The 69,950-nt window shown below is 51.5% G+C and overlaps 2 protein-coding genes across 2 annotated transcripts in view; one reads left to right on the top strand and one right to left on the bottom strand.

Moving 5' to 3' along the window:
- The window catches only part of PCNA (proliferating cell nuclear antigen), a 6,857-nt gene extending 5,190 nt beyond the window's left edge, over window positions 1-1,667 (bottom strand). Inside the window, exons 1-2 of the mRNA XM_056122145.1 lie at window positions 1,290-1,667; window positions 1-14 (exon numbers count right to left, since the gene is read on the bottom strand). The exon at window positions 1-14 is cut by the window's left edge and continues 84 nt beyond it. Coding sequence (XP_055978120.1) covers window positions 1-14; window positions 1,290-1,510 — 235 coding nt within the window. The 5' untranslated portion in view covers window positions 1,511-1,667. The remainder of the gene's footprint in view (window positions 15-1,289) is intronic.
- A 10,997-nt stretch (window positions 1,668-12,664) lies between these two features.
- CDS2 (CDP-diacylglycerol synthase 2) lies at window positions 12,665-60,587 on the top strand. The gene is made up of 13 exons (XM_056122143.1): window positions 12,665-12,879; window positions 47,011-47,141; window positions 49,077-49,173; window positions 49,696-49,793; window positions 50,823-50,962; window positions 52,333-52,391; window positions 53,306-53,388; window positions 55,119-55,206; window positions 56,022-56,090; window positions 57,221-57,373; window positions 59,201-59,320; window positions 59,795-59,898; window positions 60,296-60,587. Exons 1-13 carry the CDS (start codon window positions 12,823-12,825, stop codon window positions 60,429-60,431), a joined length of 1,335 nt encoding a protein of 444 aa, XP_055978118.1. The 5' UTR covers window positions 12,665-12,822; the 3' UTR covers window positions 60,432-60,587.
- The last annotated feature ends 9,363 nt before the right edge of the window (window positions 60,588-69,950 follow it).

A 69,950-nucleotide genomic window follows, 5' to 3' on the forward strand; every position in this document is an offset into this window, starting at 1 on the left:
GTATTTTGGACATACTAGAACAGAGAAGGCAGAGGGTTTAAAAAAGACACCTCCTCAAGATGGTCTTTCTCTTTTTTAGAACATCAGGCTTCCTGATTAATTGCAGAAAGGTATGTAAACAGGTCCAAATGTAGAATCCTACCACACAGTTATTTATACTTAAAAGCCTACCCTGAAAGAAAAAGCAAACCAAAGGTTACCCCTGGATGAACACATAGGCTGTGGGGTTCACAACAAAAATTAAGACAATCTAGGACCAGAGCGATAGTACAGTGGGTAGGGTGTTTTGCCTTGCACATGGCTCATCCAGGTTTGATCTCCACCATCCCACATGGTTCCTGAGCACACCACCAGGAGTAATTCCTGAGTGCAGAGGCAGGGATAACTTTTTTTTAAAAAACATATTTTACAAGCTTAAAAAATAAAAAACAAAACAAAACAAAACCCTTAGAACATTTCAGACACAGTAACAGGTAAGAGGTTGTCAGTATCCAACGCACTGTCCTGGATAATGAACTCTCAAATCCAGAACCTACAAAGATCCTTCCAGATAACTTCGTGGGCCGGAGAGGCAATATGGTGGCCTAAAGGTCGAGTCTTGCACAGATGGTTCTATTCCCGGAACCACACAAAACCCCTTGAACACAAGCAGCAGGAATGATCCCTGAGCAACATCGGATGTAACTGACCCCCAACAACTTTATAATAAGAAAAAAGGCAGAAACATCCTATTTTCCCTAGATAGGCTGATAGAACCTGAGGATGGTTAAAAAGCTCTTAGGGGCAAACAGGATCAAAGCTGCATTTAAGGGAATCGGTGGGTTTTTTTTTTCTGATTGGGTGGGGATTGGGGGTGGGTTTCCAAGCGGTACTCCGAAGCCCCGGGGCACCCCGGGGGAGCTTTTGGGGGCTAAGTGGTGTGCCCCCAGGGATATAACAGTCGCTCGCCTACAATGCGCCTGAACCCCTGGGCCATCGGCTCGTAATGACCGAAGAGTCCGGCAAGTTTCGCGGGTACCGCAGGAAAGCGCGTCATTTTCCCGCCACTATCCGCTTTGTGACTTTGGCGCGGAAGGGGCCGGTTCGCGCCGCCGCCAGCGCGCGCTTTGCGAACCGCGCGCTCCGCTGGACCCGCCCCCACCCCGCGGCCCAGACCAATGAGGAGGCGCGGAGGGCTCCCTGCAGCCAATGAGAGCCCAGCTCGCAGGAGCTCCCGCCAAGAGTCCGGGATGGGGGGTCGGGGGTTGGGGGGGGGCTGCGGCCCAGCTTCCCGCGGCCCCGTGGCTCACCTGGTGAGGTTCACGCCCATGGCCAAGTTGCGGTCGCAACGGTACGTGTCGAAGCCCTCGGAGCGCAGTGTCATCTGCACCAGGGAGACGTGGGACGAATCCATGCTCTGCAAGTTCACGCCACTCGAGCTGATGTCCCAGCAGGCCTCGTTGATGAGATCTTTCAGGGCCTCCAGAACCTTCTTCAGGATGGAGCCCTGGACCAGGCGCGCCTCGAACATGCTGGCGGAGTCGCAGGAATTCAGCTGTGAGAGGACGGGAGGAGCGTAGCCGGCTTAAGCCTTGCGGGCCGAGGGCGAGGGGCGGCAGACGCAGCAACGGTCCCTCCGGGATGGAGGCGAAGGAACCCGGCCGGAGAGCTGCGCAACCGTTCAATACCGCCGCGTTTCTGAGCGCGCGCGCGCTCCGCCTCGCGCCTCTTATGCCGACGTCACCACGCCGCCCCGCCCCCCCGGGACGGAGCGGCCCCGGGACCAATCACGCGTCTGCTCCGCGCGAAACCCGCCCCCCTCAAGCCGGACAGCCTTCGGAGCGGACGGCACCGGGGCGGGACCAAAGCCTGGGAGGGCGGAGTTAGCGGCTGCTGGACTCCCCGCCCTTTGTCTTCTTCCGGAATCTGGGAGCTGGGCATGTCTGGGCATCATTGAGCACCATCTCCAGCAGCCCCTAACGCCCGCCAGACTCCTATAAGCAGTCATTCATACCACTTCCTTAAGCTGCTTTTTCTCCCGCACGAACCACATTTTTAAAAGACAAGAAGTTTATTTGGTAAACATTTCTGCAATGAACTTACAAACTAAGTTTAGGCTACCTACATCCTTTTCTCTTGGTACCACTTAGCAAGATCAATTTGCCGAATTTGTGCTCTGTTTCTTGTCTTTTGTTTTGGGATCCAGGCATCCAGGCTCCCAGCGATGCTCAGAGGCCCAAGAGATTCCAGCAATCGAACGCAAACCTATTCCAGCCCTTTGAGCTATCTCCCCAGCAAATCTACCAATTTCTTGTAATTAGAAACACCTTTCAGCAGCAGGTGGCTTTTGAGACCAGTTTCTTAAAAGCAGTATTGTTGGGGTGGTGTTGCAAAATTTGTACAAAAATTTTGATGTTACTGAATTCTAAAATACTGCTCTTTGTGGCTTGCTCTTCAAGCCCATCTTCTCTCTTGAACAGGTATCTCGCTTATCTCTAAGCATCGTTTTTTGCTTCTTTTCCCACTCTGGAGAAGCCGATTTTTCTCTCTTGTACTCATACTTCCTCACTCTCTCCTCACGTCTAAGTTTCATTCAATAAAACTATCCTCTCTCTCTCTCTCTCTCTCTCTCTCTCTCTCTCTCTCTCTCTCTCACACACACACACACACACACACAGCAATTTATACTCCAGCCAATAGTATGAGCAAAGTCACTTCACCTTATTTTCCTAACTACAGATATTAACAATAACTTGTTTAGTGGGAAGGTTGGGGGGCCACATCCAGTGATGATCAGGGGTTACTCCTGGCTCTGCATTCAGGAATCTCTCCGAGTGGAGCTCAGGAACATGTGGATGCCCAGGAGTGAACCTGGTGGGCCATGTGCAAGACAGGTGCCCTGTCCACTATGCTGTTTTAAAAACCTGCTCATTTGTGTTAAGATTTAAGTTTACATATAAAATTGTTTACATATTTAAAAGCCAGCTGGGCTGCTTTGATAAAGGTCTTGACAATTTCTGCTCTTTTTTCCCCTTCTTGACTGAATGCACTTTACATGGGAAGGAAGAGAGAGCTAAGAGGGCTCCACGCTTTGTGTGGAGGCTAGACTGATCCCTGAGCACCACTGGTGTGGGCCCACAACCAGAATAAAGCAAAACCTCACCTTTTTTTAGGGCTGAAGTGAGCCGTAGAGCATTTGCCTTGTGTGCAGCCAGCCCGGCTGAGCCGAGTTCGATTCCTCCACCCCCTGTCAGAGAGCCCAACAAGCTATGGAGAGTATCTCACCTGCGCGGCAAAGCCTGGCAAGCTACCTGTGATGTATTCAACATGCCAAACACAGTAACAACAAGTCTCAAAATGGAGACATTACTGGGCCCGCTCGAGAAAATCGATGAACAACAGGAGGACAGTGCAGTGCTACACCTTATATTACTCATCAGTCTCCCACTCTTCTATGCACACACACACATATATATGTAGATATATATACATATATATATATTTCTCTTACTCTTGATTACAGCATTTTCCTTGAGTTGCTTTTAATGACTTGGACCTTAGAATTCTTTTACTCTGCTGTATAGATTTAATTCTATCTATCCTATTATAGGAATTTGTATTCCTGAGTCAAAAAATTCATCTATAAAATCAAATCTAGAATATTCTCAGCGGGATCAGAGAAATAACACTGGGGCTGCTAAGGTGCTTGTCTTGCAAGTGGCCAACCCTGATTTAATTCCTCACACATCAGGAATGATCCCTGAGCACCGCCAGATGTGGCCAGATGTGGACCCCAAAACAAAATGTATTATCATTGATTACGACTTCAGATGTTTCCTTTCCCTTTTCTAGATGTTCTATTTCTATTAGATATACCTGTTTCATTGAGTTTAAGATATCTTCAGTTGTAAGACACAACATGTCATGTGGCATTAGAAAATAAAATGTTCAGGTATCATTCATGTAAGACAGGTGTTCTACCACCCAGATACCTTCGCACCCCCCAAAACACTATGGTTTGTAATTTCTACTTGGGGGCCAGAGAGATAATTCAGTGGGTAGGGTGGGTATAATCCCTGACATCCCATGGTCCCCCAGCACTGCTGGAGTGATTCCTGAGTCAAGAGTAACCCCTGAGCATCATTGGGTGTGGCACAAGCCTCTTACCCCCCAAAAAAGAACTTCTATTTTGTCTTTTTTTTGTGGGGGTGGGATGATGCAGGAGTGTTTGGGCTTCACCTGAAAGTGTTCAGGAGTGACCCTGGAAGTGCAGTGCTTGGGTGCCCATATGTGCATGTGCTGCTGGGTATTGAACTGGTGTTGGTGGGATTGCATAGCAAGTGCCTTCCTGTACTATATATTTTTGGGGTTTATTTTTGGTTTTTGGATCACACCAGCGATGCTCAGGAATCACTGGTTATTCCTGGATCTGCATTCAGGAATCACTCCTGGTGGTGTTCAGGGGACCAAATGGGATTCTGGGGATTGAATCTAGTAGAAGGCCTGCAAGACAACCACCTTACTCGCTGTACTATCACTCTAGTACTATCTTACTATATTTTGTAATCCATTTTTTAGGGGAGGAGGGCACAGCCAGGCCATACTCAGGGCTTACTCCTGGCACAGGGATCATCCTGGAGGAACATATAGGATGCTAGGAATCGAACCCTGGTCAGTTGCATGCAAGGCAAATGTCTTCCCCACTGTCTCTCTGGACTTGCTTTCCTTTCTTAGGTCCCTAAAATCTCTATTCTTTTGTGAAATGTGTATATATACTTTCCTTCAGTGAGAACGTTTGCTTTATTAATTAATAAAACATGTGTTTTCCTGCTGTTTGTGAACTTTGCTTACATAACAATTTGGGTTTATTGCCAAGTCAAAGTAATCTATTTGAAGACATGAGAGCATACGAATGTCTATGATCTGGGGTCAGAGAAGACTCTTACAAAGAGTTGGCATTTGATTGGAGAACCTTGCAGCAGGATGAAAGAAAGAATATTTTATTTATTTATTTATTTTTGCTTTTTGGGTCACACCTGGCGATGCACAGGGGTTACTCCGGCTCTGCACTCAGGAGTTATTCCTGGCGGTGCTCAGGGGACCATATGGGATGCTGGGAATCAAACCTGGGTCGGCTGTGTGCAAGGCAAACGCCCTACCCGCTGTGCTATCTCTCCAGCCCCTTATTTATTTATTTTTTAAAATTTTTATTAGTGAAACCATGAGGTACAGTTGTAGACTTATAAATTTTTGTGCTTGGGTGTCAGTTATACGATGATCGAGTACCATCCCTCCACCAGTGCCCATTCTCCACCACCACTGATCTCAGTATCCCTCCCACCCCCCACTCTCCCCATCTCACCCTGCCTCTGTGGCAGGGCATTCCCTTTTGTTCTCTCTCTCCTTTTGCATTCCCTTTTGTTCTCTCTCTCCTTTTAGGGTGCTGTGGTTTGCAAAAGAGGCATTGAATGGCAATCATGTTCAGTCTATAGTCTACTTTCAGCGTGCATCTCTCATACTGGGAGGATCCCTCCCAACACCCTTTATTTGGTGTTCCCTTCTCTATCTGAGCTGCCTTTTCCCCTAGCATGTGCGGCTGGCCTCCAAGCCATGGAGAAAACTTCCTGGTATTTATCTCGGCTATTCTTGGGTGTTAATCTCCTATTTTGTTACTTTATGTTCCCCAGATGAATGCAATCTTTCTGTGTCTGTCCCTCTCTAAGAAAGAATATTTTAGATGGACAGAATATCATATTTTTTGTTTGGCAGGTTTTAGCTTTGGGGCCACACTGGTGGTGGTCAGAACTTACTCCTGGGCTCTGCGCTCAGGGATCGCTCCTGCAATGCTCAGGAAACAATATGATGTGCTGGGGATCAAGCCTGGGCTGGCTGCGTGTAAAGGCAAGTAGCCAGTCTGTTGTGTTATCTGGCCCCAATAATAGCATCTTTCAGACAATGGTGTTGGAGGTTAATGTTCTTGCCTTGCATGCAGCTGACCTCAGTTTGATCCTGGTGGTAGCTATGATTCCCTGAGCTTCACCAGGAGTCACTTTTCAGTACAGAGCCAAGGAGAGGGCGAGAGAGAGAGAGAGAGAGAGAGAGAGAGAGAGAGAGAGAGAGAGAGAGAGAGAGAAAAGAGGAGAGAAGAGAGAGGAGGAGGAAAGTTGATATTGGTGATGGGACTGGCACTGGAACATGGTATGCCTAAAACTCAATGATGAATAACCATAAATCAAGGTGGCTAATAAAAAATAAAATAACAGGGGAATTTATAATTTGGGATAAAGCTCATTAGTAGAGCACTTATCTTGTGTGTGGACCCTGAGTTTGATCCCTAACACTGTAGGGGGAAGAGAGGGTATCAACTAAGCCCAAAGTGTTAGTAAATGTGTTATTTTATTTTGGGGGAGTTTTGAGTCACACCCAGTGATGCTCAGGGCTTACTCCTAGCTCTGCACTCAATAATTACTGCTGGATAGGGCTGGAGTGATAGCACAGTGGTTTGATTCCCAGCATCCCATATGGTCCCCCGAGCACCGCCAGGTGTAATTCCTGAGTGCAGAACCAGGAGTAACCCCTGTGCATTACCAGATGTGACCCAAAAAGCAAACAAACAAACAATTACTGCTCAGAGAAACATATGGGATGCCAGGAACTGAACCTGGGTCAGCCACAATCAAGGCAAATGCCCTACTACCACTCGGGCCCCAGTGCAAGCGTTTTTTAATAAAAGACATACTGGGACCAGAGAGACAGTAGAAGGGTTAATGTGCTGTGTGTCGTTCCTGAACACAACAAGGGGTCACTCCTGAGCACAGACCCAGATCCAGCTATAGCATCGGAGCTCTGCTGGGAGTGGCCCAAACTCAGTCACACCAAGCCTGAGGGACATAGTACAGTGGGTAAAGCAGGCTTTGGTCCCTGACACCAAATGGCTCTCCCTGCTCCACCCACAAAGCCACACTGGAACTGAGAGATAGTACAGGGGTTACTGCCTTGCATGTGACCAACACCCATCTGAAGTCTTGTACCCCATTTGGTTCCCAGAGTACTGCCGAGTACTGCTAAGTTCCCCGAGTACCCTGAGTACTGCTGAGTACTGCTAAATCCTTATCACAGAGGCAGGAGAAACCCCGGAGTACTGCTGGGTATGGCCCAAACCCTCCCTCCAAAAACCACATTGACAAGCAAATAAATAAAACACAGGAGCTGGAACAATAGTACAGTGGGTAGGGTGGTTGCCTTACATGCGGTCAATGCAGATTTGATTCCTGGCACTCTGCACCTGAGTCCTGCCAGGAGTGATTCCTGAGCATAGAGCCAGGAGTAAGCCTAAGCACTGTTGGGTGTAGCCCCAAGATTAAAAAAATGATAAAAAAGGAATAATTTTAACTTAAAAACTTAATGAAACTTATTAATAACACTATGAGATAAAACAATAAGAGAGCCTGAAGTGAGGAACTGCACAGGCTCTTTGCATGACTTGCATACAGGAGGTGGGCTTTATCCGTGCCACTGCATGGTCTCCCAGCATGATTCAGAGTGACCACCGGGCACTGAGTTGGGAGTATCTCCCTAAGCTATGGCCCACACAAACAAACAAAAATTCAGTATTAGGAATAAAAATAAGTGGGCTTTTGGGGGAATGGAGTGGCCCCGACTCAGGGATGCACCAGGCATTCCTGCACTGAGGTTCCTGTACCATTCCTGCAGTACTCAGGATCAGGCGCGGGCATTTGGCATTCAGCCATTTGAACCGTCTCTTCTACCTTTTATTTATTTTGATTTTGGGTATACACCTGGTGGTTACTCATGGCTCTGCACCCAGGATCACTCCTGGTGGGCTTGAGGGACCATATGGGATGCTGGGGACTGAATTTGGTCAGCCACATTTCAAGGCAAGTACTCTACTCTCTGTACTATCTCTGTAGCTCCTTAAGGGTATGTTTTGTATGAAGAAGGACCTGGTTCCATTCCTGGCACTGCATGGTTATCAGAGCACATTCAGAGGGGCTTCTGAGCAAGGAAAATCCCCCAAATCCTCCAAAAAAGTGATGATTTGGCTCTCAGTTAATACAGAACTTTAAGGAGTAGGATGAGGGGGCCAGATTGACAGTCCAGTGGGAAGAGTGTTTGCCTTGCGCACAGTTGACCCAGGTTCGATCCTCAGCATCCCATATGGTCCCCCAACTGCCAGGAGTGATTCCTGAGTGCAGAGCCAGGAGTAACTCCTGAGTATTGCCAGGTGTGGCCTTCTCCCCTCCCCCAAAAAGGCAGAAGTTTAACAACATATTTTTTTTGTGGGGGGTCACAACCAGTGGTACTCAGGGCTCATGGAAACATATCAGGGCTAATAGAACCATATGGGGTTCCAGGGTTCAAACATGGCTGGGTCAGCTACATGCAAGGCAAATGCCCTACCCACTGCAGTAGGCCTCAAGAACACCTTTTTTAACGGGTGGGTGGGGGTGATGGTGTTTGGTGTGTTATTTTTTCCCTGTGGTGTTAGGGACCATGTCCTGCTGGGGATCCAACCCATACCTCCAGCATGTAAAGCCTGAACTAGTCTATTAAGCTCTATCCCTGGTCCTTAAGGACATCTTTGTACTGAAAATGACCCCAGGCCACACACCCACACTGTACCAGTCAGTGGAGAATGTGTAGTGGGGCCATCCTAGATCTACAGAAAATCTCATCTCCTCTAAAGAACACACTGTCTTGAACTCTTTTTCTGAGATTATTTTGTACCTGTGATATGTTTATTGTTCCATTCTGTTCATTGGCTGTGATTTCTCACCTTTCCACATCATGAATATGCATGAGATTCCTGAAAAACTACTAGAATATGTATGAGCTGTTATGCTATCCCAGACTTGTTCTCTAACTTGTGCTGATAGATGGTCTTCCCAAGTTGTTTTCATGCCAGTAAAGAGCCTCTTAAGAAAAAGAAAATCGGGCACAGCAGGTAGGGTGTTTGCCAGTCACATCGCTGACCCGGATGCTTTTTCTAGCACCTCATATGGCCCCCTAAGCCCACCAGGAGTGATCCCAGAATGGTGCAAAGTCAAGATTAAGCCCCAAGGGGCTGGAGCTATAGTACAAGGGGTAATGGCATTTACATTGCACAAGACTTACCTGGGTTCGGTCTCCAGTTCTCCAGTACCCTTGAGTCCACCAGGAGTGATACCTCCCAGAGCACAGAGCTAGGAGTAAGCCTGGAATACCACTAATTCATTGGGAGTGAGGTCCTCAGGTCTTCTGGTGATTTAGCACCACACGTAGTATTCAGCTTTACGTGGCCCCTGTCTTTGAGCTAGTCTGCATCTACCAGGCTGTCATCTTGCATGGTGATGCGGTGACCGTGCAGGGGATAAATCAATAGTCTCACTAAAGTCATCAGGGTGCATGGGAAGCCTCTGGCCTGGCTTGTTTGCAAAGGCCCTGGCCAATATCAACACCCAGAGTCACAGCTGCAGGGTGTGCTCCTGCCTGTCTATTCCCACTGTTCCAGATGCAGAGAAAGTAGAAGCAGGGAGAATATGAGGAGTGTGATGATGACATGGATTTTGGTCTTCTTGATGAAACTTTTTCTGTAACATGTTCTATAAAAAGCTGATCTTAATAAAAGACAAAAGCAAAGCTTTCCCTAAATAAGCTATAAACCAAGTGTTCTTTTTTAAATTTATTTTTCTTTATTTTTCTTTTTTGCTTTTTGGGTCACACCTGGCAATGCACAGGGGTTACTTCTGGCTCTGCACTCAGGAGTTACTCCTGGCAGTGCTCAGGGGACCATATGGGATGCTGGGAATCGAACCCGGGTCGGCCACATGCAAGGCAAACGCCCTACCTGCTGTGCTATCTCTCCAGCCCTGTTCTTTTTTTTTTTTAAAACAAAACAAAACAAAACAAACAAAACCCCAAAACCCAGTGCCAGAGAGACAATATAGAAGGCAGGTGCTTGTTCTGCATGCAGCTCATCCAATTTCGATTCCTGGTACCCCATATGGTACCCCGAGTCTGTCAGGAGAGACAGCCAAGATAGGAATAAGCCCTGAGTGTGCCAGATGTGGGCCCAAAATAAAAACAAAGAAAGTCCAAACCAACCCTTCTCAAACAAAACGCTAAGTATTTGTGCACCAAGTACTTGTGCAGTGCTTAAGGAAGCAAATTTGCAACACTTAGGTGTGAAATTTCTGGTTAAATTACAGTATGTTTGGGGCTGGAGGGATGGTTCAAGAACAGAATGCAAAGCATGTGGGAGCTCCAAATTGATCCCCAGCACTGTGTGGCCCCCCCATGAACTTGCTCAAAACTCCTCTGAGTGGGGCTGGAGCAATAGCACAGCGGGTAGGGCGTTTGCCTTGTACACGGCCAACCCGGGTTCGATTCCCAGCATCCCATATGGTCCCCTGAGCACCACCAGGAGTAATTCCTGAGCGCAGAGCCAGTAGTAACCCCTGTGCATTGCCAGGTGTGACCCAAAAAGCAAAAAAAAAAAAAAAAAAAAAAAAAAACCCAAACAAACTCCTCTGAGCAAGGATCTGTAAGCAGTCCCCAAACACTGCTAGTTGTAGCCCTAAAACAAAACAAAATTAAGAAAAAAACCCTCTACCAAACAAACCAGACTAGTGTTCTAGTTTATTTTAAAATTATTTAAATAATTTGTATGATTATTTGTATGATTATTTATGCATTATATATAATATTTTTCATATAATATATATATGCCTCTCAGAGAGCCCGGCAAGCTACCAAGAGTATCCTGCCTGCATGGGCAGAGAGCCTGACAAACTCCCCGTGGCATATTCGATATGCCAAAAACAGTGACGATAGCAGGTCTCATTCCCCTGACAGGTCTCATTCCCCTGACCCTGAAAGAGCCTCCAGTCATTGGGAAAGACAAGTAAGGAGAGGCTGCTAAAATTTCAGGCTGGGAGGAATAGAGATGTTACTGGTGCCCGCTCAAGTAACTGGATGACAATGATATATGTTATATATTTTTACAAATTATATATAATGTATATATATAATTTGTATGATTATTTAAGCCTTAGCCGCTGTGCTATCTCTCCAGCCTATTTAAGTATATAATAATTATTTAAATATCACCAAAAAGTTACTTTTGCAGTGCCAGGGATTGAACTCAGGGCCTCACACACGCAAGAAAAATGTTCTACTACTGAGGTACATCCCTGGCTTACTGGGCACTTGGAAACCTTGAGACTTGGCTTCAACATTTTCCTTTAGGGGAAACTTACAATCTGTCCCACAAGTTCTTAGGACATGTCAAGCTAGGAAATTCAGCAGGGAAAACAGAATGCAGGGCATGCTTTGCATGCAGGCCAGGTTCAATTCAAGCAGCACCCCAGGGTTCCCAGAGTATTTCTAGAAGTGACCTCCAAACACCCAGGGGGAGTAGCCCCAGATGACCTAACAGCTGTGTTCTCCATACCAAAACCAACATCCTCCAAGCCCGCAGTCACAAGTGTGTGCGAAAGACAAATGTAAAAAATCACATAAGCTCTTATCGGTGAGAAGAAAATCATACTTGGTGGATTAAAAGGGAAATAAGGGGAGTGGGGGCTGAGAGATAACACAGCGGGTAAAGCGTCTACCAGGGTTAGATCCCCATACCCTCAGGGGTTCCCCCAACCTGTCAGGGAGTGAGCCCTGAGTGAAGAGCCTGCAGAAAGCCCTGAGCACAGCAGGAGGGGTCCCAAAACAAAACCTAAAGGCCTGGCTGGGCTGGAGCAATAGCACAGCGGGTAGGGCATTTGCCTTGCACGTGCCCGATCCGGGTTAGATTTCCAGCATCCCGTAGGGTCCCCCAAGCACCGCCAGGAGTAACTCCTGAGTGCATGAGCCAGGAGTAACCCCTGTGCATCGCTGGGTGTGACCCAAAAAGCAAAAAAAAAAAAAAAAATCCTGGCATGTGGGTCAGGGCATGGTTTACATGCTGGAGACTGGCTTCCAGCCTCAGCACAGCATAAACAACAGTAAGGCGGGCGGAGGGAGGCGGGGGGCGGGGAAGAGAGATAGTAGCACGGGCAGGGCCTTTGCCTTGCACGCGGCCGTCTAGGTGTCAATCCTCGGCATCCCATAGGGTTCCCCGAGCACCGCCGGGTGTTAAGCCCCAAGCATCGCCGGATGTTCCCCCCTGTGCGCCCCCCGAAATTGAGCCACGTTGGCAAAGGCATGCAGACTGCAGCCGGGGCTTCCCTTCTTGCCTCGCACCCTCCTCAGACACCAGGAGGCACCGCCGACCTTGCCTTGACTCAAACATCAGGGTGCGATGGAGTGAGTGGTCACCAAGACAAGGTCTGGCAGGGCACTCCCAGAACCCACGTCTAGGTGGCGGGAAGAACCCGTGGTCTCTAGGACCCAGCGCCCCAGCACCAGCAGGCGGCCTTGCCCACCGGATCCGGCTTTTTCTCCGACTCGGAAACGCTACGCCTTTTCCCGCCGCCTCCGGCTCCCGTCCAATGGGCGTCCCGCGGGCCGGCTGCGCCCCGCCCCCGCCGCCCCGCCCCGCCCCCTAGCGGCGCAGCGCGGTCGGTGCGGCTCCTGGGCGCGCTGGCGGCGCTGCGCATGCGCTCAGGCTCCGTGGGCCCTCCCGGGAGGAGGAGGAGGAGGAGGAGGCGGAGGAGGGGGAGGAGAAGAGGGAGGAGGAGGAGGAGCGAGCCGGCCGGGCCTGGGCGGCCGCCCAGCGCCGGGCTCGGGTGAAAGGGCGGCGGCGCGGTGGGCGGGGCCGAGCGGCTGCGGAGGGGCCTTGCAGCGGCGGCCGCGGTGGGTGCTGCGAGCTCGCTCGCGTAGCGGCGTCGGCGCCGCGCCGGGGTCTCCAGCATGTCGGAGCTGAGGCAGAGGGGGGCGCGCGACCCGGACGCCCCGCCCGAGGACAAGGTACCCGGGAACGGGCGGGCTGGGCGGGGGGGCGTGCGCTCCAGGGGGTCCCCGCGCCCGCGGACCCTTTGTCGCCGCCGCCCGCGGGCGACGCCGGGAGGCCCGGAGAGCGCGCGGCGTCGGGGTGGGGGGCGCCAGGGGCGGGGGTCTGCAGGTTGCAGGTCGGGGGCTGGCTCCGGAGAGGCGACCCCCGGGGGTCGCGCACGGCCGCCGGCCTCGCGGCGTCCACCTCCAGGGCCCCCCCCTCCCCCGCCCCGGCATCCCCAAGACCCTCCTGGGAGCAGAGGAGACTCGGCGGCCCTGCAGACCCTCGCCCCTCCTCCCCCCCTCCGCTTCCGACCCGCGCCTCCACTTTCCGCTCCCTTGGCACAACTTTAATCCGGGGAGGGGGGGCCGCGGGGTCATAAACCGGCCTCGGCGGGGGGGCTGCGAGCCTCCCCCACCCCCTCCCCCGGGTGCAGGGTCACCTGCGTCGCGGCGGCCCCGGAGGCCTGGACCCGGCCTGCCCCCCGCAGCAGGTGTTGCAGAGTCGCCTCCGGGGCGCGCGCAGGGATGGATGGGGTGAAAAAGGAAAAAAAAAATCGGGGCCATTTTGGCGGGGACGCAGCGGGTGGCGGGGTGAGGGATGGGGTTGCAAGGGCCAGCTGTGTTCCTGGGGGTGGAGGGAGAGAGGGGGGATGTAGGGCGGGGGGGGGGCTCGCCCCCAGCTGCCCGCGGTCTGGAGCTGGGGATGGGGGAACTGACCCGAGCATCGCGTGGTGCGTGATGGACTGCAGGGAGCCCAGGGAAGCCCGGACCCGGAGCCCGGACAGTGCCCGCCGGCCACTGGCGCTTTGCTAGGGTGCACACGGAGCTCGGAGACCCACAAGCATTTCAACTTACCACGTCCGAATGGCTCGCCCCTTTTGGAGAATCGGAAGCGCGGCTTTCCAGCGCCTACCTGTGTGTCCCTCTGGCGGGGCCCAGGACCAGTCTCAGGGGCCCCAAACGCAGCACTCCTTGGCGCACCTTGCCAGGGTTTGGGGTCTGGAGAAATGAGGATGAGACTTCGTGAGAGGCGCCAGGAAGGCTAGCAAGCAAGCAAGGGAATTGGGTGACAGCAGTTAGGCTAGAAGAGATAATTTGGGTGAGATATTGAGGTTTGAAACCGCTTTTTTTTTTTTTTTGTTCTTGCTCTTGCTATTGACAGTGGTACCTCCAGGGAGGACTCTCATAACTCTCATACTGATTTTTAGTATGTATTTTGAGAAAATTGAGAGCTTTTGGATGCAAGTCTTTTTCTTTTGGGGGGTGAAACACGCAGTGGTGCTCAGGGTTTACTCCTTGCTCTGTGCCCAGAGATCACTCCTGGGGGGGTGCTCAGAGGGCCATTTGGGGTGTGGGGGATCAAACCCTGTTCTGTGTGCCTACCTGCTTTACTAGCTCTTGAGCTTCTGGATGCAAGTTTTGGAACGGTCTAGGTTCTTTGAAGACTTTAAAGTCTGATCTTCCTGGTTTTTATTTGTTTTGGACCACAGGCTGCTGCTGTACCTAGGGCTTACTCCTGACTCTTCTCAGGGATCACTTATTACGGGGCTTGGGGGACCACACATGGTGCCAGGATGGAACCGGGTTGGCTGCATGCAAGGCAAGGGGCCTTTCCTGTGGTAATCTCTTTCTCGCGCCTCTAATCTTTTTTTTTATTAAATATTTTAACCTCACATAAAGAGAATCCTGCCCAGACTTTATACACGTGTTGGTGAGCAGAGGTTTGGAGGCTGTGTAGTAGCCATTTTGGAGGGCGAAGATACTGGGACTTTAGAATTCTAGGAGGCGTGAGAAGAGAGAAAAAAAAGAGATGATATGTCTGATGAGCCTTATATATTTAACTGGTTAAAACAAGTTACGGGGGGCTGAGGGGAGTCACTTCTCATCGTCGCCACTGAAAATCCTTGGATCCATCTTCCGTGGAAACATTCTCTGTTGCTTTTATTTATTTATTTATTATTTTTTATTTTTTTTTGCTTTTTGGGTCACACCCGGCAATGCACAGGAGTTATTCCTGGCTCTGCACTCAGGAATTACCCCTGGCGGTGCTCAGGGGACCGTATGGGATGCTGGGAATCGAACCTGGGTCGGCCGCATGCAAGGCAAACGCCCTACCCGCTGTGCTATCACTCCAGCCCCTCTGTTGCTTTTAATTATTATCTTTGTTGTTGTTGTTTTCTGGTCTATACCCTGTGGTGCTCAGGGCTTGCTACTGCTGGCTCTGTGCTCAAGGAGTTACTCCAGACAGGGCTTCCCTGGAGCGGGGTACCAGGTGGGGTGCTAGGGATCTAACCTCGGGTGTTTGCGTGTAAGGCAATTGCCTTACCCACTGTACTATTTTTCCAGCCCCTGTTGCTTTATTTATTTATTTATTTATTTATTTATTTTTAACATGCTTTAATCACCTAATTAAGAATACATTTCAACCATACCTGATAATAAGAAGCCCCCATTGCTTTTTAAATTTTGATTTTGGAGCCATATCTAGTGATGCTTAGGGACTGCTATGAACTCTGTACTCAGGGGACCCGGAGGTGCCGGGAATCGAACCGGGGCCTCCTGCGTGCAAAGCTTGCTCTCTGGTTGTGCCAGAGGTGGTTGCTGCCTTAAATGCTTTCTCCTCTGTGCTTCAGACAGGGACAACATAAGGAGCTGTCCAGCCGAGGCTGCCATAGTTTCTTACAGGCCGCACTTAGACCGTATATACTCATCTGTGGCTTGGGGCTTTTGAGGTCATCCATTAAGCACATGTTACTCTCCAGCCCGGTATTTCTCACCCGTTTTCCAACCACAGCTGCCTTCCGACTTTGTTTCCTTCCTGTGCTCCCACTCTGACCAGTAGGTCCCCTAGCCTCGTGCTGTGACCACTCCGTTAGTGAAGATTTTTGTCTCTGGCTCCCTTGGACTGTTCTGGGGGCCTTCAGAGGGCCCTGGCTGGGGAATGCTGCCCTAAAGCCCAGGAGCTGTTGCATTCTATTTAACTCTGTCCATTAGCCTAGAACAAGCTAATCACCTCTTCACCTCATCACTGAGTTTTCCTCAATTGTAGTTGTTTGGGATTTTAAAAAAACATGTTTTAAGAATCGTAAAATGCTCTCTTTTGACAATTGTATTTGGTAGAATTCTTTAAAATTTTTGATTTTTTTCATAATCTGAAGTATTTATAGCTTTGAATTTGTTTACCGTGGGCTAGAACAAGATAAATTAGAAGTAATAAAACAATAATGTCTTTAAAAAAGTGTGAAATTTCTCATTCTTTAGAATTCGGAAACAGTATTAGATCATTTTATAAGAGGATCTGGGGAGAAAAATTAAGATTCTTTTTTGTGTGTGTGTGAAGCAAGGCAGTTTTTATTGAAACTTATTTAGAAAGATATGGGGGGGGGAAGGGAGAAGTACACATTGGAGAGAGAAATAATTTCTTCTCCAGAGTGGAAATAAAGAAGCAAAGAAACAGAAAAGTAAGCAAGATAAGCATTCACAGAAGAGCACAAAAAAATTACCATTCTAAGATGTTATAGTTGATTGAGTGCTGTGGTGACTTGCTTTATTAAGAATAAATAAGCAGACAGTTGTTACTTTCAAAATAATCCGGAGAATGTGTTTATTCTAAAACTCAGAAGGTATTTTGTTATATTTAGCATCCTAGAGTGGAATTTTCAAAGCCAATTCCTAATAAAGGAAACGTTTTCCTCTGGGAGTCATGCTTATAATTTTAAGGTCCCAAAGCACAGTGTTGATGCCAAACTAAGAAATCAGGAATTTAAGCTTAGGGAATGATCTTCTCGGCCAGCCATGTTTTTCCAATTTTTTTTCCCCCAATGTTTTTTTCATTTGTTTTTTGTTTTGGGGCCACACCTTGTAGTGCTCAGGGCTTACTCCTGACTATGAGCTCAGGGAACACTCCTGGCAGGGTCCAGGGACTGTATATGGGGTGCTGAGGATGGAACCCCTCTGGGCCGCGGGTCAGGCATACGCCCTACCCATGGTGCTATCGCTCCTGGCCCTTCCAGTGGCATGTATGAAAGGAGAGGATAAGAGATGGGCCAGGAGATAGCCACCTCAAACATCATGACCCGGGATTCAGGCCATCAGTGTACTGTGAAGGTTCTCGCGGTTTTCTCATGTCTCCGAGGTGCTCTTTAGACCTGTTTACTTGTCTCAAGTCTTCCTTTCTTCATCCGTGAAAGCAGAATGGAGGAAACAGTGACATCATTTTAAAAGGCAGTTTACATTTTAACTGGAGACAGTGGTTAAGAGCAGGGCCTTAGGATGAGTCATTGAGACCCAGTTTTTTTTTTCTCTTTTCTTTTTTGGGGGGAGGGGAATGGGGTGGGGCTCACACCTAGCAATACTTAGGGGTTTCTCCTGGTTTTGCACTCAGGAATCAGTCCTGATGGAACCCCGGGGACTGTAAGGGATTCATTCCTCCATCTAACCAGGTTGGTCATCTGGATTTGTTGTTCTTTTCCCACATACTTGAAAAACGATAATTATGAATGCATCTAGGGCACTTCTGAAATGACTAGTCAATAATTTGACAGTGCAGAGAATTCCCTTTTAACTGACAACATGAGTGTGTTTCTGGTTTTTGTTTGTTTTGTTTTGGGGCCATACCCGATAGCACAGTGGGTAGGGCGTTTACCTTGCACGCGACCTACCCAGGTTTGATGCCTCCGTCCCTCTCAGAGAGCCGGGCAAGCTACCAAGACGGCAGAGCCTGACAAACTCCTCGTGGTGTATTCGATATGCCAAAAACAGTAACAACAAGTCTCACAATGGAGACATTACTGGTGCCTGCTCGAGCAAATCGATGAACAGCGAGAGGACAGTGCTACAGTACTACCCGATAATAAACTCAAGGCTTGCTTCCAGTGGTGCTTGGGGATGTCGGCAGTAGCGGGTATCAAACCGGCCATATATGAGGCAAACCCCTTCCTCTCTGTTACTTCTCCAGCTTGCAGCGGTGTTTGGGATCTGTGCGCTTTCCCACCTCTCATCAGATACACACAGGTGGGGCACGTTGATGCTGTTAGGGTTCTAGGCTTGCAGAATCGCTCGCTGTCCTGCGCTCTGGCTTGGGGCCTGTGCTGGGTGGTCTCCTTGGCCTCCCGCAGAGGTGCTGCCTCCTTGGGAAAGCCCACCTGACTCTTTCTTACTCCCTGTTTTGTAGGGTCTTGTTGAAAGGAAACGAAGTTGGTTCCTGGAGTCCAACCCAGAGCTCGTCTTCCAGGCCTCGTCAGGCAGCGCTGCCTGGTTGGGGTGGTGGTGTGGCGCCGTGGAGGGCAGTCTTGGGCTCCGTTGGGCAGCTTGCCCTGCTAGTCCCTGATCTTTGCTCTCCTGTTGTTTGCCCCAATAGCGGGGACGCCTTGGGGCTCATGGAGGGGACTGACCTTTTGAATGAAGTTAAATTTTATTGTGGTTTTTGGCTCGACAATGCAGGGTTCAGTATTTGAATGGTACAAAGGTGTCCGGGAGCCCCTCTTCCTTCCTTCCCTGGTTCTCCTGCCGCAGGTACCCCTGCGTGTCAGGATGAGGTGTTCTGCAGCGGCTGGCCTGTCTTTTCAAAATCAGTTGGGATTTGGTTTGTCACCCTTCAGCAGCCTCTTCTGGGTAGTCTGGTGGCTCCATAGATTTTCTTTCTTTGAAAAACTGCCCAGGGCAGGGCTGTAGCTTAGCAGAGTGCATGTTCCTCCTGTTTGAGGGCCTGTGTTCAGTCCCTGCACTCCTGGTTGAAGGAACCAGCATACATACAAAAGCAGGCTTTGCTTTTTTTCTTTTCCCCCCTTTTTGGGTCACACCTGGCGATGCACAGGGGTTACTCCTGACTCTGCACTCAGGAATTGCACCTGGCTCTGCACTCACGTATTACTCCTGGTGGTGCTCAGGGGACCATATGGGATGCTGGGAATTGAATCCGGGTTGGCCATGTGCAAGGCAAATGCCCTACCCGCTGTGCTATTGCTCCAGCCCCTTGCTTGTTTTTTTTTAAAAAAAGGATTTGGGCTGTGGCCGGAGAGATAGTACAGGGGCTAGGGCATTTGCCTTGCACGCGGCCGACCCTGGTTCGATTCCCGGAATCCTGAGCACCGCCAGGAATAATTCCTGAGTGCAGAGCAGGAGTGACCCCTGAATATTGCCTGGTGTGACCCAAAAAGCATTCCCCCCTGAAAAAAATAGAGCTTGGGTCCACACCTGACTCTGCTCAGGGCTTACTCCTGGCTTTACTCAGGCATCAGTTTTGGTGACCATTTGTGGTGCTGGGGATCGTATCCCGGTCAGCCTCATGAATGCCCTGCCTGCTGTACTATCTCTTTTGCCCTATTTTTCCCCTTCTCCTTTTTCCCTTCCCTTCCCCCCTTTTCTCTGTTTTCCAGCCTGTGGGAGTGTGGACGCTAGGTCTCTGGGGGAGGCAGGCCTTTCACTGGTCTTGTTCTGATTGTCTGAGAGCCTCCTGTGGGCAATGCAGACTTGCTCCCCGGCCCCACCTGCACTTCACTCTTGAGCCACAGCCCTGGTTCTTTGCTCAATTAAAAAATAATTTGTGTGTGGGGGGCGGTTTGGCTGATACCCTGCTTCTGGTGCCGGAGGATTATGACCCAGCTGGGCAGGGACAAACCAAAGGCTCACTCACAGAGCTGTAGAACTACATTGTTTCACTCTGGCCAGACCCAAGCCTTCTGCTCCTGTGCTTCTTTGGCCGGGGCCCAGAACAAAGGCAGAGTGTACAAAGTTAAAGGCCTGAGGTGGATAGCTGGGGAGGACTGGCTAGAGGGCAGGAGATGGTGAGAGAGTCCTGATAAGAGAAACAAATAAGAGCGAGGGAAGGGGCATCTCCTGATGATGGCCTGCCTGGAGGCTTTTGGCAGGATCTCTCAGCTGGAATGCTCCGGGCCCACAAAGGTCCCTGACACCACCACGTTCCTGCCACACTAGCTCTGTGCTCTGGAGTGACCTCTGGCAGTGTTCAGGGGACCCTATGGACGCTGGGATTAGAACCAGGTTCATGGTCACAGCCAAATGCAAGACAGATGCCTGATCTCCTGATCTCCTATACTCCTATATTACCTCTTTGCCACCCCCCCAAAAAAAAAACCTTTAATGAAAGAAACAGATTAAAACAAAAGATAGTCATTGTAGAAGCACCAGCAAGAAAATAAACCACGTTGGGACCAAAGCCATAGTACAGTGGGTTGGGCGTTTGGCATGTACGCAGCTGACCTGGGTTCAAATCCTGGCATTCCATTATGGTCCCCCAAGCATCACCAGAAGTAATTCCTGAGTGCAGAGCCAGAAGTAACCCCTGAGCATTGCTGGGTATGACCCAAGAAGAAAAAAAAAAAGGAAAAAGAAAATTAACCATCTTAATATTGCTACTCAGAAATAATCATTCTAGGGGGTTGGAGAGATAGTAAAGGGGTGAGGCATATGCCTTGCATGGGGCCAACCCACATTTAATATTTAATCCCCGGCATCCCGTATGGTCTTCTGAGCCCTTCAGGAGTGATTCCTGAGTGCAGAGCCAGGAGGAAGCCCCCAGCATTGCCAGATATGGAATCAAAACAAAACAAACAAAACAGAACAACAACAACAAAAATCATCCTATGTTGGTATAGAATTTCTTTTTTCATATGCGCTGTGCTGGGGGCTGGCATGACAATACAGCACATGTTAGTACAGAGGGCTGGGCGTTTGCCTTGCACGTGGCCAACCTGAGTTTCGATCACTGCTACTCCACGTGGTTCCCTGAGCTGCTGGATGTGGTCCAAAACAGAACAAAAACATATGCACTACGCATTTTTGCTCGCTTCTGTACTACTTTTCTTGTTTCTTTCTGGTGGTTGGGGGTAGCACTGTAACACTGTCCTCCCGTTGTTCATCGATTTGCTCGAGCGGGCCCAGGAACGTCTCCATCGTGAGACTTGTTATTACTGTTTTTGGCATATTGAATACGTCACGAGTAGCTTGCCAGGCTTTGCCGTGCAGGCGAGATGCTCTCCATAGCTTGCTGGGCTCTCCAAGAGGGGCGGAGGAATTGAACCCTGGTTGGCCGGGACGGCCGCGTGCAAGGCAAACGCCCTACCCTCTGTGCTATCGCTGGTGCCACAGCTAATAATGGTGCACAGGGGCTGCCCTGTCTCTGCTGGGGTCCAGCAGTGCTGGGGAGTGAACCTAGATCTCTGGTATGCAAAATATGTGCTGTGCCCTAAAACATTTTCCTTGGAGGGTCCTCTAGAACGGTGCTGGGGGGCTGGCAGGGCTCCATCGGTGGTGCTTGGTAGACCATGCACTTCAGTGACTGAGCCCCAGACACTGTCTGCCAGGCGTGTGCTCCAGCCCTTTGATCTATTTCCCTGACTCCTTATTATTAATTTTTTTGGCAGTGCTGGGCATGGCGCCCAGGGCTTCACTACTCTTGCAAGACAAGTGCAGGGCATCCAAGCAGTGTCCCCAGTCCTCCCTGGCCTCTTTAGAAACATTTTAACTCATAACCATTTTTAATGACTGTCATTTCTTTGTGTGCTGTCCCTTAACTTATTAGATTATTCAGACATGTAAACTGTTTTAAGCTATTTGCTATTGGAAGCAGGCTGCAGGAAGTAACCCTTACAAAAATAAACCTTTCTGCACATGCCTGATATCCCCAGATAAGTTCTATGTTTAGAACTAAAGACCTAAAAGGGAATGTACATTGTTTGAGTTTTTTTGATACAAAATAATCTGTTTCCTTCCCACAGTGAAAAATTTTTTTGTTGTTGTTGTATAAATTTAAACCCACAGTAAGTATGTAGCCATTTTAATAACCAGATTAGAGTGTCTTTGTTTTCAGAAGAGGGATACCAGAAGGGTACTTTGCCTCCTGGTTTTAGGAGAGGTGGTGTTGCCTGGTGACAAGCACAGAGTGGAGTTGCATGGTTGGTTTGTAATCAGGTACCACTACTGATTTGCCTTGATTCTTCCATCTTAACGGTGGGGCTTGGAATGGGTCTATCTGGGCCATGATCACAATGTTTCTTACTTATACTGGCTGTAGTTTAGAGCAGAGCTTCTTAAGCTTTTTCTATTTGTGATCCTGTTTGCCTGAGAAACTTTTACATGATCCTTATCTTTGTAGGCATATAAAATAGCGACACAGATCAAATATACATGGGCAGAAACTCAGATCTATTTGAAAATCGGTTCTTATTTTTTCGGGGGAGAGGGGCACATATGCTATTGCTCAGGGGTTACTCCCGGCTCTGCACTCAGGTATCATTTCTAGTGGGCTCAGGGGACCATATGGGATGCCAGGGACTGAACCCAGGTTGGCCACTTGCAAGGCAAGTGCCCTGCTCACTGTACTTTGACCCTCAAAAGCAATTACTTATTATTATTCACGGTCACGGTCTTCCCGTTGTTCATCGATTTGCTCGAGCGGGCCCAGTAACGTTTCCATCATGAGACTTGTTGTTACTGTGTTTGGCATATCGAATACATCACGGGTAGTTTGCCAGGCTCTGCCGTGCGGGCGAAATACTCTTGGTAGTTTGCGGGCTCTCCGAGAGGGGTGGAGGAATCGAACTCGGGTCGGCCATGTTGACAGCTTGTAAGGCAAAGGCCCTACCGCTGTGCTATCGCTCTAGCCCATTATTATTATTATTATTTTAAATGTTAAAATACACCTGCCTTTGTTCAGGGATTACTCCTGGCTCTGCGCTAAGGGATTAGCCTTGGTGGGGATCAGGGGGTCACGTGTGCTGCTGTGCATTGACCGAGGATTAGCCACGTGCAGGGCAGGTGCCTGCCCACTGTACTGTCTCTGCAGCTCCTGTTTTTTAAAAGTTAGGCCTTCTTCCTATAGGGGCATGACCCACAGTTTAAGAAGCTAGGCCTAGAGTAGCCAGATACTTGATTAGGTGATTAGGTAAAGTTTCTCTTCATAGAATCGATGTAAAAGGAGTCACAGAACTAGAACGTTAATGTCTACAGTGTTTTTTGACCTAACAGAGGCAGTAGTCGTCAATGCTGCTGCGACATGCGTCATCTGACCAAGGGGTCTCGTACAAAAGGTGTATCTGTGTCTTAGCAGAGTCTTAAGTGCTAGTTCACAGGAAATTAAAAAACTGAATTACACAGAAAAACGAAACAAAACAAAAACAGAACACTGCCAGAAAAATGACCTGCTTGCTTTAGAAAATAAATGGCAGAAAGATATTTCCCAGGCTGGAATGATAGTTCAGTGGGTAGGGCGTTTGCCTTGCAGGTGACTGACCAGGGTTCGATCCCAAGAATTCTATACAGTCCCCTGAGTATAGCCAGGAGTGAGCCCTGAGCACTGCAGGGCATGGCCCAAGACAGAAAAGATATTTTCCTCTTCCATGTTAGAAAACAACAACAAAAGACAACCCCCAAAAAGCAAACAAGGAGTGATAGGTACAGAGAAATAGTATAGCAGTTAAGGCACTTGTCTTGTACACAAGCCACCCTGGTTTGGTCCCTGGCACTGCATATGGTCCCTGAGCACTGCCAGGGATCACACCTGAACACTGCCAGGTCAATCCCCTGCCCCCGAAAAAAAGATTTAAGCGAGGATAAGAAAGATAAAAAGAGAAAACTGACGATTCCTTAAGGCTGCAGACTTGACTGACTTCTGATTGTTATTGGAAATGCTCAAATTCCAAAAAGCACGGAGAACTTTTTTTAGAAGAAGAGTTATTTGGAATGTAATTTTCATATTATTCCAGTTGATGAGAAACACAATGAAGAGTATCATGTGGAACCAAGTGTTTCTTCAATTGCAGAAGAAAAGTCTAGACGGAAAAAGAGAGAGAAATCCCTTCCTTGCTGCCCTGTTTGTCCCCCACTGATAAACTGCATTGTTATGTTTTGCGGAATGAGTGCCAACAATTTATTTTATTTATTTTACTTGATTGGGTGCCAACAATTTAGTTTTTAACTACCAGTGGTCAGAAAGTGGAAGTTCATCAATGGCTCCAGAAACGAGTTAATTGAGGGGCTGGAGAGAGAGTACAGCCAGTAAGGTCCTTGTTGTGCACTCGGGCTTGATCCCTGCATCCCAAACATTGCCAGGAGTAATCGCTGGGTGTTGGCTCCCCACCCCCAACAAACAAACAAAAACATGTTAATTGAAAATAACCAGAATGTTAAAAAAAAACAAAAAACAAAAACAGGAAACCCCAAAACACAGATTGGCTCCTGAGTGACAGCACAGTGGGTAAGGCACATGCCTTGCATAGAACCTACCCTGGCTCAACCCCGGCACCACATATGGTCCCCAAAATTTTATTTTTTAAAAATAAAAATCTGGTTTAGAATAAAAAATATTTAGTTGCTTTGAACTTGTTGTCTTGGCCTGGAGAGCTAGTACGGTGGGCAGGGGGTCTGCGTCGCGTGTGGCCCACCCGGCTTCAATCTCTGGTGCCACATCTGGTCTCTCCAGGCCCTCCAGGAGTGTTCCCTGAGCACCGCCTGAGTGTGGTTTGAAAACCCAACATATCCCAACCAAAACCCAAACTTGATGTCTTCCAGTTCTTTTGCGTTAAGTTTCTTGGTCACTTCCATTTGGCACAGTCTGAGCTTCATTTGAAATCCTGGTTCTCCAATGGTCCCGCCTGGGAATTGTGTGGTTCTCAAATGAGCTGGGAGAGTTGTTGCAGAGAGCTGAAAGGGTGTGGGCCTGGGAGCAAGCGCCCCTCAGGACAGGAGAGTGCCACACCACCGCAGGGCCCATTAAAAACACACACACACACACACACACACACACACACACACACTGATTGAAATGGAAACCATTCATAAATGGAGCTAGATGAAACTGATGACTTCTATCACACAAGTCAAGAGTATGAACAAAGCCATAGACCATGAGAGGATATTGGTAACAAGATAGCCAATGCCTTGCTCACATCCTACTCAGTTCAGTCCCCCTGGGTACCACTGGGAGTGACCCCTCAGCACAGTTGGGGATGGCCCAGCCTCCCTCCCTAAGTTTATCTGACAGGTGGTTCATATTCAGAGTCAGTCAAGATTTACTACTGCAAAGTGATATAAAAGACAATAGAAAGCTGGTGGTTGATAAGTGTACAGAAAATGCCTGACACTGTTAGTCATTGGGAAATGCAAAGCAAAATCCATTGAAAAGATCCCTCTATGCCCCATCAGTGACTGAAATCTGAGGTGCTGCAAATGCTAAGGACTGGCAGGTGTGGGAGAAGTGGAACTTTCTTTCAGTTAGTTTGTGAGAGTATAAATGGGTCTAGCCACCCTAGAATAGTGGCAGTATTTACTAAAACTCAATATTGCATAAATCTGTGATTTAGTACCACTTCGAGGTGATTAACAATAGAAGTCTTTGTATATGTTCATCAGATGACCAATTCTTGGAATTAGTGATTTAAAAATTTTTTTTTAAATATAGTAACTCCGGGTTGGAGCAATAGCTTAGCGGGTAGGGCGTTTGCCTTGCACACAGCCAAGCAGGCTGACCCAGGTTCAATTCCTTTGTGCCTCTCGGAGAGCCCGGCAAGGTACCGAGAATATCTCCCCCACACGGAAAAGCCTGGCAAGCTACCCGTGATGTATTCGATATGCCAAACACAGTAACAAGTGTCACAATGGAGACATTACTGGGCTCGCTCAAGCAAATCGATGAACAATGGGAGGACAGTGACAGTGATAGTAACTCCAAGCTATAAGTAACACAAATTATGAATAATGCTACTGTTGTGGGTTTAGAAATCTGTTGGAGTCTTGTCTTGGGATTCTTCTGGAAACATAAGCTGAAGTGGAATTATTTTCTGACTCATACACTGCTCCTGTTAATTTTTTTTTTCCTGGGGGCTGGGGGGCACCAGGCTCTGTGATCAGGAGTTACTCCTGACTGTGCTTAGGGGACATATTGGATGCTGAGGATCGAATCAGGGTCAGCTGCATGCAAGGCAAATGCCCTCCCTGCTGTATTCTCTCTCCGGCCCCAATTCTGCTTAAATTTCTGAGGAACTTCAATATTTAGCATATTCTTGTACTTTAGAAATTTCTCATTTATGTAAAACCTACACCCCCCCCCCAAAAAAAAAACCCACTATTGAGGACCTTAGTAATTAAGATTATCAAGAGTGTTAAAAACAAGAACATTTCAAGGTTTTAGTTTTGGTTTTTGGGTCACACCCGGCAGTACTTAGGGGCCCTATGCAGTGCCAGGGATTGAACTTGGATTGGCGGCATGCAGGACAAGCTCCTTTACCCCTGTACTACTTTCTTGCTGAGCTGAAATGAGAACAACTCAAAAGACTGGGCAGCTTGAATGAACTGTGTTGTGGAGGAAGAGAGGGGTGGGAGCAGCGGAGTGTTAATGGGCATGGAGGAGTGGGTGATAAGTGGAGTGACTCTTTTGATCTCAAGCTTGGCAGTTTGGAGGAAGCACTATGTGGGTCCTAATGATGGGTCTCTGTCAGGGGCAACTGTCAGACTTTGTAACACTCAGCTTTGTTGTGGTTTTATGTAGAGCTTCCGGAATGGGAGCTTTCTTCTTTGGTACAGCATGGAGTCCAGAAAAAAAAAAAGTTCTGAATGTGTTATATTTCTGCTTTATAAATGATATCTATGCTGCAGTATGACCGGAGGCTCTTTAGTTTTTGGATCACACCTGGTGCTGCTCAGGGCGTACTCCTGGCTCAGCCCTCACAGGGCTCACTCCTTGTCAGGCCTGGGGAATCCTAGGGGGTGCTGGGGATTGAACCCGGGTTGGCTGCGTGCAAAAGGTAAGTGCGCTCCCCCACTGTACTATCTCTCCGGCCCAGACTTGAGGCTGTTTTTAAAATAAAAATTCATCTTTGCAAGGCCTGTGTTGCCAGCGTGATTCTCAGTGTACGCACGCATGGAGACCACACACATGGACCCACAGACACACACATACACTTGTATACATATAAATTTAAATTATTAAATTTTTTTTTCTTGAGCCACTCCTAGGGGGTGGGGTGACCATGAGGTACCTGGGACCAGACTCTGGTCTCCTGCATGCAAAGCACGTGCGCCAGCTCAGGAGTTCTCTACCCCACATATTATTTTTGTATTTGGATATACTTAGAGAAAATGTGTAATGATTCTGACATTCTCCCAGCATTATTTATTTATATGTTTGGGGACCCCACCAGCAGGTTATGGGGCAGCCACTATTCCCAACTCATCGTGGTGGTGGGGTGAAGCACGCACTCCAACCCTTTGAGTTTTCTCCCTGGCCCCTTCCCAAGCATTATGTAAAATGTGGCTCATTGTCCCGTGAGTTCTTTTCTTTTCTTTTTCTTTTTTTTTTTGGTTTTGGGCCACACCGCAAGGCTCAGAGTTTACTCCTGGCTTTGCACTCAGGAATCACTCCTCGGGGGACCATATGGGATACTGGCTAGCAAACCCAGGTTGGCTGCATGCAAATACCCTCTCCACTGTGCTATCGTTCTGGCCCCAGAGTTGTTTTAAATGTGCTGAATGGATCTTTGAGACATACATATACATTCATTTTTGTCCTCTCTTTACAAACGCTGACAGAAATCAGCGTGACTCCTAAGAAGGGTGTGTGTTAACAAGCCCGTGTGTGTTTTTCTGGGAAGCGTTGGCTGGGGTTGTGGGAGGTTTGCACCATGTGCTTGCTGGGCTTTCTTAGCTTGAATTTGTTTTGTTTTTGTTTTGGGGCCACACCCAGCGATGCTCAGAGGTTACTCCTAGCTCTGCACCCTGAAGTTACTCCTGGGGGAACTCAGGGACCATATGGGATGCGGGGATCGAACCCAGGTTGGCCATGTGCAAGGCAATTGCCCTCCCTGCTGTACTAAGGTTGTAGCTCGCTCTCCCTCTCAGCTTGTTGATCAGATCCCTTCTCCCAGGACTGGCAGCTGAAAGGCCGTCCAGTCTGTGGGCATTGCCTGCCTCTCAGTTCCACCTCACAGTCCGTGTGGATGCCTTGTAGTTTCCTCACTGGGTTTGGCGACTGTGCACGAAGGGGTTATTGATCATTGCTCTTCGAGTCAGTTCTGGAGGAGGGACAGGAGTGGCAGGGAAGACAACCCAACCCCCCTGTCTCGTCCAAACAAGAAAAGAACAGGGGCTGTGTGCCTTGACTCTCCTCTCTCCTGAGAGGGAATTTGAGATTTAAAGTGCCTATTGGAGCCTGGGGCCTGACAGACTTTATTTTAGGTCGAGTGGTGGGATGCAGAACCCCCAAAGTCTCACCCTCCAGCTGGGTCAGATCTCAGATGTCAGATCGCAGCCACGGCCCTCCCAGGCTTTCGGAGGATGGTGTGGCTCCTCCTCCCTCCATTCTCCCTCAGGTACATCCGGCGTGAATTTTCTTTTCACTTCATCTGTCTTCTGCCTATTTCATCATCTAGAAATTTGTTCAGATCTCATGCCTGCTGCTGATGGCAGTCGGTTGCTATTTTTTGTTTTGTGTTTTGCGGGAGGGTGGTTGGGCCCCCAGCCCACTCTGCTCAGGGCTTATTTCTGGCCCTGCCCTCCGGGGTCACTCCCGGCGAGGTGTGTGGTGCTGGGCTTGAACGGGAGTCGACTCTATGCACGGCAGGCACCGCTCTCCTTGCTGTTTCTAGGGAAATTGGTGTGCTCCTTTCTGTAATCCTTGGCACTGAGTTCAGTGGAGGTCATAGGAATGGGCCGCCTGCCCTCCTCAATAGGAAGTTCTTTGTTTCGAGATACTGAACTCATCTTACAACATTTGGAATCCGGTAGTTGTGATACTTCTGTTGTTCGAGGATGAAACGAAAGGTTTCCTCTTGGTTGATGCTATCTGTGATTTCTGCTCTTACCCTCCTCACCCCCCAGCCAGCCTGGACAGACCTTTTTTTTTTTTTTTCTTTTTAAATTGAAACACAGGCTCTACTTTTTCCCCTTTTTTCTTGAATCACAATGAGGTACACAGTTACAAGGTTGTTCACCACTGGGTTTCAGTCACACAATGTTCCGACACCCATCCGTGCACATTTCCCACCACCAGTGTCCCCACTTTCCCTCCTGCCACCCTCCCCACCTGTCCCCCACCCCCAGGGCCTACTTTTGGCTCTGTGCTCTGGAGTCATTCCTGGCAGTGCTCAGGTGACCATACGCAATGTTAACCTTGTACTGTGTCTCTGGCTCAGTTGTTCTTACACCATTTTCCACCTGTGGATCGTACCTCTCCTGCATACTGGTCCATGGGGCTAGTAGTTTTAATCAAGCCATTAAAGCAGTGGTCCTCAGCCTTTCTCTGCCGGCCGAGGGCGATTGAAGACCGCGGCCCTTGATATCGGAGCAGCTCTTTGCTGTGTGCGGTGTAGCTGCTGGCAGAGTTGGGTTCCTCATGGGGATGCCTTGATTAGGCTCTTAGTGCTCCAGGTGGCGGTTCTCTCGGGAGAAACTAATGTGCATTAATAAATGCACCTTCAGGCCGCAGAGCGAGTGGAGAGAGCTGAGTGCCTGCAGGAGATCCAGGCTCCATCCCTGGCACTGCATGAACTCCAGAGCACAGGCTGGCTCAGGGGGCCATACAGGATGCTGGGAATCGAACTTAGGCTGGACACATACAAGACAAACCACCTACCTGCTGTACCAATTATCTGGCCTCCAACCTTTTTCTTCCCTTTAGTTTTTGGACCACACTTGGCAGAACTGGGTTGCTCCTGGCTCAGTGCTCAGAGTCGCTCCTGCTTGCCAAGCCTGTGTAGGAGCCCTTGGCGCCGTCTCCGGTGCCCTCCTGCTGTAATGTTGCTGACACTGCTTGGGCCGATGTTCGTCCTCTCCTGTAGTTTTGGGGGAGCAAGGACTCTGTGAGATTTTTTTTTTTAATAGGGCTGTCAGCCAAATGCCCAGATTTCTCTTCCAACAGTTACCATTTCCATTTCCTCTCTGTTCCACAGAATTCTCTGTACTGAGAATATTCAGTTTGCGCATAATGGTCTCTTGAATACTTGCCTCTGGGGGGTAGCTATTTATGAGAACTGCTGAAAGAACCATTCCCTCTCCCCCCCCCCCCCCCCCCCCCCCCCCCGAGATAACACAGCCTTTTTTGGGGAACTTTTCATTAGACAGGTGATAAGATTATGACAGCATGTTATTCTGGAGAACCCCACCGAATGTTGAGAGCAGGGGTTAGGGGTTAGGCATCTTACATTTCCTCGGAAGAATTATCTTGTTATTGGCTTTTTTTTTTTAATGTGTTATTCTTGCATTTCCCATTTCATTTAAAATATCCAAAACACTAGAATGAGCCACCACTGGAAGTTGAAGAAATAAGACTGTGTCCAGGGGGTCAAAACCACGATGGTTTGAAAATCTTCAGAGCCCTTCCATCCATTTAGGGAAATTTGGCCCAGAATTTCTTGCCTTCGTTGGTTGCTGGTACCTTTTAACTTTGCGTTCACTAAAGAAGCGGTTGTGGAATTTCTTCCAGTGTCTTTGGAGAATCTCAGGCTCTTGGAACCATCTATATGTGAATCTCAGATTCCCTTCTTATCTGAGTATGTAGATCTGAGGATTGGTGAGTGATCGATACTTGAGGAGGAGCTGGAAGAATGAGGAAGGGAGGCCGGGAGTGTTAGGAGGTGAGCCAGCGAGTTTAGGGAGGACTAGGAAGAGCGTCAGTACAGCAGAGCAAGCACTAGAGATGCCCTCTAGTTCAGACGTCTTAGGACATGTCCCTCCTTGGCTGTGGCTTTGTTTCTTAATACAAAGAAGAGTATTTTCCTTGATTGTGTCTTAGCATTAAACCAGGAGTCAGACAAAAGGGAAAGAGCTGACACCAGCTTTGTGCATATGCGCGTGAGAAATTATTATTTCAATGCTTTTTCCAGAAGCAAAACCCTCATTATCAGACCCCCAATGCCAGCTGGGCAGTCATGTGACTGAACCCTCCTTACTATCCGTTGTCCTTCCACCCCTTTTCCCTTCTGTAAACCTCCAACCCCAGACTTAGAGTCAGATGGGTTTTGTTTGGGTTTGGGGATGGGGCATGGTCCACAGAGCCCAGGCAGTCCTGCTGGTGTTGGACTCTGGTCCTGGGGGTTGAACCCGAGTCCTGCTTACACAGCATGTACTCTAGCTTGGTGTGTGATTGCTCTGGCCCTAAGGTGACTTTTTCGGAGGTTGCTAGATAAATTTGGATAAATCTGCTCTTTTTTTTTTTTTTTTTTTTTTTTTTTGCTTTATGGGTCACACCTGGCGATGCTCAGGGGTTATTCCTGGCTCTGCACTCAGGAATTACTCCTTGCAGTGCTCGGGGGACCATATGGGATGCTGGGAATCGAACCCCGGTCAGCCGCGTGCAAGGCAAACGCCTTACCCGCTGTGCTATAAGCTCCAGCCCCTAAATCTGCTCTTTTGAACCAACGCTTGTCTCTTGAGTCTTTTGAGCAACCAGCAACCAGATCTCTGAATATTTTCTGAGGGCATTTTTTTTCCAACATGGAATCATGGAGTAGCTAGATCAGAGGAGATGTGACTCATAAGAGACACTTTTGTTTGCTTTTGGGTCTCACTGAGTGGTACTGTGGGCTACTCCCAGCTCCATGCTCAGGGGTGCGGGACCATGCTATGCCAAGGATTGAACCCAGCCTCCTGCGTGGAGAGCTTATACCCAGCCCTTAGAGCTGTTTCTGGCCTCATGGGGGCCTCTTCAAATTTTTAAATTGCCTTTTAGAAAGGTTGCATTTAGTAATGCACATTTCCATGAGAACTATGTTGAGTACACTGTTTTTTTCAACCCACAGTGAATAATTCTTATCTACTTCAGTCTGATGAGAAAAATGGTTTCTTATGGCCACTTAATTTTTTCTTAGTGGGACTGTCTCTCCTCTTGTACCTCTCTGCAAGAGGAGGAGGTGACAGTGGCCGCTGATGTCCTTAGGCACAAGCCAGTCGGGGCCCGTGGGGGAGGGGGGCTGAGGTCTTGTACACTCAGCTCCCCCCCTCCTCAGAGCCCTCTCACCTCCTCCCCTCTTCCGGGGAAATCCAGGTGTCCAGAACCTGGTTAGGTGCTGTTGCTTCTGCATTTGGGTCTCTGGGTGCAGTCAGGTTCCTTGTTGTAGGGGTTTTGTGGCCCCACAGGATTCCATCCAGCTATATTGATCCATGGAGGGGGGTGGATTCCTGGAAGAGTGGCAAAACAGTCTCTTGACAGGGGTTGGGAGGGAGGAAGCCGGTAGCCCCTGAAATGGTGCAGCTTTTCCGTTAAATTGGTCATGAGCCCCTGATTGGACTGTCCTGAGCCCTGAAGGTGGGGTCAGATTAGCTCTGCAGATTAGCCGCTGGCTAGGCAGCCAGAGCCTGGCCTCTGGTCGAAGGAGGAACTGGTTGAACTGAATGAGTCAGTTGTGCAGCAGAAAGAAAATTTTGGCTGGTAACTGCATGCAGTACCGAAGCACTATGCTATGTGGATGGTTGATAATGCTTAATGTCAACCTTACTACTAGCTTTAAAAGTGTTTTGAATTAATGGTATGGAAAGCTAATAGAACTGGGTGGTAGCACAAAGATTGGGCACAGTATGGACTCTCAAGTAATTAAATTTATAAAAACGTATGGGGCTGGGGATATAGAGCACTTATCTCGTGCATGTGTGGGGCCGTGGGTTTGATCCTCTGCACTGAGCACTAGCCAGGGGTGGTCCCTAACAAAAAAAAACTAAATTTGTAAAAACAAATATTTATTTTGCTCGTGGGCCACACCCAGTGATGCTGAGTTTGTTTACTCCAGGCTGTGCTCAGGATTCAATCTTGGCAGGTCTCAGGGACCATATGTACTACCAGGCATCGAACCCTGCTGCTTGCAAGCAAGGCAGGTGCTTTGCCCTCTGCACTATCTCTCTGGCCCCCCAAATTCAGAAAAATTTAAATGCTAAGCAAATTACTGTTACTAGGGAGGTTAGTGGATAAAATAAGTAAAATTAAGTCTTATTCAAAATAAAAAAATTAATTGCATTTACTAATAACTCCATTTTTTTTTTTGCTTTTGGGGTCACACCCAGCGGTGCTCAGGGGTTGCTTCTAGCTCTGCACTTAGGAATTACTCCTGGCGGTGCTCAAGGGACCATATGAGATGCTGGGAATTGAACCCGGGTCAGCCGCATGCAAGGCACATGCCCTACCCGCTGCGCTATCACTCCAGCCCCAATAACTCCATAACTCCAAATTTTAATTAAAATTTAAAATTAAATATATTAATATTGGCTTTAAATTTTGATTTTTTATTTTTTTAGGGAAATAGCGTTTACCTGTGCCAGCAAAGTTCCATTGTCTGTAGTACTGTAGCACTGTCCTTCTGTTGTTCATCGATTTGCTCGAGCGGACCCAGTAATGTCTCCACTGTGAGACTACATTGTTTGTAATTTAAGAAAAATTAAAAATGCAGTGCTCTTTTATAATTATCGTCAGTGGTAACATTTATGAAGCATATTTTTGTTTCACTTTTCCCCTCAGGTTGAAAAGCTTTGGGAGTAGGGGAATGATGGATCCACTAATGATGAATTGCAACTCTCCATCTTTTATTTTCAAATAACTCCATCTTTTTCGATAACTTCGAAGAAAAAAAATTTTTTTTGGCACCAACTTTCATTTGTAGTCTTTCTTTTCCTTCTATGTATTTTGGGGAGTGGTTTGGGCCATATCTCATGGTGCTTAGGAGCTACTCCTAGCCCTATGCATGAAGGTCACTCCTGCTGTGCTCAGGGCACCATAGGCGGTGATGGGAATACAACTGGGGTCAGTCGCATGCAGGGCAAGTACCTTAACCCTGTAGGTCTCTCCAACCATATTCTAATTTTTTTTTCTTTTTGGGTCACACCCGGCGATGCACAGGGGTTACTCCTGGCTCATGCACTCAGGAAATACTTCTGATGGTGCTCGGGGGACCATATGGGATGCTGGGAATCGAACCCGGGTTGGCCGCGTGCAAGGCAAACGCCCTACCCGCTGTGCTATCTCTCCAGCCTCCATATTCTAATTTAAAAAATTTTTTTTTTTGTTTAATAACGGGAGGCACCCAGTGGCTATTTGGGGCCCTGGGCCGTTTCCTGTGATGCTGGTGCAGTCTGGTGTGGTGCTCATGTGTGTGGTGCTCAGGGCCACCAGCACTAAACTGAAGCTTTTGAATTGCTCATGTGATATGGTTCCTAGTTTAAGAGTAGCATTTCCTGGGCCTGGAGCAGGAGGGCTTTTTGCCTTGCTTGCAGCTGAACTGGGTTCCCGTATGTTCCCCTGAGCCCCTCCAGGAGTAATTCCTGAATGCAGTGACCCTTGAGCATTGCCAGGTGTGACCCCCCCCCCCAAAAAAAAACAAAAAAGGGTAGCATTTCCAGTTTGTCTTGGTGTTCCTTAGTGTTAGCATAACTTGAAAAATCGTTTGAACGGACGTATGGGCAAGGCTGCAGGCAGAAATTTTGCTTGATTATTTATTTTTCTTCCTCTCCGGATGATTCTGGAAAGGAAGGAGGTTTCTCATGTGATACCTTTGGAGTTCTTAAGTCTCAGATGTTAATGGGGTGACAACTTGCTTGTACCATACAGGTGCAGTGTGTTCCTCCCCCCCCTCCCCAACCCCTCCCACCTTATATAAACACTGTGGTTTACAACATTGTTCATGATGATTTGTTACAGGCATTCATTGTTCTAACCCCAGTCTGACTACCTCAGTCACTTTACCTCCACCATTGTTCCGTTTCCCACCCCTCAAGCCTCCCCCCCCCCCATAGCAGGCCCACAGTAATTTATTTTATATTGCAAGCGGCTGATGGAATAATAAAAAAGTATTTGTGCAGAAGAAAATGTGTGGAAATGGTTGTATCTCATCACGGGGGGGGGGGGGGGGGGGGGGGGAGGGGGAGGCACATTACTGAGGGTTTACTGAGATGTTGTTGCAAGTTAAGGCTTCTGCGTGAATGCTTTTGTTAGTTGAGATTGGTTGGCTTCTATGTTACGCTCCCTCCAATCTGGTAGGTGTGCTACTACTGGGATACCATTGTTGTCGAGTGTGGAGAATGTTGCTCCAGGAAATCCAGAATATTTCATTAGTCAGTCTGGTCAGAGACTGGCCTCAGCCCTGGGGTGGAGCAGCTGCTGGGGTGAGAGCTGGCCTGCCCCCCTCCTGAGATCACCTCGCGGTCTCGGCCAGGAACTGGAATCGGGAAATTTTTGTGGCTGGTTTGTCTCTTGATTTATTCATGAGCCTCTGGAACCAGGCTGGTAGATGAGCTTAACGGCGGCCGCAGTGGGACATGGGCCTTTTTTTTTTTTAAAGCTCTGTTGAATCTTCAGTTTATTCTTCCAGAATGGTGAAAGTGCTAACATTTCCCATCGTCTGACACTCAAATGATGTATCCATGGTTGGAGAAGCCTTAAAATCGTTGGCACATGATTTTCACAGGTTTTGCCAAATTGCAAGTCTCTCCAGTTTGCATCAGTCAGTCGCCGTTCTGAGACAGGAGTGCTGGAGTGGGGAGGCCTGCTCTCACCAAGGGGTTTGGAGGCTTCTTTCTCCACAGCCTCTGGAGTTGAGTCCTCATGTTGCCAGGAACTTGCTCTGCACAGTTCCAGGAGATGACCCCCTGCGTCCTGGTTTCTCAGGGAGCCAAGGGTCCAGGCTGGAGCCAGGCAGTGCTCTCTGCAGGAAAGGAAGTCAGTCCTAACCTCAGCACAGGTTTTCTGGGCCTGTCACCTTCCATCGCAGCAAAGTTCCAGGAGGAGGCCAAAATGTGACTCAAGATAGTTTTTATGAAATGAAACTTAGAACGATGTGAGAGGGAGAGAAAAAAGAGGAAGTCTGTGTTAAAGAGAAAGCAGGAGCTTGAAGAGCAAGCAGGTGTGATGCTTTTATGTCTTTTTTTGTTTTTTGTTTTGGTTTTGTTTTTTGGCCTCACCAGGCGGTGCTCAGGGCTTATTCCTGGCTCTGTGCTCAGGGGTCACTCCTGGCTGGGATCGAACCCAGATAAGCCTCATGCAAGGGAAATGCCCCAGCTGTACTGTCTCTCTGGCCCCAAATCCGTGTCATAGTTTTTTTGTGGGGAAAAGGTTAATAGTGATTCCTGCTCCCCACAGCTTCTGTGGGGTGACTTAATTTACAACAGTTTTCTGCCTCTGGGCCTTTTGGGCATTTTTGCCCTCAGGAATAAACACATTTTACATTCTGTTCCAATACAAGCATACCCAAGCAGTGTTTTTACTCTGTGATTCATAAAGTTTTTTTCTTTCCTGATTAATTCTCTTACTATTTTTGTGACTTGATTTTTATTATTTGGGTTGGAGTGATAGCATAGCGGCAGGGCTTTTCCCTTGCGTATGACCGGCCCGGCCGAGCCGGGTTCGATTCCTCCGCCCCTCTCGGAGAGCCCGGCAAGCTACCGAGAGTATCTCGCCCGCATGGCAAAGCCTGGCAAGCTCTGCATGACATATTCGATACGCCAAACACAGTAACAACAAGTCTAACAATGGAGACATTACTGGGTCCACTGGAGCAAATTTATGAACAATGAGAGGACAGTGCTAGATTTTTATTATCTTTTAAAGAATTTTATTCACACCAAGTATGTTCTCCAACTATAATTAAACTGTAGATCAATAACAAAATTTTTTTTTTCCCCTTTAAACCCTTTTTTAGGCTTGGAGGACTGCAGTGCTGGGGATCTAACTTGGGGCCCTCACATCCAGACGTGTGATTCATTTTTCTTGTCAGAACATGCATCAGAGAGCAGGATTCCATATAAGTTTTGACTCTTGGCATTGCTGGGGTGTCATTCACGTGCTCTTCCACTGCGATAGCTCCCTGACCCTGAACACTTAGAAATAAACAGTACACTTTTTTTAATTTTCGGGTCACACCCAGCGATGCACAGGGGTTAAAACCTGACTTTGCACTCAGGAATTACTCCTGGCGGTGCTCAGGCACCATATGGGATGTTGGGAATTGAACCCGAGTTGGCCGCGTGCAAGCAAACGACCTACCTGCTGTATTATTGCTCCAGCCACTAAACAGTACGCTTTTATTCTGTGGGTAAAAGAGGAAACAAGTCTCCCAAAACAATTGAGATCTCTGTTGAAATTTTGTGTGCTTTTGGGCCCCACGTGGTGGTGCTCAGGGCCTACTCCTGGCTGCAGGCTCAGGGATGCCTCCTGGCAGGGCTCAGGGGACCCTATGGGATGCTGAGAACTGAACCCCGGTCCAATGCGTGCGACGCAAACACTTTACCATCTGGACTGTCTTCCTGACTCAAGCAGATGCCTCTTAGTGTGAAGGCAGTGATTTTTGTGACTCTTTTGGTTGTGGGGTGCCACACCTCGTGCTGGGCAGGGGTGCCTCATTGGTGCCAGGCGTGAAGCTCAGGCCTTAAGATGATGAGTGCATGGTATGTGGTCTGTACCATCCACCAGAGCCCTGGGTCGTGTACTGGAGAGTGTGCCTTGATTTTTGGGTTTGGGCCACACCCGGCTGTGCTCAGGGCTTTCTCCTGGCTCTGTGCTCAGGGATCACTTCTGTGGGGTTCGGGAGACTATCTGGGGTCCGGGGATTGAACCCAGGTCGGCAAATGCTCTACGTGCTGTACGGCCTTTCTGCCCCCAAGCAGGCCTTGGAAAGGACTTTTCCAGCCTGCAGTTCCGGGGGCCAACAGGGTGGGTGGATTGTGGTTCTGTCTAGTGAAATTACTTCCCATTATTCTAAAGAAATTAATGGAAATGTGCACAGACCTCCATGTTTTGTGAGGCAGAGCCCTGCCATCAAGGGCTTAAGAGGTTTTATTCTGCCTTACTTAAAGCATTTTTCCTGGCGTCACAGTTGCTGCCTGGAAGTACAGCTCCCCACCACCCTGGGCTTTCTGAGTGCCCTGGGAACCTTCCTTCTCTCCCTTCCCTGCACGCATTTCTCCACAGAGGACTGCAGATTCGGCCTTCCAGTCATCATGTGTGTTTGGATAATCGTAGCTCTAGGGTTATCCTCTCCGCCCACTCCAGGCCTGCTAGATAAAGGTTGATGACTGTGTTGAGGTAGGGGTGGGTGGGTTCCCACACCCACAGTGCTCAGGGATAACTCCTGGTGGGGCATATGAGGGGGTAGGGGATTGAAGGATGGTGGAGGTCAGCCTTGTTCATTGCAAGTGCCGAAACTCCTGTTCTCTGGCCCCACAGTTGATGAATCTTATAAAAATTCAACGTATGGCCGGCAAAGTAAAATTAACTCCTTTCACTTTCACCGGATGAAGGCCAGGGAGAGCTTTAGGGAAGCAGGTGACTAAGGGCCTTCGTACTTTCTTGGGCTTTCTTTTTCTCCTTCTCCTCTTCCTCCTCCTCCTCCTCCTCCTCCTCCTCCTCCTCCTCTCTGTCTGTCTGTCTGTCTGTCTGTCTCTGTCTCTCCCTTTCTGTCCCCCTCTGTCTGTCTGTCTGTCTCTCTCTCTTTTGGTTTTGGGGCCACACCTGGCGGGGCCAGGGGTTACTCCTGCCTGACTGTGCTTAGGAAATTACTCCTGGCATGCTCAGCGGTCCATATGGGGAGCCGGGGATCGAACCTGGACTAGCCACATGCAAGGCAAATGCCTCTCCGCTGTACTATCGCTCTGGCCTCCTTCTCACTTTTTGATGAACTTGGAATCTAGATTGTGGAGCCGGACAAACGCGTGGGGAGGAGGTGGGACCTGTCATCTCTGGGAGCCTGGGAGGATAGGGCGAGTGTTCATGAGCTTGATCCTCTCCAGTTCTGGAGGCTGAAACCAGGCAGCTCGCAGGCCCTTGCTCCTTCGGAGGCGCTGGATTCTGGGAATTGTTGACACTGCCTGACTCAGCCTGTCTCTCTTTGCTGTCTTTACGCTGCCTTCCGCCTTGGAGCCTGTCCTTTCAAGACCCTGAGTCATATCATCCGCCACGAAAGGTCATATTTGTTCCTTTGTCAATTAAGGTAATAGTCCCAGATGCTTGGCAAAACCTTTTGTTTGAGAGGAGGCCTCCCCCCTCCCTTTACACGCCCCCCAACTCCCATAAATAGAATTTGGGGAGATTTTCCTTGAGCAGGAGGGGGGGTGGCTGGGCTGGGGACCTTCGCCTTTCGTGGGGGGGCGTTTTGTCTTCATTGGGCAGAAATGAGCAGAGGAGTGGGGCATTTGCTGGGCTCCATCATTGACCTGGCTGTGTATGGAGCGGCCCAGAGGAGGAGGTGGGGGTGCATCCAGGGAGGAGTCTGGGGGGCTCGTAGCTTTGCCAGGTGGGATCCATCTCCCTGGTGGGGCGGAGGGCTGGCTCTTATGAAGGCGCTCGAATTGGGCCTCCGTGGACTGTCCAAGTGTCGCCCGTTGTCGCCTCAGAGGGAGAGTGTGCCTTTTACCCGCCTAATGCTCCTGCCAATCCCATTGGGTGTGGCCCAGGCGCTCAGTCACCCCTGCTGAGTGCTCTCAGCCCACACCTGTGACAGGTGACTCTCCTTCAGCCTGGGGGGCCTTACTATTTTCACTTGCCCTTTTGCTAGCTTTCTTTGTTTATTTGGACTTCACTTCCCTGATTTCTATTCTGTGCAAGTGATGAGTGAAAGTATGGAATAAAATTTGAGCAGAGGCAGGTATTGTGGGGGAAAACAAATTTTTTTTTTTTCCAAGTCATGGTTCCCATGGGGGGTGGGGGGTGGCTGGAAAGGTGGTACAGAGTAGAAGGTAGGGCACTTGCCTTGCATGTGCCCAACCTGGGTTCCATCCCCATCATCCCCGAATGGTTCTGGTCCTCTGAGCCTGCCAGGAGTGAGTGGTCGCCGAACACAGAGCCAGAAGCAAGCCCTGAGCATCACTTGTGTGGCTTAACAGAAAGAAGGGAGGGAGGGAGGCAGGCAGACCATATCCATGGGAAACAGACCCCACTGCTCGTTGGAAGGATGGATCCTTGCTTCCATTTGCCTTTTCTCGGTTCTAGAATGTTTTCTGCCTCAGATCTCAGCGTCCAAATGAAAACTCCCTGGGGAGAAGGGGTTACACCCTGCGGTGTTCAGGGGCCTGATCCCTGTTCAGGGCCTGGATTGGCTCCTGGTTGCGCTCAGGGGCACCTTGCCTCGGATCTGCCTGACCTCTCCGACCTCTCCGCCAGATGCTCTTCTCTTCTGGAGCCCTGGAAAGACAGATGCGTTGTCTCCAACAGCTCCTTCAAGTGTAAATTGTCCTTGGGGAGTGACTCACTTGTCAGGACCAATAAAACCCAGATTTACTTCCCAGGGAAGGAGCTCAGTGCAGCTCTCTGCCAACTGCTTTCTCTGGACGCCCAGGCGGGAATCTGGAAAGGAACGGCCTTACAGTGGGTCTGCTTTGTTCTAGTTGACTAAACTGTCTGCTGACTGTCTTTCACAGGCATGCATATTAAGAATAAGAGAAGACACTTGTCCCTGTCCTTTGCTGGTTTCCTTGTTGAAGGAATAACCACTGCTCCTGCTCCCTGCTGTTCTCAAGGCATGTCATTTGGGGGGTGGGGCATCATCATGGTGTTAAGGTCCTTCGTGAACTCCTCCTCACTCTCTGTGAGAAACTCATCTTTTAACTGTGTAAAGATGAAGCCCATTCCTTGTTGTGGAGTCCTGCTCTTCTCTCTCTGATGACCAGGTCCCTTAATGCAGACCAGGTGTATTGATTTTTATTTATTTATTTATTTTTTTAGAATTGACTATCCCTTTGGGGTTGGAGAGATAGTACAGTGGGTAGGAGGGCGTTTGCCTTGCATGCAGCCAACTTAGTTCAATCTCTGGCATCCCATATAGTCCCCCGAGCCCATCCAGAAGCACCTCCAGATGTGGCCCCCAAACAAAACCAAAAATCGACTGCCCTGTAAATTCTCTCTATTGTATCATTGTTTCATTAAATCAGTTTTTCCTTTGTTCACCTGTTTAATGTTTTGCTGACTTAACGCAATCCAAGAAGAACCCAGAATATTGGGGGATATTCCCCTGCTTTCCTTGCCTGAGTCAGACTTTGGCGAAGGAACTAACAGTGAGAATGGGAGTAAGGAAAGTTCCTCCAGTAAAGGGAACTTTGGTGAGACTTGGTCGTGAGGATCATGAGTGATTTCCAGGGAGTACATCCAGGCCAACGAGGATCTTTATTTTGGGGAAGGGGTTTATTTGGCAGCGTTGGGTGGGAGGACCCTGTGCTCAGGGGACCATGTAGTGCCAGGGGTTGAATCGGGGTCATTGCATACAAGGCAGGCTCCTTAACCCCTGCACTATTTCTCCAGCCCCTAAATTAGGGTCTTGGAGGAAAACAGGAGGAAGAGCTAGTGAAGGTGGAAAAGGAAGTAATTAGTTTTGGATGTGTTGAGTTTAAGTTGCTTACTGGATTTAGGTGTTGTGTTGGCAGAGTGCGCTATATCTGGGGAGAGGCTCTGACTAGCCTTTGGAAGCTGAGGACAGTTGGGTAGGTTTCTCACTAAGTGCAGTGCAGAGAGCACTGGTGTTGAGGAAGTGTGTGTGTGTGTGTGTGTGTGTGTGTGTGTGTGTGTGGTGTAAAAGGGATGTGATTGGAAAACTAAGACTGCCTTAGCTGAAAATATAAGAAGCCACACAAGCTTCATCAAAGTGGGAGGAAAGTGGCTCATTGGCAGAACCCGTGCCTCGCTTATGCGCTGCAGCCCAGGATTGAGCTTCACGCCACATGCTCTGTTCGCTTCCTCTGCGTGTGACCATGGTGGTCCCCAGTATCAGTGGGTGTGCCCCACCCTCCTGGGGGGAAAAAAGGGAAAAATCCTAACGTGGAAAAGAAGAAGGATTCTCTTTGCTTGTGTGACTCAAGGACCAAGGAAGTTCTCATCCTGGCTTAATCTTGGGCTCGAACCTCACCGAGACTTGATTGACCGTTTCTTAGGGTCCTTGAGTGTTGGCTTCATTTTGGGGGGAAGGAGAGGTTTGCGCCACTCCTGGGGGGTTTGGGTCTTACTCCTGGCCCTGCGCTCAGGAATCACATCTGGTGGAATCCTGGGGATCTTATGTGGTGCCGGGGATTGAACCTGGGTTGGCTGCGAGCCAGGTTCTATCTTCCCAGTGGTATTGTCTGTCGGAAAGCAGGAGGGAAATAAGGCCGGAAGGAGAAAGAGTGTTTCCCGGCAATAACATCAAAGGCTGCTGCAGGTCCCAGGAGTGCAGGACGAGAGTGGGGGGGAAAGTGTTGCCAGCGCCTTTCATTGTTGAGCTGCCCCAGGTGGGTGTGGAGAGCGGCCCTGGTGCTCTCTGTGGAGGTGGGAGGGAAGGGAATGGCGAGCAAGTATCCTGGGAAGCATCGCTGTGTGGACATGGCCCCGCCCCTGGGGTCTCTAAGAGCGCGTCAGTCCGTCACCTCAGGAGCTTGCACGGAGCTTGCCAAGCAGAAGGCAGCTTGTTACTTAGCAGAAGAGTAGGCCCAACCTAATGGCTTTCCTCAGGACATCTGTCTCAGGTGCAAAAGGATTGTGGAGATGACGTGATCCCTCTGGATGGAATGAGCCAGGGGCCTCCTCACATGGAAAAGGCACCTTTTGACCCTCAAGAAACTTCCCTCTTGCTCTGTGACTCCCCCCCCCTCCACTCCCTTGCCGCCTTCTCTGGCTTTGCTCAGGGAGGGCTTCTGGGCTGCTGTGAGAGACGGATTTTTTTTTTTCAAGCATACAAATCTACGCAGATACTGACAGGTCTCACCTGAGTCCCTGTGTACCAGGACACCGCAGGGTTCTGCCTTTCCCTAATAACCAAGTGAGTGGGAAGGGAGGAGGCCTGGAAAGTTCCTTTCCTCCCTGCCACGGACAGCACCGCTCTTGTTTCCTGTTTACACCAGCACCCCCCAAACCCCTCTGGAGTTTGCTGAGGGATTCCGGGAGGATGGGCAGAGGATGGGCGGTGAGAAGCGAGAGAGAATCAGAGACAGGATCTGCGCCACTCGCCTTAAGTTGCAAAGGAAGAAAGGAGAAGAGAGGCTTGGGGTTGGGGCTGAGGAGGCCGGAATGGTCCGACGGCCTCTCCCCCGACCTCTCCCTCCCGCATGGGCCCAGAGTTGATGGGGTCTGACCTGCTGTGCGGCTGGGAGGGGTCAGAGTAGGGTGAGGCTCAAGCAAGGCCCGTCATAGTGGCAGGGGCCTGGGGCCTGGCACCCCAGCTGGAAACCAGAGCGGATCCTGTCACACCCTCAGAGCAGGTCCATGGAGGCGCAAACAAGAATTGAATTGCAGTTCATTTGTTCAAAACAAAAATCTTTTGTATGCCCGTGATGCTTCAGGCCCTGCTCACCGTGGTGAGAAACAGGAAGCCCAGAGCTGCTGGCAGACTATGTCTTGGCAGGTGTGATGTTTGTGCCACGTGCCCCAGTTGGCAAAAAATTACCAAGTTTGGTGTGTGTGTGTGTGTGTGTGTGTGTATGTGTGTGTGTTCATATTAATAACACCATTATGAAGTGCCACAGGAAAGAACATGGCAGCCGACAGCCAGGCATCAGTTGTGGCCCGTCCCCCATCCCGTCCCGTCCCGTCCCGTCTCGTCTCGTCTTGTCGTTGTTCCCCCCCCCCCCCCACTTTCCCCAGCCTGCTTTTGGGCTCTGGGGTGTCCGGTCCCACCACGGGTATGCCTGGACAATGGGCAGGAGGAGGCCGGGCAGGCTGAGCTCCTTGTGAACCCCCCTCTATCCCTGCTGCACCCCTGGCTTGGGATGCCTCCCACTTCTTTCTATCCTACACTGTGGCCAGGCTGCTGAGCTGCGGGGGTGCACAGCAGGTCCCTGGTGTCACAGGCTTTGTTGATACCCCCTCTGATCTCTAAACCAGGGTTCCTGAGTCATTCCCTGATGACTGTGGCCTCCTGTGCGCCCCCTCCCCTTCTGTTGCTCCCCTCAGAGTGTGCTGGGGGCTCACAGGGGGCCATGATGCCCTGGACCGAGAAACTGAGGTTAATCCTTTTCGCACCGGAGGACAGGGGTCTGTGTGTCCATGGGCCCCGCACCTTCCCGAGTGGCTGCTTCTCCTCTTGCTCGTGGCCGACGTGCCGGAGTCACGGTCCTTTGGAGGGGCAAACCGCCAGCCAGGCCCGACTCCTGCGGGGCCCATATGGATGCAGCCCCAATGCGGAGGAGACTTGTGTCCTCAGGAGCCAGCCCAGGGGAGGTGGCACGGGCCTGAGTGCCGGATGCCCCGGTGGGGGCTCCAGGGTTTTGTTGTTGTTGTTCCCTTGCTCAGTCTTGTGACACCCACTTGTCAGGGACAGGGGTCAGAAGCCCGGGCACTGCCCCTTCCTGCCTCCATCAACCTGCCCCTCCGTGCGTGGAGCTCTGTTGGTGGAAGGGGCTGTCTGTGACTGCTGGTCTGTCAGCTCAGAGGGAGCCTCCGGGTACGGCTGCTGAGGATGCTTGTTTAGTGGCCCAGGTGAGTCCCCAGACCCCGGAACACACTTGTGCAGACAGGTGAAGCCCCGGAATTCAGTCTCCTCCGAGACTCAGACTGGTTTCATTTGTGCTTGTTCAGTCCTAGCTCCCCTGACCTTGGGCAATGCCACGCGTGTCTTTGTGGCGGGCTCCGTGGGATGCTACTGCTTTCTGCTAAGGACGTTTCACTTCACCAGCATGGGGTAGCGCAGGCACAGCGGTGCCGGCCTGCCTTCGCAGAAGCTCCCGCCAGGAGGTCTAGAGATTGCACCCCCCCTCCTCCCCCTGCTCCCGCCCAGGGCCTCTGCCTGGGCTCCTTCCTGCCCTTCCCTCCTGGGAACCAGCAGCCTTTGTGAATCTCCTTGACAACAGGATGGATAAGTTAAAAATAACCCCGTGCTGAGCTCTGTGTGTGTTGAGCTCAGTTCCTCTGGCTTCTAGATGCCCTGATGGGGCCTGGGTGCTCACGGGTTGAAGACCCTGGGGTGAGGGCCGAGCTGTAGATACCCGGCCAGCATGGTTAGCTGGTGCTCGCCTGGGGGGTGTGGATGGTGGGGCGGTCCAGAGCAGGCAGGGCTGCTCCGAGTTCCCGGGCTTCGGTCCCTCTCACAGGGGAGCAGGGAAGCTCCTGGGGAAGGAGGACCCCTTTGGTAAGGTGACTCAGTACTGGGCTGCCTGGCCCCTTGGCTCAGCTGTGGCCAAGACAAGCAGTGGCACTAGATTACCATTCTGCCAGGGCCCCCTCTCTGGGGTCTAGCCCTGCATTAGCTCCAGCCTGTGCTTGGTGCTCCCGACACAGTTGGGGTTCGCTTGAGAGAGCTGTCTGGGTGAGAGTAGGGGTAGGTCTCTAGCATCCTTCCTCGCCCACTCCTGCAGCCTGCCTTTCATCCGGGAGCGTTCGCTCCATGCCATGCCCGGGGATGCCGTGAGAATAAGGGCTCTGGGCCCCATTTTCAAGAGACACCAGGGGGAGAAATGGTCTGTGATGAAAACGACAGCGCCATAGCTCTCCCCTCAGTATGAGTTTTGCCTGGTGCTGAGAGGCAATGACTGGGCTGGGGGTGGATTAGAGCAGACGGGAGAACACATTAGTCACACGCTTAAAATTAGTCACACTTAAATCTGGAGCTCTGAAAACACTCCTGCAAATCGCAAAAGGGAAGGCGTGGCGAACGGCCAGTGGTTATGAGATAGGGTGCTCGGTTTTGTCTCTTGTTAGTGGTCAGGGACATTTTGTTTTGAGATCATACCTGATTGTCTTAGGGGCTGCTCCCAGCTGGGCCTGGGGATGGCTCCTCCTTCTTCCGGCATATAAGCCCATGGTCCAGCCTGTTGAACTGTTTTCTGTGGCTCTGTTGGGCAATTTGTTTTGTTTTGTTTTGTTTTTATTTATGGGCCACATTCACTGTGCTATCACTTATTCCTGGCTCTGAGCTCAGAGATCACTTTTTTTTTCTTTTTGGGTAACACCCGGTGTTGCACAGGGTTACTCCTGACTCTGCACTCAGGAATTACCTCTGGTGGTGCTCAGGGGACCATATGGGATGCTGGGAATCCAACCCGGGTCGGTTGCGTGCAAAGTGAATGCCCTACTCACTGTGCTATCGCTCCAGCCCCTCAGGGATCACTTCTGAGTTTGGGGGACTATATGTGGTGCTGGGGTCGAACCCATGTGACCTCATGCAAGGCAAGCACCCCACCGAGCGGACCATCCCTCCAACTCTTGTCAGACACATTTAAATTGTTACTTCAACTTGAAAAATAATTTGGTGTGCTTGCCCACGTGTATAATGAAAATTTTGAAGATGTGGTGAAACAGCCTTTGCCGTTTGGAGGTTTAGTTTGTTCTGAGTTTCTTACTGAGGAGTAAAGGGCTCCCAGAATGGTGCAGTGAGAGGAATCCTGCCTTGGAGTCAGAAGCCCTGGCCGCCGGCTGCCCTGCTTTGGAGCTAGCCGCTGAAGCTCTCAGTGTCCCTGCTGCTTCCTGCCTAAATGGGATTCTTCCGGGCTTTCTCTCCTTCCCAGAACTGCTCCGCGTTTCCTAGGCTTGGGAAATGCTCTTCTCCCTGGGCAGGGAGACGCCTCCTGAGTGGTTGCTTTTCTCTTCCCGCACAGCCCTTCAGCCCTCCCTGAGGACTAGGAGAGTCCAGTAGTGCTGTGTCCCAGGCATGGCTCCGGTCTTACCCTGCGGGTGGACGAGGGGGGCTGTGCCCTGCTCTGTGGGTGACATCACCGAGTGTGCCGACTCGGACCTGGGGCCAGGGAGGACAGAGACCTAGCCCCATGACTCACTGATTGTCTGTCACCTTCCTTGATCAGGCTAGTCAAGTGACCTCATGGCCTGCTCTTGTGGTGCCTGCTAGTAACGCTGGACTTGGGGTGGGTGGGCTGTGCCCCCGGCTTGCCCTAAGGACCCTGGCCAGAGTTTCAGGCTGCCTGGTGGCTCTGAGAGCTATGGCAGTATCAGTGTGGTGGTCTGACGGCCTTGCAGAGGCGGACAGATGTCCTGGGTGTGTGATGACCTGGCGACTTGCTGCAGGGCAGGGTTGGGGACGCTCCCCCCAATCTGCCAGTCACAGCCCCGAGCACTGTACCCCCCAACCCCATTGCTGCCCCAGCCGCCATGCTGTGTGCCCATCTGTCCTGTCACCTGTTCGCATCTTTCCTCGCATCCCTCCCGGGACAGGCGTGTGTTTCCCAGGCATCTGCTAAACCTTGCTCACCTTCCCCTCGTCTCCTTCCACACAGGATGCAGAAGTCAAGACTGAGGGGGAGACAGCGTCGGACAGTGAGAGCCGAGCGGAAGCCGCTCCCATCCCTGCCCCTGTGGACGATACCCCCGAGGTGCTCAACCGGGCGCTCTCGAACCTGTCGTCCAGGTAAGCGCGGGTGTCCGAGCACTGCCGGAGACCTGGGGTCCTTGTGCTTTCTCTGAGCGCTGCTTCTGGAAAGTACTGGGGCTTGCTAAGCACTTTCACAGCTGTCGTTCCTTCCTCTTTCTTTTTCTTTCTCTCTGTCTCTTTTTTTCTTTTTTGGGTCACACCCAGCAGTGCACAGGGGTTACTCCTGCTTCTGCACCCAGGAATTACCCCTGGCGGTGCTCAGGGGACCATATGGGATGCTGGGAATCGAACCCGGCTCAGCCACGTGCAAGGCAAATGCCCTACCCGCTGTGCTATTGCTCTAGCCCCTCTTTCTCTCTTTTTTTATTTTGATTTTGGGTCACACCTGGTGATGCTCAGGGGTGCCTCCTGCCCCTGCATTTAGGAATGACTCCTAGTGGTGCTTGGGGGACCTAAGGGGTGTCATCTGACAGTGTCTGGGGACTGTGCAGTGCCAGGGATTGATCCCGGGTTGACCGTGTGCAAGGCTAGCGCCCTCCCCGCTGTACTGTCACTTGACCCCTGGCTCTGCCATGCCTTCTGACAGAGCGAGTAGGCGCCCTTCAGCAGACCCCAAGACCCTTTCAGAACAGCAGCTGCTCCCATGTACCCCCTGTGCCTCCCAGCCCGTGCCCAATGCACCCAGGAGAGCATCTCTGCTGAACAACAAACCAGCATTGACCGTGAGGCCTTGACTCTAGAGCAGGCCAGGCTGGGAGCTGCACCCTGAGGAGGGGGAGGCTTGACAAAGAGTTCGGGGGGGTGGGGGGGGGGCTAAGTAACTGCCTCAGCACGTCCCATGGTGATCCTTGGCTTTATGACACCCGGCATGGGGTACTGCTTCTCACTGAGGAACCTCAGAGCTCAGCTCTCCCTGCTCCCACACACGTCCGTGCTGCTTTGATTCCCCTGAAGAACTGAGAAACGTCTCAGTTTGGGTAAATCTAGACTTAAAATATTTCATTTTCATTATATATGCCTTTTTTTTTGGTGGAGGGGCGGGGGTCCCTTGAGATACCAGCTCTGTAGAGAACAGAACCTCTTAAGATTCCCCAAACAGTCTCTGCACAGGTGTGTGCCTCTGGCGTGTGGTCTTTGAAAGGCTGGTTTGTGCGGTGGGCAGGGCCCCGGGTTCTGCATTGACATCCCAGGTAGTCCTGGAGAGAGCTCTGCCCTGGCCAGCCCCCTTCTCACCCTGCTAGTGAGAAGGTTGGGTGACTCAGGGACCTTTGAGAGTGCCTAGCGCATGTCATGATTGCTCTGTGTTGATACCACTGTGGCGGTTCAGAGCAAAGCAGTCCAGGGTTCTTCAGGGAAAATCTCATGACTTCAGTCCCGCTAGACACAGCCATAGCCGCCCTTCAAGTAGAAGGGCCGGTGCTATAGTACAGTGAGTAGGACATCTGCCTTGCACGCCACACATCCAGGTTCCATCCCCGGTACCCCGTAGGGTCCCCTCGAGCCCACCAGGTATAATTCCTGAGTGTAGGGCCAGGAATAACCCCGGAGCCCCACTGTGTGTGTCCCAGAAACAAACCCCAAAAAAGTCATCCAAGCAGATACAGAAGCGAGAATCATATTTCCCTTGGATTTTGTTTGTTTGTTCTTTGCCTCCTGGCCCCTTGGTTCCTTTGGTTATGTGGGGGAGAGAGTGGGGGTGGGAGGATGCATCTGGCAGTGCTTGGGACTGTGCAGTGCCGGGATTGAGCTGGGCCTTCTGCACGCAGAGCACGCGCCCAGCCCTTTCTCCCTCACTCGGGCCCCTCTGTGGAGTTTGGTTGTGGCTGCCGTCAGGGCTTCGGTCTGGGGAGGGACGCGGCCTTGGAGAGCAGTGAGCTGACCAGCGGAACTGCATCCCAGGGATGCCTGGCGTGGGTGCTCTGGCTGTCTCCGGGCTCCTAACATGTCTCCTTTCCCTCCACTCCGCCGTAGATGGAAGAACTGGTGGGTGAGAGGCATCCTGACCCTGGCCATGATTGCGTTTTTCTTCATCATCATTTACCTGGGACCAATGGTTTTGATGATCATTGTAAGTGCCGCCTGCTCCCGTGCCAGCTGGGCTTCCGATTCCCCCATGGCGCCTGAAGCACCAGGCCTTGTCTCGGCTCTGGGAATCACCTGGGCTCCCGGATCCTGTGACCCCCGTGGCCTTAGCGTGTCTGTGACTTCTCTCGCCTTTTAGCAGGCAGCTGCGGAGGCCAGCTTCATGTGATTTATTGCCGTCTCCCACTGACCCCAGCTGTGACAGTGTGACTCACGGCTTTGTTGTATTTTCCTGGGTCCAGGCCTTCTCTCAGCGGGATCTGTCAGAGGGTTTCTAGTCAGTGTTAAAAGGAGAAGGGATTGGATGAGTCCTGGGGGATTCTGGACTCAAAATAATAGTTGAAGCCTCAGGGGTTGTGTGGATAGTGAGCTGGATTGCCTGTGTCCCCAAACAGCCGTGCTGCTGGGTGAGGTCGGCGGGGACCGAGAAGGCCACGGGCCTGTGGGCTTCTGTTTCCAATGACCCTGGGGATGGGGCTGAGACGGTTCTCGCCTGTGCCCGCTGCAGGTGATGTGTGTGCAGATCAAGTGCTTCCACGAGATCATCACCATCGGCTACAATGTCTACCACTCCTATGACCTGCCCTGGTTCCGGACCCTCAGCTGGTGAGTCTCTTGCCCTCCCGTCCACCCGGCCAGGCAGTGCCCTGCACCTGGGCCTCCTGTGCGCTGGCCCTACACCGGTATGTTTATTCTCCATTTCCTCTTTCCTCAGGTGGGTTGGGGGAGGGCACACGCAGTGGAACTCAGGCTCTGGTTTCTCTCTGCTGCTCTCGGACTGCTCTTGGCAGCGTTCCGGGGACCCCACCAGGTGCTGGGGGTTGGACCAGGCCTCTACCTGCAAGACATGTGCTCAACCTGTGGAGTCATCTCCCTGGCCCTGGATCAGCATTTTTTGTTTGTTTGTTTTGTTTTGTTTTTGTGCCATCCCCGGTGATGCTCAGGTCTTACTCTTGGCTCTGGGTTCAGGGATCATTCCTGGTAGTGTTGGGGGATTCTCTGGTACTGGGGATCAGAGCTGGGTCAGCCGTGTTCACGGTGAATGCTCTACCCACTGTGTTCTCTCTTCAGGGCTCGATCAGCATCAGCATCAGCATTATTATGTTCTAGTGTCCCCATTCCCGATAGTAGTTATCGGAGAATTGTCACTGCTGGCGTGACTGCCTTTAGAAGTTCGTTTCGTATTCTTCGGATAGATAGCTTAGCGTCAGTGAATTTCAAACTGTGCTTTTGGAGTTCTAGTTCCTTGAGGGGTGCCCTGGGGACTAGGATGAGGAACAGTGAGACTAACGGCACTGGTTCCTAGAGAAATCGGTTTATGGGAGAAGACTTGGCCGTCTTTGAGCAAAAATGAAAAAAAGGGGAGCCAGACAGATCCCTGATGACAGAGCCAGGAGCAAGTCCTGAGTACGCTGGGTGGGACCCCCAAACCGAAAATAAACAGGAAACGCCCAAAAAAGCCCCAAGAGAGAAAACAAACCCAAACAAAAAAACAGCAATGTGGGCCAGAGAGGTAGTGTGGGGGTTAGCGTTGGCCGCCCCACTGTGGGGACGGCCCCTCTGCCTGCGGTTTCTCTCCAGCCTGGTGAGGCAGGGCCCGTGTGCCCCGTGTGAGCGCCGTTCTCCCCCCCACAGGTACTTCCTGCTGTGTGTGAATTACTTCTTCTACGGGGAGACCGTGACCGATTACTTCTTCACTCTGGTCCAGAGGGAGGAGCCTCTGCGGATTCTCAGCAAATACCACCGCTTCATTTCCTTCACCCTCTACCTGACAGGTACGGCTCCCCGCGGGGAGGAGCGGGCATCGGCGGGGGTCCTGGTGACAGGGCGGTGCCCATCGGAGAGGAGCATGCCTGGGTCCCGTTCTGATTCCCCTGTTGGTAGAGATCCTGTGGTGTGACAGAGGAAAAAACCACTCAGGGAAACCGAGTGGGGACCCCCACCCCTGTCACTCCCCCCGGAGCCCATCAGGTGGGGTATTGGCCACATCGGGGGCAGGGCACTGAGCTGGCTTCCCGAGAGCTGCAGTCACTCCAGAGTGCCCGGGACCAAATCTCTCTGTGTCTCAGCGGACACGTCAGACACGCTAAGGCTTGGTTAGTGCAGTACCATGTTTATGTGAACCGATGGTTGTCAACCCCTGCAGTGCCCCGGGTAGTCGAAGGGCACCACAGCGCAAGACTCGGGGGGTGGGGGGCAATGAGAGCGTGGAGGAAGGGGTGGTCACAGGAAGGAAGCAAGGTGGAAGGGGCCACAGAGGGCCAGAAAGGGAGAAACACGGCTCACAGCTCTGGTGGGGCTGGAATTTCCTCAGACTTGCCTTCAAAGTCGGTGTGAGGCCCACGAGACATTTCTCAGGCCTGATTTTCAGCTGGTCCTAGTCTCGACCCGATACTTGACTTTGAATCGCACCTGGGCCTGCAGCCACTGAGGGGGTCTGGGAGGGAGGGGCAGAGGTCTGGAATAGCAGCCTGCCTGCCCTTCTCTGGGCATGGCTGCATTGAGCGGGCCTAGCTCATCTGTTTGGAAAAGTTCTTCCGCTACTTGGTGTAAACTGGGGGGTGAGGGCGGGGGGCGCTGGGCTCAGGAGTCTGCAGATGTTTTTGCAGGGAGGGAGTCACTCTAGGGGTCGGTGTGAGAGAGATACAGGAGTGGCCTGGACCCCGTGTCAGACACTCTCCTTCACCTGACCCGCTCTCAGGACGGGGTCCCCCATTACCTGCTCAGCCTGGGGCCCCTGGTCTGTGGAGCTCAGCAGTCGGTTTCTGCAGTGAGAGCAGCCCCGGGCAGTGTGGAAGCACACAGGTGTGGCCGCGGGCCGGCAGCTGGTCTGACTGCTGACCCCTGCTCTAGCACTGGAACGTTTTTCCCTGGTGAATCGTGGAGGTTGATTGTGGTGTACAGAATAGTTAAGTGTGACCTTCCTTCGATTGTCCTAACGAGTGTCGTTCTCCACTTCCCCCCATCTTTGGAACATTTTGAGCAGCAAGTTTCTTTCCCTTGGGCCTTGTCATGGTGCAGGGTTAGCTGCTGCCAGGAAGCCAGTCAGGTGACCGCTGACCCCAGCTAGAGGAAGTGACTAGGACAGAGATGAATTCAGGACGCAATTCAGTGTGCCCTTTCTCCTCCACTCTCCTCCCGCTAGGATTCTGCATGTTTGTGCTGAGTCTCGTCAAGAAGCATTACCGACTGCAGTTCTACATGGTAAGGGACATGCGTGTGTGTCACAATTCAGGGCTTTGGTCAAGTTTGCAGAGACCCAGCAGACCTTTCCCCTCAGCCCTTCCCGGAGAAAACTCAGGTTTGCAGTCTGTTCTGTGAGCTACGCGTTTAGACTCAGCTACAGAAGACAAGGACCCATCTGGCAGACCCGCATCCATCTCAACCCGGTTCCTCTTAAGTAATGTGTACCCTAAGTAGCGTGTATGGTGGAGGGAAATTCAACGTTTATGGTGGGAGGAGGAGGTGGTGCTGAAAGGTGTAAAGTGTTGCGTATAAAACCCTCTCAACAACAGTACTGTAAAGCACAGTGCAGAAGAGAGTGTGTGTGTGTGTGTGTGTGTGTAAAATAAAAATGGTTCTCGTAAAAGCAGTCTAGTATGTGGGAGGCAAAGGGATTGGGGGTCGGGGACCGAGGGGAAGACGCATTGGTGGAAGGAAGTGAGCACTGGTGAAGGAATCCTTGTTCCTAACACCGAAAGCCTGAAGCCCAATCATGAGTAACTTATGATTTCACGGTGACAAAAAAAATGAATTTATTAAAAAAAAAAAAGATGAAGCTTCAGGCTTTCCTGCCTGCCCCCTCTCTCTGTCGGCTGGACGCGTGCCCTCCAGGAGAACTCTGGGACTCAGTAACTGCTCCCCGAGAGGCTGAGAGGACCCAGGCTTTAGGGCCCAGGACGACCCTTGCCCTTCCTTCCTTCCAAAGAGTGCAGCCACTGGAAGACTCAGTAGTCGCCAGCTGCCAGCTCTGTGCCACCCACTGTCAGCAAGGTGTGGGCCAGAGGCAGTGCTCGCCCGCCCTGCGCCTTCTCAGCTGTTTCCTGTTTGGTGTTGACTCTTGTCCGAAGCCCCATCCACAGGGGCTCAGGGATAGGATTCTTTTCCTTCTCTTGCAGTTTGGCTGGACTCACGTCACGTTACTGATCGTTGTAACCCAGTCACATCTCGTTATCCACAACCTGTTCGAAGGAATGATTTGGTGAGTGATGTCGGTCTGGAGATTGTCCCCCTTGGACGCGGTGGCTGTTTGTCACTCTCGGGTGTCCTGGGAGCTAAGGCCTGGCTTTCCCACCGGAAGCCGGCTCTTCACTTTGAGTGTGTTAGAATCCCTTGCAGGTCTGGACATGACCCTGGTTTCTGGATTCTGTACTTGGATTTGTGCTGCAGAAGATCTTGGGTGTAGAATATGAGTTTCTGGTACATTCTGAGGCTGTGCTAAGGCTGTTGGTTAAGAGGCACACTTAGAGAACCGCTGTTCCAGATGGAAAGGTTTAGTCCTTAAAGACTCAGAGGACAGTGAGGCGGTGTGGCAACGAATTGGAAATACCAGAGGAAAATACCACGATTCCCTGGCCGAAATGTAAACCGTGAGAGTCACAGATGGGGAAGGGAACTTGAATAGCTCAGTAATCAAAAAGAACTTTGAAAATTGTATATCAACCCAGGCTAATTAAATTTTATCTAATCCTTTATGGTAAAGCAGATAAGCCTTGGGAATGAAAAAAAGAGAGATAAACTGACCTCTTTTATGATTACAGATAAAGCGGTTGGTTCTAAATAACTCTCAGCAAATGACCCTGCCAGTGTGTCAAAAGAGTGATAGACTGTCCTTTAATAAGGTTTACTTCAGCAATTCAGTGGCTTCAGTAGGCAACCTGTCGGCCCTGGTAGAAAGCAGACTGACTGAGAAAATGATCATCTCGGTGACGGCGGAGGGCGGGGGGGTGGGAGGATGGACACAGCACATTCCGCTGTACATCAGGGACAGTTGAAGGGCCCTTGGTCGGACCCAGACTCTGCTGCAAATCAGCTCGCGGGGTGAGGACACAGGGCCCACCGGTTCCTGGGTCAGGTGGCCTCTTTGAGCTCACAGTCTGCGTAAATCATTCAAAAAGGGAGAGCCGAAAGGCGCTTATGAGGCACACATCGGAGTACTGTGGAGAGCCGTGGAGGTGACTGCTAGAAAAAGGAAAAGCAGAGATGAATTAGCGGTGGGTGTCTCGGGAATGAAGCAGGGGAGAGCGATAGGAAAACTTGTTTCTCTTGCTGTTTTAACTATATTTTCGTGTGCACCTTTAGCTGTATAATTCAGAATAACAAATGGCATTTATTTATTTTGTTTTTTGGGGGCTACCCCTGGTGATTCTCAGGGCTCTGTGCTAAGGGATCACTCCTGGCAGGGCTCAGGGGACCAACTATGGTACCACAGATCAAACCTGGGTTGGCTGTGTGCAAGGCAAGCACCTTGCCTGCTTTGCTCTCTCTCCAGCCCCCCAAAAGGACATTTTATAGATTGCCACCTGTGTTGATAAAGTTGGTACCCAGGAAACATTTGAATGCCTGCTATGTGCCATGTCCTAGGAGTGACTTGTTTGATATTTTATTTGAAAAATAAAATATGGATGGGGAGATGGTACTTGGGGCTTACTTGTGGCTCTGTGCCTGGGAATTACTCCTGGCAGAGCTATGGGGAACAGGGGAAATGCTGGGGGTTCGAACCTGGGTCGGCCGCGTGCAATACAAATGCTCTACCCACTGTACTCTCACTCCGGTCCCTAAAGCTCATTTTTTAATGTACCTTATAAACTCACAAAGTTGACAAGTACTTTTTGAGTTGTTTTGGTGCTGGGGTGTGTGACTGACATTGTTTTGTGACTCGTTGAGGTAACTCTTTGGTAAAGTTAATTCTTTGTTGAATCTCTTTCCCAGGTTCATTGTCCCCATTTCTTGTGTGATCTGTAATGACATCATGGCCTATATGTTTGGCTTCTTCTTTGGCCGGACCCCCCTCATCAAGGTAAAGGGTGTCATCCTTTCACTTCACTTTCACTGGGAGGGGAGGGCAGGACTCAGGAGGTCAGTGCGGGGAACTCAGGTGACATCTAGCTGGTGTGTCAGCCTGCAGACATTTATCGTCAGCTGTTACTTTGTAAAGAAACATGGAAAATATTGACAGCTATCGGTAGGATCTAATGTAAAAAGTACTTACAGAGATGGTACAGGATTACTTTGGGGACTTTAATATGGCCTGGAGTCTTTTTGCTTTTGGGCCATACCCAGCAGTGCTCAGGGCTGACTCCTGGCTTTGTGCTCAGGGATCAGCTGTGGCAGGCTTGGGGAACCATATGGGGTGCTGGAGATCGATTCCAGGTCGGACACATGCAAGGCAAGTGCCCTACCCACTGTACTATCTCTCCATTCCTGGACTTGAGTTTTGTCATTTATTTCATACATTGTTTGGTATTTAAATTGCTTGGATAGCCAATAGGAAAAAGAAGAAAATTTGGGGGGGGGGGTTGGAGAGTGGCAGGGGACAGGAACTAAATCAGATTGCAGAGGGTGTTAGAAGATGAGGTCGTTAGCAAAGTGACTTAAAAAAATAGAATTGTGTGCATGTGTGTGTGTGTGTTTGTGTGTGCATGTGTGCACACATGTGTGTATGTGTGTGATATTGGGTCAAACCTAGGGCCTCTCACATGAGACATGCGCTGTTTCACTGGGCCACGTCCCTATCATTAGAATCAAGCCTTCGTTGTTCCCAGGTAGTGTTATGTGGACACTGTATTGTATGTCTAACAAGATGGGTGTTAAGACTGTTTTCTTTGTCTACAGCTGTCCCCGAAGAAGACCTGGGAAGGCTTCATTGGGGGCTTCTTTGCTACCGTGCTGTTTGGTCTTCTGGTACGTCGTGGCTGCCCCCCGGGGGGAGATGTATGGGGGAGCCTTTGCACCATGACCTCACACACCTACTTTTTTTAAAAAATTTTTTAAATGTAGGAGTACTGCTGTTTTTTCAGCCACCAATTAAGCTGATTGAAGCAGGCATAAACTCCACATTACTTTTAATTTCTAAATTTTGTTTCTATAAAGTTGTTTACAATAATTGTTCACCTTAAACATTTCAACACCAATCCCACCTACCATTACACCTTCCCACCACCGCCCAAGCCTGCTCATAGGCAGATGCTAAATCATTTATTTTTTATTGCTTGTTATGAATAGTATGAGATGTTTTGCGGCTGCGAAAGCAGCCACGCACTCCTGGAATTCTAAAATTTTTAAAATAATTGGGGTTGGGAGGCATCTCTGCGGCGTGCTGCTCTCCTCCGAAATTCATTTGTGGGTATCTGAATCGTGGCCATTAATGTACTTAAGTGGCCTGATTTTGATCTCTTTCGAGATTTATTTATGGGTTTCTAAAGCAAGGCTGATAAAATGTACAGCTGAGTCGGAGGTGGTTTGTGGGTGTGATTCCCAGATAACTTCTGGACATTTAATTTCTTGGGAGACTTGGTCCCAGGTTGTTGGGGTCTGTCCAGAGTCACAGTGGCAATTTTAGGGTGTCAGGAAGCCTGAAGGCTCTGGGATCAGGGGCCACTCCTGCTGGGGCTAAGAGGACCGTATGGGATGCCAGGGAATCAAATCCCAGTCATGTGCATGCACGGCAAGTGCCCTGCCCACTGTATTATCGCTGTGGCCCCTGCTCATCTGGTCATCTGGGCTTATTCAGGATCTGAGCGGGCAGGTGTATATGAGACCCAGGGCGGCCATGAATCAATCCTGTTCTTGTTCCCCTAGCTCAAGTAACACACACACACACACACACACACACACACACACACACACACACACACACACACACCCCATGTCCCTCCTCATGCCCCGCTAAGCTACTTAGCTAGCTGGGTGCTAGGCCCATGGGGGCCATGCCAGACACACACACACACACACACACACACACACACACACACACGGCTCTGCCTTTTAGAAGGCGGGCTGGAACGGCTGCCCTTGACCTCTCTCCCCCTCAGCTGTCCTATGTGATGTCGGGTTACCGATGCTTCGTGTGTCCCGTGGAGTACAACAACGACACCAACAGCTTCACTGTGGACTGTGAGCCCTCGGACCTGTTCCGCCTGCACGAATACAACATTCCTGGAGTCATCCAGTCGGCCATTGGCTGGGTACGTGCTGCTCGCGTGAGGCGACTCCCGAGAGGGCCCCCCTTTCTCCCTGTCCTCTCAGACATCAGCCGCACAAAAATTCACTCGCTTCTTTCCTCCTTGGCACTGGGTGCCCCGGGTGGAGCGTTCGCACCATTTCAGGGCGAGGCCAGAAGAAACCCTTTTCTCTCTCTGGAAATCATGTAGATTTCCAGGTGTGCTCTAGACTCCTGGTGACCCTTGTGGTCCTCTCAGGGGCCTAAGAGGTCACTCTGCATAATAATGCAGTGACATTATTTGCCTTCTTATTTTCATTGATTTTTTTTTTGGGGGGGGGGAGCCACACCCTTAGTGTTCAGGACTTACTCCTGGCTCTGCACTCAGGGATTGCTCCTTGTGTTGCTTGGGGGACCAGGTGGGGTATTGGGGATCGCACCCGAGTTGACAGCATGCACAGAAAATGCCCCACCCACTGTGCTACTATTGCCCCCAGCTGTCCCGCCCTTTTCTTTGTGGGGCACGGATGGAGGGAGGACTTGGCCGGGGCCTCCTTCTACTCTGTCGTGGTGTTGGCTCCTGGCAGTACCTTTGTCTTGCCAAGCCGTGTGCCAGCCCATTGAGCCATCTGTCTCCCCAGCCCTGCTGGCCTTTCTGACTTAGTTTCATTTTGGGGGGTAATTGAGTCACACCCTGTAATGCTCAGGCCTACTTCTTCTTTTTTAAATTTAGTCACTGTGAAGTTCCAGTGTGTCATGGTTGGGTGTCAGGCACTGTTTCAACACCGACCCCCTCACCAGTGTCCCCTCCACCAACACCCCTCACCCCCATTTGCTTCCCACCCACCAGTCTTCTAGAGGCGTTGCTCTTTTAAAAAAAAAAAAAGTTCTTTGCCGTGGTTACAGTGCTGTTGCTGACACGGTTTCTTATGCCACAACTTGCCCCTCTCAGCACCTCCTCCTGGTTGAACGCGTCCCTTCACCTAGTCGCTGCCCCTTGCTGTCCTACCCCCAGCCCCCCTCCAGGGGCCTGTTTCCGACTGTTCCTTGTTACCATTGACTCAGGGCTACGTCTGGCCCATGCTAAGGGATCACTCCTGGCCGTGTTCCGGGGACCATTTGTGTGCCAGAGATCAAACTGGGCGTGGCCGTGTGCAGGACATGTGCCTCACTTCACGCCCGAGTTCTCTTTCCAGCCCTGCCTTTTTCAGTTTGCTGACATTTGTCTCTAATGGGCGAAAAGCCTGTTAAGCCCATTGGCGGCTCAGTTTGGCAAGGAGGCAGTGATGGCGTTTGGAATCATTGTATCCTCGCACTTACGGTAAAGATAAGCCTGTTCCTCTTCACGGTGTCTATGATGAAATAGTAAGATGATTTTTCATTAGATCTCGATATTTGAGAATATACTTCTGTTACTGCATACTGAGATGGGAAGTCCTTAAAATGCTTCTCCTAACTTTGGAGGTGTGGTCCTTACCTAAAAGGTAATTTCTCCTGGTGATTCTTGGGGGACCCATGGAGCAGGGATTGAACCCAGGCCCTCTGCTTGCAGAAGTGCTTCACGTCTTGAGCTGTTTCTCTGGCACTAGTGTTTTTTTTTAAGGGGGGACGTGGAGAGAATAAAGTTTCATAAAGAGTCATGAACTTCTTTTTATCTTTTTTTTTTTTTTTTGGTGGGGGTGGTATTCCTGGTAATGCTCAAAGGTTACTCCTGGCTCTGCACTCAGGAATCATTCCTGGAGGTGCTCAGGGGACTCTGTGGGGTGCTGGGGATCGAACCCAGGCAAGGCAAGCGCCCTCCCCACTGTGCTGCACCTGGCCCCTGCTTATCTCTGCCCTCCTCTCTCCTCAGAAAACAGTGCGGATGTACCCCTTCCAGATCCACAGCATCGCCCTCTCCACCTTCGCCTCGCTCATCGGCCCCTTTGGCGGGTTCTTCGCAAGTGGATTCAAACGCGCTTTTAAAATCAAAGTAAAGTTTTCTGTTTTTTTCTGTTCCTTTGGTTGTCTCCCAGCCAGTCTGCTGGCCAGCTGTCTTTTGCCTGCGCTGAGGGATCACTATCAAGCTCTCAGCTCCGCTTTGTGTTCCCTCTCAGGGGTCGCGTAAGAAGGCATTGTTTCTAAGGTGACTCTGGTTGGAATTTTAGTTCAGGGGTATACTATCCATCTTCAGAAGAAACATTTGTGATTTGGTAGGGCATGTCTGATGAGAACCTCGGCGTTTGTGTCGGTGTTTGCTTCTCCCGTTCCCTCGGTCACTCAGTAGATTGACTCTCCTGGGCCTTGGGGTGTGTGTGTGTGTGTGTGTGTGAGAGAGAGAGAGAGAGAGAGAGAGAGAGAGAGAGAGAGAGAGAGAGAGAGAGAGAGAGAGAGAGAGAGATTGGGTGTGTCTGTGTGTCTGTGTGGTCCAGCCCGGGCTCACCAGCCCCCTCCCTGCCACCCGCAGGACTTTGCCAACACCATCCCTGGCCACGGAGGCATCATGGATCGCTTTGACTGCCAGTATCTCATGGCCACCTTCGTCAATGTCTACATCGCCAGCTTCATCAGGTACCAGACTGTTCATTCGGGCCCAAACCGCCCAGTCTCCGGGCGCAGTGAAATTCCTGTCTCTCTCCTTTTCTGGGGGGGCAGGGGTGGCATACCCGTCGACGCTTAGGAGCAATTCCTGGCTCTGCATGCAGGAATTGCTCCTGGCACTACTCAGGGGCCCACGTGGGGATGCTGGGGATCAGAACTTGGGTTGGCCATGTGCAAGGCAAGCGCCTACCCACTGTGTTGTCGCTGCGGCCCCTGTATCTCACTTTCAATGAAAAGCTTCCCAAATGTGACCGCAGTTCTCTGTGGCGGCTGTTTCAGGGCCCTGTAGCCCGCCTTTGGGGAGAGGACCCAGGCCCTGGGGGCCGCGGGACCCTGGCTGATGCTGCCACCTGGCCTTCTCTTCCAGGGGCCCTAACCCCAGCAAGCTGATCCAGCAGTTCCTGACCTTGCGGCCGGACCAGCAGCTCCACATCTTCAACACGCTCAAGTCTCATCTGGTCGACAGGGGGCTGCTGACGCCCATCACAGAGGGTGACGAGTAGGGGCCAGCGGGGCCCGCAGAGAAGGCGCAGGACTGGGCGAGGGCCGGGCTCCGTGGCCAGCCCCCGCTGTCCACTTTGACCAGGATGAGGCTTCAACTCACTGTCTTTGTCTGTCTTTTTTTTTTTTTTAAGAATACTTCTGATTCGTGGGTGAAACCGTTTGTATATACTCTATGTGCTGACGATTTAGATTGTGAGTCAGCTGCAGCTCTGAGTCGGAAAGACGTCATAGAGGTATAGACCGTTTCGGTTTTTTGAAAACACCTCCAGGACAGTGTTGCCCAGCTGGCGAGGGTCCCCACAGTGTACTGCTCCTCTGTGTCTGACCTGGCAGGGGACCGCTCCCTCCCACCCCCCATCCTGGTTGCGGCCCCCAACAGGAAGGCTCAGAGCTGGGACGCTTGTGCTCCCACAGCACTCCCCCGTCCATTCTTCTCTCTTCCCTGCCTGGGAGCTACGAGAAAGGCAAGCTCGGGGGCCGGAAGCCCCGTGGGGCCAGAGCTCTTGGTCCCAGATGGAGTGGGAGAAGGTTCGAGTGTTCATTTTTTATTTTTTCAGAAGCCGCGGATAATCGGCCCTCGTGGTGTGAAGCAGAGTCTTCCCTGCACGACTTCTGTAGCCGGGCCCTGGGCCTGCAGGGTCCTCTCGGTGGGGCCCCGTCAGCGGGGCGGGCTCACCGCATGTTTTCAGGGGCAATGCTGTGCGTGTCGGGCTGGAGACGTGTCACTGCCGAGCCCTTTCGGGGAGCAGAGGGCTGCCTCATCCTGCCCCCGGCCTGCACCAACACCCTGTAGCTGCTGTGTTGTATATATCTTACTCTCAAGGCAACTGTGTATCTCTGTGTGTTTAAAAAAAAAAATCACTTAATCCCGCGATCTCAGTTGTACCATGGCTTCTTCACGGAAGGGCACGCAGAGGCCTGCGGAAGCGCTGGCAACCCAGATCGCGCCGAGGTTGACTGCCGTGAGGATCCAGTGCACTTTTATAGGCGGTGACCCGTTCAGTTTCCTGAGGGACCTTTTTATTTTCCCTTCCCTTTTTTTTGTAAACTGTGATTTTCTCCCCGCTTCCTAATTGTAGGAGTGAGGTTAACTTTGGGAAGAGCAAGTTTTTTGTCAGGGCAACGAGCAAAGGAGAGGGAAGAGCTCAGTGCCCAGATGTATGTCACTCCGTGCCACGGTTCTTGCTGCCAAATGAGGCTGTCGCGCCTTTTGCCCCTGCACCTGAGCCTGGTGCTAGTCCTTCTGGCTTTGTTCCTCCACCTTCCCACTTCCCCGCCAGCTCAGCAACAGTCGTCCCCAAGCACTGCTGCGTCCGCTCCACAGCATCCCCCCCACCCCCCCAAACACACACACACACACACACAAACACGCGTGAGCGCGCGTGCACGGCATGACTGCCACGTGTCCTGGCCATGGCTTCCTCCTTCTGCACCTTCACTTCTGTTTTTAGCGCAGTTCTGTGTTTCTGTTTCCGGGGCTGAGTGTCCTCACCTGGACTTTTGGCTTTTGGTCCTCCAGGCCCTGGTTCTGAGAGCTTCATGTTCCCATGCTCTGGGATTCTGGCTGTACAGGATTGTGTCCCTGGAGGTGGCCAGGGGCCTGGGCACCCAGAAGGCGCTTTCCAGGTCTTTTCGAAATGTTTGTCTTTCCATCAACAGACTAAACAGTGAGGTGGTGAGTCATGAATTAGTTTCTTTTCCCCTTTAGTAGTGGAACAGTTGAATTTTGTATCTATTTCGCTGTTACACTCATACCAAAAAGCAGAGAGGAGAACCAGAGAGAGATGAGCAGGGGTGCCTGGGTGCTGCACAGAGGCCTGGTGACCTCCGTGGGGCCCCGTGAGGCAGGGGCCTTTGGAGAGGGTTTCAGTGACTGTCCAAAGGCGCCTTTCGACTGCAGGAGGCTCCTAGTTCTCCCGCTCGGGCAGCAGGGACCCTTGTTTGTCGGGAGTTGCTTGGTGGTCTGCCAGCCTAGAGGTGCTCTGAAGGGGGCTACCTTGAGCATCGGGGGTTCCCGGGGTGCCCGGAAGTGGGTGTGTGCTGGGCACTGCCAGCAGCGCCCCCCTCCTCTCCCCCCACGCTGACTGCTGAGTGAGGGAACATTTCCCATGGCAGCTGTGGGTCGCCCACCCCTTGCGTCTCGCTCCGCTGCTGGGAGCATTTTGCAGGTAGCAAACCCCCGGGGAGGCTGGGCTATATCCCCGCATCTCTCAGTGACTGGCATGATGCTTCAGCTCCAGTTTTTCACCCCCCGCTCACCCTGGTGAGAAATAAAATGTGACCGAAACCATACCCTGCCCTTGTTGTGAATTCCGCTTCTCCCCTTCGCGCCTGCTTTTTTGTTTCCCACTGTTTTGTGTCTTCCTGGTGCCGGCAGACAAGACAGCCACCCTGCGGTCCTCATGTCAGCCCCTGGCCCCATGCACAGAAGTGACGGTGTACTGGAAATCCGGCCGCGCCCCTTTGCCTGTGCGTGGGTCGGAGTTGGCGTGGCTGTTCCCTCCAGACTCCTGCCGAGAGTAGAGGGGCCGGGCTGGGTGCCTCCCCTGCCCGTGCTCAATGTGGGAAAGAAACCTTCATGCTTTGCCCCTGGAGGCCGGCTCTCCTACTTTCGCTTCATTTAGTGCTTGCCTGTCTCGTGTTCCGAGCATGGTGGCAGCCGTGGGTGTCCCGTGTTTAGTGTGTATTTATTCTCAGTGTTGTACAATTCTATCATGTATGTTCGAAGCTAGTCTCTGTTAGGGGCAGAGTAGAACTTTTAACCTGATACAAGTGGGCTTGAAACCATTTTTAGGGTGTAGTGTTTTTTTTTTTTTAATCTGCCAGTCGACTTTTTCTCCTGTAACCTCCATATTTATTATACAAGATAGCAGGAATCTACAGGAGATGACACTGACCTTGTGTGTTGGCCCTGGAGTCCCCGCTGGTGTGGCTGGAGGCAGATTCTGAGTGCAGGTCTAGCTGGTAGCTTCCGCTTGGAGCACTTGCTGGGCCCAGTAGCATCCGTGTTGTTGACAGTGGCAGGTGAATGTGTGTACGTGTGCGTACTGATGACGGAGGCAGGGAATGTTGCTGTTGGGAAAATGGCCTTGTTCCCTAAGGAATTGGCCGATCAGTTCCTTGCATTCCTAAGGCAGTAGATTTCATTCCTGTGGGCAAAGATTCCTAAGGGAATAGATTTCGGGTGGCAGTAGATCCCGTCCTTGCTGGGGGTAGTTTCCAATGAGAGTAGATTTCATTCCTCGGAGCACAGATTTCTACGGGAGTCGATTGAATTCCTAGGCAGTAGATTTCATTTCCTACCAGGGGTGATTGCTACGGCAGTAGGTTTTGCTCCTGTCTGGGTAGATTTTGTTCCTGGAGGTAGATTTCTATGGGAGGAGTCGATTTCACTTCTATGGGGTAGGTTTCATTCTTGGGGGTAGATTTCTGTAGGGGTAGATTATTTTCCCTAGGGATAGGTTTCTGTGGAAGTAGATTTCATTCCTGTGGGGTAGGTTTCATTCCTGGGGTAGATTTCTGTGGGAATAGATGTCATTCCTCCGCCCAGTCCTTGCTGAAACCCTGCAATCCGACTGATCTCGACCTTGGGCTCCAGAAGACACCTTTCTTGCCAGCGGTTACCGTGTGCTGGGGAACGGGAGGCGTGTAGAAAGACCGACTTTTCTTGGATCCAGGGTGTGTGTCCTAGAGTCCAGGGAGGCGAGGAAAGGCAGGGCAGGTGTGGACAGCCAGCAGCTCCCCGGCAGGCCATTCTGGGGCAGATCGTTATATTTTTTGTCCTTGTCTTGGTCCCTCCCATCTTGCGTGTCCCTTGCTCCCCTCCGCACGGATGCCCAGCTTCCCTCCGTGCTTCGCTTCCTGACTCAGTTGTTTCCCCCGTTGGGCACGGGCCTGGTGCTGTCACCTCTGAAGGGTGCCGAGGTTGGGACAGGTGGACAGCCATCTACTGGCTGGCTCTGCAAGGCCTGTCCCTGTGGCCGGGATGCCACTCATTCTTGCCCGCTGCAGCAGAGGCTGTTCTAGGGAGCAGTGGCATCCAGTGCCGGCCACCTGTGGCCTCATGCGTGTCTCATCCGCCCAGTGCCCCCTGTTTCTGGCTGGCCAGCAACAGCCTTAGCCCCCGGGCCCCCCGTGGCTCGGAGGCCTTCCCGCTGTCTGTGTGTCTGTGCCCTCTGAGGCTGTGCTCAGCGGGAGGCCACTGAGGGGAGGGGGCAGGGTACTGTGGATGCGTGTAAGCCTGGAGGGGCAGAGTGTGCAGGGCCCGGGGTGGGTGGTAGTGAGTGTCAGACCCATTGACTCTCGGAACACCCAGGGCCAGGCCAGGAGGATAGGACAGGGGTTAAGTCACTTCCTGACACACGACCCACCCTGATTCAAATCCCTGGCAGCGGGAGTGGTCCCTAAGTGTGGCCCGGCCCTCCCCGCAGAGGCCCCTTCGTCACAGGCCTGTGTGCCGAGTCCTCGTGTTTTCGCTCTTGCCCAGGAAGCTGTGGCTGCGCTTTATTAGTGTTTGTGTGTACCCAGCGCTGGGCTAAGGGTTTCCAGACACCATCCTCCCCGCCTCCCCCCCCCCCCCCAGAAAAGCAGTCTCTGGGTAGCTGCTGCCTCGTTTCATTAGAGACAAGACCGAGGCCCCATGACAGCTGAGTTTGGGCGTCAGGAAGAAGCTTGGGCCTCCACGGCTGAGGGGCCGGCAGGTCACACAGTTTCAGGCCCGTTGGGTCTGTGGGTCGCGTCTCGGGGGGGTTCCCGGGAGGACCTGATGAGGCGCAGCACAGTGCCAACAGCACTTTATTAAATAGGTTTTTGGTTTTTGTTTTTTAAAAAACAACTCAGGTGGTACTTTTTTTGGTGGTGGTGGCGGTGGGTGGGTGGGTGGGTGGGTGGGGGTCGGACCACACCCGGTGGGGCTCAGGGCTTGCGCCTGGCTCTGCACTCAGGGATCACTCCTGGTGGGGCGTGGGGGACCACATGTGGTGCGAGGGATTGGACCCGGGTCAGCCGAGTGCGAGGTGAGCTCCCTGCCCGCTGGTCTCTCCCTCCGGCCCCCCAGCCCTGGTCATGCCTGACCCTGGATCCTCAGCCACTGCACTGCCATGTGCTGTGTGATCTGAGTGGTTGCACCAGGGAGTGACCACACCATCCTCTGGGGTGACTGTCCAGCCACCTCCCCCCCACCCTCAGTGCCCCCAAGAAGGCTAGTCTGCCTGGCAAAGAGGCAGGGGACATACGGGTGTTCAGGGACCCCATTTCCGGTGGGTTGCTTGAGGTCTTGTTCGCTTCCTGCAGCCTGCCTCCCCGGCTTAGGCAGAGTGGGGCCCCTGCTCAAAGGGCTGAGTGCTTGCTGTGCATGCAGGACCTCCGTATCATCCTTGGTGCCCCATGCCTACCCCTTATCCCCGGTGCGTTGCTAGAAGCAATTCCTGACCACTAAGCCAGGAGCACCCCTGAGACCTGCTGGGAGTATCCCCAGTGCCCAAAGAAAGGCAGAGAGGAGGGAGAAGAAGCGTGAGTGTCCCAGCAGGGGCACCCTGGCTGGCAAGTGCCCCTCCGTGACTTGCTGCGGACCCTCATCCTGCGGCCGGGGACCACAGAGACCGTGTGGGCGGGGACAGATCTCAGCTGTTCAGGGCACCCAGCCGGGCCTGCTCCTGCTCTCCTGGGAGTCTTAGCGGGCTTGAAGCGGGCTTGGCGATGTGAATATTCCTGTTAGACTTGGGTTCTTGAGCGGAGCGGGTGCGGAGACAGTCGTGGGATTGTGTGTGAAGCAGTTCCTTCACTTGGTTTTCTAGTTGCAAATGGGGGGCGGCTTGAGGTGGCCCCAAGGACGGGTTAATGATGGGGCCTAGGGCTGGAGGAAGAATAACTGGGGCATAGCGATGACTTAGGACACCTGCTTGACTGCGTTTTCCCGGGTCCAGTGGAGAGAGGAAGTCCAGGCCCACAAGCCCTGAAACAGGCTTCAGCTCAGGAAGGAAGGCCCGTCACAGGGGCAGGGCGGACGGCTGTGTGGGCAGTGAGGGGCCACCGAATGCTGGCCTGGCTCTTTCTGTCGTTGTTGCTGATGGACTTGGCACCCTCCCACCGGCAGAGAGAAAGGCCCAGGGGTGCGGACAGGAGCTGACCCCCCCAGTGGTCTCCGTCGCTAGCTAGCGGCCAGCACGGAGCCCTGGCTAGGTCTGGCTGGGTCTGGCCGCATGGCGCATCTGCCCGGCGTGAAATGGTGTGTCTCGATGAGGCCGCCTACGTTTCTGCCTTCCCCTCCCGAAGACCTTTCTCACCTCCCTTAGTTTCCTCTCCGGGAGGTGATGGGTTTGTGCAGAGGAGACCCAGGGTGCGAGCGGCGGGTCTGCACAGGTTGTGTGCGCGTTCCTTAGGGGTCTTCCCAACAGTGTGTGCCGGGGGCTGGGCCTGGCTGTGGCGGGTTGAGCCGAGCGGGCTTCAGGGCCGTTTCAGCCGATGCACTTAGAGGCTAGAGAAGGCAGGGCTGGGGCGCGGCGCGAGGTCCTTGTCCAGCTTTGTTGAGTAGCCTCGCTGGGACACAGTTGCGGGAGGAGCAGGGGAGGACTGGGGGAGGGGGGGTGCCCGATGCTGGTGGCGGGCTCCAAGGACCAGGAGCTGGACTCAGAGGCCCATCCCGGCAACCTGGAACTCGAGGGGATAGGTGATGCCGTGGGATTCCAGGTGTGTCGTGCTTGCCACAACCGGAAGGGAAGACAGCGGTAGAGACAGCCGCCCCTCTGTCCGGGAGTCTTGGCAGCTTGCGTGTTCCTGGGCGAGCGGGCCCGGCTCTGGACCTTGCCCCAGCTCTGTGTGTTCTGAGGCGCTGTTAAACAAGAAGGTGGCAACGGCCCTGCTGGCCCTCACCCGGGAAGTCCCGGCAGGCACATGGCACCAGGGGTCACCGCCAGTGTTGGCTCCGTGTCCCCGGGTGGAGCTTGGCCTCCGTCACTGCGGGGCCCGGGGGCCACACGGTGCTCCCTCGGGCCATCCAGCAAGGGTGTCGGCATGTCACTGGGACCACGTATTATTTGCCATGGCCCACGGTCCCAACAGTGTGGGACAGCACCCATGGCTCAGAACATGCGATGTTGTACATTAGAGCGTATGACCCTGTTCATAGACCCGAATGTTCCTCTTACACAAATAAACATTGATGAAATTCGGGCTGGCGTGTGGTGTCTGCGGCTTTTGGGAGTCACGGGGGGCAGGTCTGGTGCGAAGCGCGGGGTGGTGGGTGGTGGGTGGGCCCTGGGCCACTTCCCCGCATACTGACTGCCCCCTGCTTCCCTGCTCCTCTCTGCCGGGGACTATTTTCTGGGGAAGAGTTGGGTCTTCGGACCCCATCTGACAGTACTCAGGGCTGCTCCTGGCAAGCTCAGCAGAGATCCTTGGCAGTGCTCGTGACGCCGTGAGCGGTACCAGGGGTTGAACTGGCCGGACGCTGGGCGAGTGTCACCCTCCGCCCTGGGTTTTTGCATCCTCCAACTCCCCTCCATCCTGTTGCTCCGCTGCATTCATCTCCCTGGGTGCCCGGAGGTGGCAGCTCCCCTGCCTCTGGGTTCTCTGCACCCTGTGCTCGCCCGCCTCGGGGACTGGGGTCACCACGTTTGCTCGCATAACCCCACTTCCACTTACCGATTTGGCACGGGCCTATTCAAGCCGGGGCCGCCTTCCCTCTGTGCTTTGCTTTTTTGCGCGGCTGTGCTAGGGGTGAGCTAATCGTCACCCACGCCTGCCTGTCCTGCCGCCAGCCCGCTCCAGTGCCCGCTCTTGCTCCATGAGCCTCCCCGCGCGGGTCCAGTGGGTTCAGCGAGGCGGGGGCAGGCCGGGTGAGAGGACCGCTCTGTGTGGGCCGTGCAGTGAGATATGTCCCATCCCAAGACTTTGATGAGGAATTCTGTATGGGGTGCGGGTGGGCGTGAGGGGTGAAAGCGCAGCCCTGAGGCTGGTGTCCTGGGCTCCTGGAAGCAGGGGGTCGCCGCTTTCCAGAGCTGAAGACGGCAGAGGGGGAATTTAGAGATGCGTGGAGTGTTGTGCTAGTGCGAGCCACGAGTGAACAGAGAGATGCAGCTCAGGATGGGACAGTGAGTTTATTAAGAGACTCAGCGCTGAGAACACCAGGTCAGAAGAGAAAGAGACTTGGAGTCCCGTGTGCTGAGAGGGTCTCTCTTACCCTCTAAAGGTGGGCTACATGGGGCTGGAGCAATAGCACAGTGGGTAGGGCGTTTGCCTTGCACGTGGCCGAGTTGGGTTTGATTCTCAGCATCTCATATGGTCCCCTGAGCACCGCCAGAGGTAATTTCTGAGCTCAGAGCCAGGAGTAACCCCTGTTCATCACTGGGTGTGACCCACGAAGCAAAAAAGAAAAAAAAAGAAAAAAAAAAAGGTGGGCTACAAACTACACACATTCTTATCAGTGAAGCAGGAGATGCAGAGGTAATTGGCAGAACACAATTAATGCATCATCCTTCTCACGTGGTATGGCCTCAAGCACTCAAAGGGGTGACAGCTGGAGTCAGTCTCTCTTGCCTATTGGTGCGGCCTTCTGGGCCCTCTCCTGTGCGCTCCCATTAATCTGCCGGGGCCCAGTACTCTCCCAGAAATCCGGTGGGTTGGTGGGCACCTAACTCCATTAATTGGGGTGTGGCTTTTACACCAAAACCATGACCTTGAAATGAAACATGACTTAACTCCTTTACAATTAAATTTGCCTGATGGCTTAATTAACCGAACTTGTTCTTTTGCATTAACACAACAGGTTTGGAGAACTCTCCATTTGGTGTACCCCATTATTTACTGAGAATTCCTAGGGATTGGCCAAGACAGAGCAGGAGGCACCAATAAAGGCGTTTATACTTCCACGTCAGGGCTTCCCAGGCCCCGCCATTGTAAAGTTGTGAAGATCACCTCCCACCACAGGGTGGAGGTGGCCTCAGGCCTGCAGGGTGAGCTGGAGTTGACCGTGGGCTTCTCACTTTCCGTAGGAGTGTCCTGGCAGAGAGGAGTCCAGCCATCCCTTCTTCAGGGCTGGGAGAAAGATCCTGGTTTCCAGGTTTTTCTTGACGCTGAGAGCCGCGCCAGGCTGAGTCAGTCATTGCAGACCTGCAGATTCTCCTTTTTGCAGCAGAGACAATTCCTGAGCTTTCTTGAGCTTGCCTGCCCCGAGGGTGTCCTTGAGGTTTGTAGGGTACTTGAAGTCGGACTTATTAAATACTTGCTCCTGTCATTTACACCAATCATTGACTCCTTTCCCCGGAAAAGGGCTTTGGGGTCCTCAGTGCTGAGCTTCTAATAAACTTAGCATCCTATCTTGAGCTTTCTCTCTCTCTCTCTCTCTCTCTCTCTCTCTCTCTCTCTCTCTCTCTCTCTCTCTCTTTCTCTTTCTCTTTCTCTTTCTCTTTCACTTCATTTGCGGCTCATGCCAGCACAACAAGAAAGAGTGTTTTTCAAGCCATTGATCTTGAAACTTTGCTGCACATTACAGTCACCCAAAGCATTAAAAAATTACCACA

The sequence above is a fragment of the Sorex fumeus genome, unplaced genomic scaffold (genome assembly GCF_029834395.1).
Source record: "Sorex fumeus unplaced genomic scaffold, SorFum_2.1 ptg000044l, whole genome shotgun sequence".
Classification (NCBI taxonomy): Eukaryota; Metazoa; Chordata; class Mammalia; order Eulipotyphla; family Soricidae; genus Sorex; species Sorex fumeus.

Excerpts from the sequence above, each read along its gene's own strand:
- CDS2 (XM_056122143.1), top strand. The coding sequence starts at position 12,823 with ATGTCGGAGCTGAGGCAGAGGGGGGCGCGCGACCCGGACGCCCCGCCC. Across the intron at positions 12,880-47,010 it reads ACGCCCCGCCCGAGGACAAG|GATGCAGAAGTCAAGACTGA; the intron begins GTACCCGGGAAC and ends CCTTCCACACAG. Across the intron at positions 59,321-59,794 it reads AACGCGCTTTTAAAATCAAA|GACTTTGCCAACACCATCCC; the intron begins GTAAAGTTTTCT and ends TGCCACCCGCAG.